Source organism: Akebia trifoliata, chromosome 11 (genome assembly GCF_017979445.1).
Source record: "Akebia trifoliata isolate Shusen 1 chromosome 11, ASM1797944v1, whole genome shotgun sequence".
Lineage (NCBI taxonomy): Eukaryota > Viridiplantae > Streptophyta > Magnoliopsida > Ranunculales > Lardizabalaceae > Akebia > Akebia trifoliata.
Genome location: NC_141385.1, coordinates 44,578,791 through 44,643,967, shown reverse-complemented (window position 1 = coordinate 44,643,967; position 65,177 = coordinate 44,578,791). Strand labels below are relative to the sequence as shown.

Below are 65,177 nucleotides of genomic sequence, written 5' to 3'. Positions count from 1 at the left end.
TGCATCTCAATTTTGAATCATTATTGTCAGTGAGAGAAGATCTCTAAGACCTGTCACATTTTTACTTAGTTTCACACAGCATCACACCATTGCACACACGTGCACTTTTGCATCAGTCAGGGAGAATTTTCTAAAATTCGAGGATCTGACATCGTCAGTGAGAGTTCAAGCTCGAGGACCTGACAACCTTTTAGTTCGGGAAGAGTTTTACGCTCAAGGATCCGAACACCCTGACGAATTGCTAAATCAGGCTGCAAAATGAACTGTCACTAGCTTTGGCATTCGGATATCGCACTATCTACCAAAATAGATTTGCTATCTAGTTTGCTTCAACCCTCTGCCAAAGAGGGGCATCTGTAGACACCCCATTTTTGCACTCGCCTGATTAATCAACTCGTCAACCCGATCGCAATGATTCCCAATGATGGATGTGTATTCCATTACTTTATTTTGTTACCAGATGTGTTTCAGAAATCCGGATGAGGTATCTCAAACTAACAAAACCTTAGAAACCACGCTACGCTAGGTAAATACGACCCCAGAAACATAGAAATCATCATCTTGCAAACCAAAAAGAAGCTTCACGATAAAAATCACTAAAAACTATCAAATTACCAAAATACCCCTAATCTCAAAACAACCCTAGAGCCTACTCAAACACATAAAATAACAAATCGAAACCAAATAAATCATTTCGCCAATTTTAACAGAATTTGACAAAATTACGAAAATGCCCCTCATAAAGTTCACAACCATTTCACACAAAAAATTTTCATAAATGACACAAACCAACATTCTCATTGAATTCCTTACGAAAAACTGATTCTAAAACATCCTAGAACATCAAAAACTGACTTAAAACATGAAAAGTCCTCTCCGGGGGCAAAACGGTAATTTCACAATTTTCATAATTAAAAAATTCGAAATTAATAAATAAAACATTAAATAATTAAATTTAAACATTAATAAAATTAATTTAAAATTTTGAATCTAAAAAATCGATTAATCGGGCTCTTAGGCAAAATCGTTGAGGGTTCGTGGGATATTTCTTTAAGGACCCCTCCATTTGGGGGTCCAAAGAATTAAAGAAATAATGGAAGAGGGTTCTCCAAAAATCAAAGTAAATCAAGCAAGACTAAGGTCAAGGTATTAAAGTCAATTAAGTGAGACTGAAGTCAAAATTAAAGTCAATTAAGCAAGACTGAAGTCAAGATACTTAAAGTCAATCAATTAAGACTAAAGTCAAAACATTAAAAGTCAATCAAATAAGACCAAAAGTCATAATAGAATTCTAATTAAATAATAACTCTATCTAATAGAGTTCTAACTTAAAAATAATTCTACCTAAAACAATTTGAATTAAAACACAATTCTACCTAAAACAATTCTAATTAAAACACAATTCTACCTAATACAAGTCAAATTAAAACACAACTCTAATTAAAAGATCTCTAATTAAACACTAACTCTATCCAAATCAACCCCTAAAAAACATCTATAAATAGAGGTGCTCACACCCTATTTTCGTATCAACTGATAAACCCTAAGAGAAGTAGGTCTAGAAGCTCCTCTAGCCCCCCATAAACCCTAGTTTTGGAGCCCCAACTCCTTAGCTAACATCCCTCCTTCAATTTTAGTCTAGAAAACACCCAAAAGCCTTCTAAAAACACTCCCAAATCCTCAACGAACTTGAAGAGTTTAGATTCAAAAACAAGGAGATACCTTGCCTCGGAGATCCGAAGTCAAATCCGGAAACAGAACGAAGCAAGGGAGCACGGTACAAGGAGCTCTTTTTGTCAGATCTGAGGGAATAAAGTCCTTGCATCGGAAAGGTATTTTTTTTATTTATTTTTATCTAGGTTTTAGCAATGTAATTTACTTGGGAATTTAGTAGAGACCGGCTTTGGCCGGGCGGGATTGGTGCCTAACACCTTCCAATCCTGTAACATGATCCCTGAATTCAGTTTTCTTGGTTTTATATTAGTTTTTATCCGTTTAGAGTCATTGATCGGTTCCTAGACCGTAATAACTAGGTGGTGACTCTCAAACCTCAAGGGTCAAAAGCGGATCCGTGCACCCCGCGGATCGAGGGCGCTTTCAATATTAAAATTATAATTTGAGTTTAACCTTTGTGATGTTTGAAGAGTGTGTTTTAATATTCATTGGGGTACAATAAATAATTTAAGACGTATTTGGCCATCAATTCACGTTAATTACAAAGAAGATTAGACGGTATTTTTATCATTTCAAAAGTAAGTTAAATCTCTCACTAACTCCGCTGTTTGTCTTTATACGAGTAAGGAAGTCAAAGGGTGCATGTCAACTTATTCAAAATATAGGGGGATATCTCTAATATTCATCAAAATATAGCGGGGGTATGTCAAAATTTCCCTATATATATTTTTCATCCAGAAGAGTACTACAATTCTCTCCACCATCCTCATGAGGTCCAGTTCAAAGTCCAGACGACTCAAGATAGTTGGATTCACGCTACACAAATCTCGAAGAGTATCCAATTTTGCTTCGTACAAAGAACATTCGACCTTTGGAATCCACTTGGGAGATTTCCTTAATGACCAAAGATCAGCTTGATCAGATTATTTTTAACCATCCAAAAACTAACCTTTTTCTGTATGTCTTTTCTTAATTTCTAAAGAGAGCTTCTATTAACACACTAATGAGATTGTTGATAATGCAAAATTGTTGATATTTTGGAAATTAACGTCTTTGTCATCATGTTGAACCCTTATTCTCTCTCTCCTTTCTCCCACTTAAATCTACTAAATCTCCTATTTCTTGTCATCAACAACAACAATAAATATTAATGTAATTTCATTTAATCTTACTGTATTATCTATTATTAATTGTGTCGGGAACCATGAATCTATAGAATTTATCGAAGCTTCTAATATTCATTGGCATTTATTATTTGTGTTTCCATTTTTCATTTATTGCATCGCGTGTCGGTATTAACACATACATTTTTTCCCATCGAAATCAACTTTACAAACAATGGAAACAATAATTGAGAGATAAAACGAGAATACGGTTGAAAATTAAAAAAAAAAAAACATTTAAGAGCTCTCAAAATGACATAAATAAGATATAAAAAAAATGCCATTTTAATAAAAAAGATAAAGACATAATAGATTGATTTCAAATCATAAAAGACATTTCTGTCTCCAAAGAACTACATCAGCCGTTCTAGCTGTAGTGGGTGGAGAATCTCGTAATTGTCATTTGGACTGAAATGACATTAGAGGAGGATTAGGCAATGACAACAACCTTTCAAATCTAATCCCAATTTAAATATGCGATTAATGCCCTAAGGTTGTGAGTTTGATAATCAGTATGAATATTAATTCCTCAGGAGCCACCTACGAGGGTGCACCCTCACTTTCTTGGTTGATGTGCGGGTGTTGCACATGTCTTGAGATTAGTCCTTGGATAAGATCATCATCTATGGATTGGAAAAAGCCCAGATACGAGCTCGGTCCTCTATCTACAAGGAAATCCGATAGAAAAAAAGGAAGAAGAAGAGAGAGAAGTTGTAACAATTGCACATTTAAATAATAATTCTTATAATACATTTTAAAAATAAAACATAAATTGAGAGAGCTTCAATGGCCACACTAACTTTTACTAAGAGCTCCCTAAGATGGTGTGTTAATTACTTCTAATTCATATGAATTGGGGTGCTCTTAGCGAAAGTTGGTGTGGCAATAAAATATCTTTAGACTAATCACCCAATAATAAAGAATCAATCAGAGGGTGTGATCGGATAAGAAGAGCTGTCAATTCCCAATTGATTTGCTAAACTTAACTTTGTCTTTCCTAGCGTACAACATTGATCAAATGCATTCATTTATCAAAGAATAATGTTGAAGTGACCTCAAGATTGGACCTCACACCACACCCTGATGTGAAAGTGTATGAGAACCATAGATGTTTTCCTCGAGATAAGAGTGAAAAACATCCAAGGTTCTATCCACTTTCACGTTAAGATGTATGATATGAGTTGGTCTTGTTACTTCATTTCTCATTGGTACTAGATAATTTAATATTGATAAGGATTTATATAAAGATAAGTGACTTGTAAAATAACTAAAAATTTACAATTATTTTTCTTAAATACGTGTTACAAAAGTTTATATACATAAAATTATAAGCAAATAAAGAGAGAAGAAATAATAAGATTAACTAAAATAATTTTTTTATATTAATAGTAGTAATTTTCAAGGAATTGTTTTTTTAAAGTTGTAATATAATTATTGTATGACAATATATAATTACATTTAAAACAAGAAATTAATAACAAAATAATTATTTGTCTAATGAAAATAATCACGCATTAGTTTTGATATATAGATAAACAAAAACATACATATTTAAATATGAATTATGAATGTGAAAGAAGTCAAGATAAGAAATATTTTTAAATTATAATCATATTAAATTTAGGTTCGGAGAAATCGGGTTGACTGATACCTATGCCTATTCCCAACTCGATTTGAGTCAGGCCTTTTTTTTTTTTCTTTTCTTTGTTACTCAAACCCAAACTAATTATGTCTCAAGGTCAGGTTCAACCTTGCGGGTTTGAGTTTTGCCAGCCCAAGTTGCAGCCCTAATGTCATACCCAATTTATTAATATACACATTTTTTAAGGATACAACATTAAGCTCCATAAAACAAATAAGAATTATATATACAATCTCAACTCTAAAAATAAAATGAGAAAAATATATATCAGACCTATTTCTTTCCTACTAAAGTGAGAATTCTACTATCATTTAACTTATTTAATTTAGTTGAGTTGTAATAAGTAAAATCTGGGGTGCCAATAGAATTACTCATAATAATTGATGGTATACTATGTCCCACCACCACCTCAATTATTGAGGTTTTATTTTCCTTCATCTTTCATTTAGCATATGGGTGGAGCCGGGATTTTCTAGTAGTGGGGGCAAAATATGGTTAGCTGTAAAGTTGAAGAAGTTGAAGAGAAGATGAATGATTTTAGGGAGAAATTCAGTGATTTTTTATTAAAAATTGAAGAAAAGGATATTTAAGTCCTTTTCAATTAGTATATGAGAGAAGGCTTGGTCAAAAGGCAATGTCGTGAACAAAAAAATTGAAGGGGTCTAAAAGTTGGAGGGAGTTGAGGGTGAGGGTGTGCGGACAAATGGGGGCACGTAATTAGTTGATGTCCTATGGGGCAATTTCCCCCACCAGGTCCTTGCTAGCTCCGCCCCTGCATGCAAAACAAACACCCCACCCCAACAAAAAAAAAAAAAAAACGTCAAAAGTGGTTCAAACCATTTTTTTTGGAACCATATTTTTCTTTCTTAATTACTCCTAGATCAACTTGTGGAGATAACGAAAAATCAGATCTGAACTTTTTCGCAATAATTTTGATTATTTATTTATTTATTTTCATTAAATTATAACACTTTCCATTTTTCAACTTTTCAAATTCTACATTCTAACTTTTGATTTATACAAAGAATGGTTACACTCATGAGTTGCATGTATCATTAATCTTCTAATTTTATAGTAATCATATGTCATTAGTTACATTGGAAGCCATGGTTTAAAATATTGAAATGTATCAGTCGATATGTATCGATATCAGCCAAGACCGATACGAAACATTGATAAGTTATGGTAGTGTTTCTCTTGTATTTAAATTCATTATGAGATTTATGAAAATATGCAGAGAATTATTATTATTAAAAGTCCTTTGGGATTTAGATATTCACCATCTCGAATTGGTGGCTTAGGAGGTCCGATTTCCCTCGAACAAAATCAATTTCAATCTTTTTTCTTCTTTTTTATTTATTTTTATGATCCGATCTAAGTAGGTATGTAACATTAGTATCAGAGCGGCGATTCTCACATGGAAATTAAAACGATGGATGATGAATTCAAGGAGTTTTATGAGTTTATGCGTGATGGTTTGATGAAATGTTGTCTCATAATCGAAGAATTTCTCAAAAAAATTGAAGAAATTATTCGAAGATGGCAAACTATATTTATTGGAATCGATGACCCTATAAATGAGAACTTAAATGTGATCGAAAATCTACCTCCACAATCATTTTTCCAAAAATGTGAGATAAATGCCAATGACAACCTCATCATGTATGCTGAAGACAAAGAACATCAAAGATCTAATGAAGAGGACAAATGCGAAGTCAATATTCTTGAAAAATATTCAAAAATTGACTTTATCCTCCCCATCAAATTCAAAGCATATGCCATCAAGTTATTAATTATTTTCAAGAAGTGTCAAGACAACGACATCCAAAACAATTATCGCGATGATATCATCGATTTCAAGAGACAAATAGTTTGGGAATTATGTGTTAAGATGAATGTAATTGATTCCAATGTCAATTGGGATCCTGGAGGTTTCGACCTTGAGAACAAGGTCGTTTTCAAGGAGGATGGAATATTATGTGTCTAGAAATTATTCTCTTGTATCAAGATTTGATGCACTTGATGGATGTTATTTTAATTGTTTTAGAGTTTCAATTAGTTAAGGAGTCTTGGGTAATGGGTAAGGGTGGTTACGAATTTTGTAGGAGTTATGGTTATGGGATAGTTCCTTGAATGAATAGAATAGTGGATAGTTTGGAGAAGTGGATAATTATGGTAGTGTTTCTTTTGTATTTAAATTCATTATGAAATTAATGAAAATATACAGAGAATTATTATTATTAAAAGTCCTTTGGGATTTAGAAATTCACTATCTCGAATTTGTGGTTAGGATGTCCGACCTCCCTCGAACGAAATCAATTTCAATTTTTTTCTTCTTTTTTATTTATTTTTATGATCCGATCTAAGTAGGTACGTAACAATTGGGCCCATAAATTATAACACAAACCTTGTAATTTATTATATTTTTGGGTAATTTTGACAAACTCCCTATTTTTTGATGAATATTAGAGATACGCCCTATGTTTTCAATAAGTTGACATGCACCCTTTGACTTCCTTAGACTATACAGACAACAAAGGTTTAACTTACTTTGAAAAAGACAAAAATACCCTCTAATTTTTCTTGTAATTAACATGATTTGATGGTCAAATATCTCTCAAAAATATCAACCTTAAAAAGATGAAATTACCCTCTCTCTCAATTCTGAAGTTACTAAAGTGATCATTTATTCAAGAAAACTGCTATTGGCACTACCCTCTCTCTCAATTTTGAAGTTACTAAAGTGATCATTTATTCAAGTAACTACTATTGGCACAACAAATTTTAGTTATTACACACCAATTTCTTAAATTATTTGTCACAACCCACTGAAAGATTAAAACACTCTTCAAACATTACAAAGGTTAGACTCAAATTATCATTCAAACAATTCTAGTCATGTCTACAATTATGATTAGGCTCATATAAAATCCAAAACAAAAAATCGAAATCCAAGAAAAAAATATGAGAACTTCTATTGGCACTCCAACTTTTACTTAGTCTCAACCATGCACTAATATTCTTTGTTATAAATTGAGTGTAACAAGTACATGTTGGGATGTCAATAGCAACTCTATTATAAAATGTTGTATCATTATCACCTACGGAATGAATCGTCTAAACATTAAGTTATATAAAATATGTAAATATATTATACCTATAAAAGCATGTTTAAGTTAATAAAATAATAGATATTAGATTAGGATTACACGGTCAAGATCTATTTTTTTCATAAAAAAATTCAGGAATTTTGAATTCAATTTTGATTAGGTAGAAATATAAATTCAGTTGACTCGATCAAGACATCTTTTCTTAGATGAGTCAATAAAACTCGGTCGAATCAACCAATTTTGTGTATTTTTTTATAAAATAGATAATTTTGAGTAACTTTTAACCAACATTTTATCAAATAATTATAATTTTTTTAAGGGTGGATTAGAAGATGCTTGGTCACGAGATCATTTTTTCTTTATATATATATATATAAGTTACTCAAAATTAACTATTTTATCAAAAAATACAAAAAAATTGGTTGATTCGACCGAGTTAATTTAAAAAAGTTCATTTAACTTGGTTTGTAATTCTCTTATTCTTATAACCAACATTTTATCAAATAAATGTATTTTTTTATAGGAGGATTAGAAGATATTTAGTCACCAGATCAATTTTTTTAAAAATATATATAAGTTACTCACAATTAACTATTTTATCAAAAAAATATAGTTTGATTCGACAGAGTTTTATTGACTCATCTAAGGAAATATGGCTTGATTTAGTCAACTCAATTTATATTTCTAACTAATCAAAATTTAATTCAAACTTTTTGAGAAAAAAAAAAAGATCTTGACCGTGTAATCCTAATCTAATATATATTATTTTATTAATTTAAATATACTTTTATAGGTATAATATATTTACATACTTTCTATAATTTAATATTTAGACCATTCTTTCCATAGGTGATAATAGGGGTGCAACTTGGTCCGGTTCAAACTGAGAACCAAACCAAATCGATAGCTTTGGGGTGGTTTGGTTTGGTTTCAAACAACTTACGGTTCGGTTCCTGGTTACAAAAATGGAGAATCGATCAATTTGGTTTGGTTCTCGGATCAAGCTTGTATAGAACCGAATCAAATCAAGAATTGAACCCCTATGCAATAAATAAATATATATGTATATAATAATTATTATGAATTATTTTAGGAGTTAGGACATAGATTAGTGATCTTTTATGGATAAACTAATGCGTTTTTATGGATAGATTTGTGATTTATTTTATGAAATTTTATATTTGTCTTTTCATTAAAAACTATTACTTACAATTTATAAAATATTGACAATCTGTAGAACCAAACCGAATTTAATTTGGTTTGGGTTGGTTTGGTTCTAATGGAATTTGGTTCGATTTTAGTTCTTATCTAGTGGAACCGACCTATGTCAGTTTGATTCCAATTTGACCTCGAACCAAACCAAGTTGCACCCTTAGGTGATAATGATACAACATTGTATAAGAGAGATTGATAGTTTGACATCCCAACATTTACTTACTACATCGCGATTAAAAATAAAGAATATAAGTATATGATTGAGAATACGTAAAAGTTGGGGTGCCATTGGGAGCTCTCAAATTTGTTTTTTCCTAGATTTTTATTTTTTGTGTCTAGGATTTTATATGAGCCTAATCATAATTGTAGACAACGACTGAAACTACTTGAATTGGGTGTTATAAAATTTTGTAATATTAAAATTATAATTTGAGTTCAATCTTTGTAATGTTTGAAGAGTGTGTTTTAATATTTCATTGGGGTGCAATAAATAATTTAAGAAATTGATATGTAATAATTAGAAGTTGGGAGTCAATAACAGCTTTATTGTATAAATAATCACTTTAGTAACTTCTGAAATGAGAAAAGGTAGTTTCGCCTTTTTAAGGTTGATATCTTAAAGTGGTGTTCGGCCATCAATTCACGTTACTTACAAAGAAGATTAGAGGGTATTTTTGTCAATTCAAAGTAAGTTAAATCTCTTATTAACTCCGCTGTTTGTCTTTATACGTGTAAGGAAGTCAAAGGGTGCATGTCAACTTATTGTATGAAATTTTATATTTGTTTTTTATGAATAGATTTGTGATTTATTGTATGAAATTTTATATTTATTTTTTCATTAAAAAATATTATTAATTTACAATTTATAAAATATTGACAATCTGTAGAACCAAACCAACTTTAATTTGGTTTGGGTTGGTTTGCTTTTGTTTTGGTTCTTATTTAGTGGAACCGACTTGTGTCAGTTCGGTTCCAATTTGACCTTGAACCGAACCAAGTTGCATTCTTAGGTGATAATGATGATACAACATTGTATGAGAGAGATTGATAGTTTGACATCCCAACATTTACTTACTACATCCCGATTAAAAATAAAGAATATAATACGTAAAAGTTGGGGTGCCACTGGGAGCTCCCAAATTTGTTTTTTCCTAGATTTTTATTTTTTGTATCTAGGATTTTATATGAGCCTAATCATAATTGTGGACAACGACTGGAACTATTTGAATTGGGTGTTATAAAACTTTGTAATATTAAAATTATAATTTGAGTTCAACCTTTGTGATGTTTGGAGAGTGTGTTTTAATATTCATTGTGGTACAATAAATAATTAAAGAGGTATTCGGCCATTAATTCACGTTAATTACAAAGAAGATTAGACGGTATTTTTATCATTTCAAAAGTAAGTTAAATCTCTCATTAACTCCGCTGTTTGTCTTTATACGAGTAAGGAAGTCAAAGGGTGCATGTCAACTTATTCAAAATATAGGGGGATATCTCTAATATTCATCAAAATATAGGAGGGGTATGTCAAAATTTCCCTATATATATATTTCATCCAGAAGAGTACTACAATTCTCTCCACCAACCTCATGAGGTCCAGTTCAAAGTCCAGACGACTCAAGATAGTTGGATTCACGCAACACAAATCTCGAAGAGTATCCAATTTTGCTTCGTACAAAGAACATTCGACCTTTGGAATCCACTTGGAAGACTTCCTTAATGACCAAAAACTAACCTTTTTCTGTAAGCCTTTTCTTAATTTCTAAAGAGAGCTTCTATTAACACACTAATGAGATTGTTGATAATGCAAAATCGTTGATATTTTATCAACAAATTCGTAGATTATAAAAATGATGATTTCACTGTAAAAACATATTTTGGAAATTAAAATGAACAATGAATCAAAACAGGACTTTCATTATATTCAACGCATGAAATGGAGATTCACCCAATTTCAAAATGATTGTGTGCTCTAAGTAAAAGTTGGTGTGCCAATGGAAACAACCTCCCATCTCAGTCGTTTGTTTGATGAAGTGGCTCAAACCAAACGCAGGTTTGCCATGGATGCTACGTGTCTCGAAGGGATCCATTTCATTTGAGGGTATTTAAAAATAAGTCAAGAGATATTTAAAAATTTATATTTTATTTTATTGATAAATCCATTTTTAATAAGTGTTGATGGGTTTTGAATCTAGGTCTTTGGTATCATCACCCAAGACTTAACCAACTAAGTTTGCTGGCACCTGCAAAATTTAGTAAATTATGATCAATCAGACTTATCAAATTCGAACTGCAGATATTAAGTAATTTTTTTTTCTTACGTCTTTGTCATCATGTTAAACCCTTATTCCCTCTCTCCTTTCTCCCACTTAAATCTACTAAATCTCCTATTTCTTGTCATCAACAACAACAATAAATATTAATGTAATTTCATTTAATCTAACTGTATTATCTATTATTAACTGTGTCGGGAACAATGAATCTATAGAATTTATTGAAGTTTCTAATATTCATTGGCATTTATTATTTGTGTTTCCATTTTTCACTTATTGCATTGCACTAACACATACATTCTTTTCCCATCTAAATCAACTTTACAAACAATGGAAACAATAATTGAGAGATAGAATGAGAATACGGTTGAAAATAAATAAAAAAACATTTAAGAGCTCTCAAAATGACATAAATAAGATATAAAAAAAAAAAAAGCATTTTAATAAAAAAGATAAAGACATAATAGATTGATTTCAAATCATAAAAGACATTTATGTCTCCAAAGAACTACATCAGCCGTTCTAGCTGTAGTGGGTGGAGAATCTCGTAACTGTCATTTTGACTGAAATGACATTAGAGGAGGATTAGGCAATGACAACAACCTTTCAAATCTAATCCCAATTTAAATATGCGATTAATGCCCTAAGGTTGTGAGTTCAATAACCAGTATGAACATTAATTCCTCAGGAGCCACCTATGAGGGTGCACCCTCACTTTCTTGGTGTGTATGATGTGCGGGTGTTGCACATGTCCTGAGATTAGTCCTTGGATAAGATCATCATCTATGGATTGGAAAAAGCCCAGATACGAGCCCGGTCCTCTGTCTACAGGGAAATCCGATAGAAAAAAAGAAGAAGAAGAGAGGGAAGTTGTAACAATTGCACATTTAAATAATAACTCTTATAATACATTTTAAAAATAAAACATAAATTGAGAGAGCTTCAGTGGCCCACACTAGCTTTTACTAAGAGCTCCCTAAGATGGTGTGTTAATTACTTCTAATTTCATATGAATTGGGGTGCTCTTAGCAAAAGTTGGTGTGGCAATAAAATATCTTTAGACTAATCACCCAATAATAAAGAATCAATCAGAGGGTGTGATCGGATAAGAAGAGTTGTCAATTCCCAATTGATTTGCTAAACTTAACTTTGTCTTTCCTTTGGGTACAACATTGATCAAATGCATTCATTCATCAAAGAATAATGTTGAAGTGACCTCAAGATTGGACCCTACATCACAACCTGATGTGAAAGTGTATGAGAACCATAGATGCTTTCCTCGAGATAAGAGTGAAAAACATCCAAGGTTCTATCCACTTTCACGTCAAGATGTATGGTATGAGTTGGTCTTGTTATTTCATTTCTCATTAGTACTAAGTAATTTAGTATTGATAAGGATTTATATAAAGATAAGTGACTTGTAAAATAACTAAAAATTTACAATTATTTTTCTTAAATATGTGTTACAAAAGTTTATATACATAAAATTATAAGCAAATAAAGAGAGAAGAAATAATAAGATTAACTAAAATAATTTTTTTATATTAATAGTAGTAATTTTCAAGGAATTTTTTTTTAAAGTTGTAATATAATCATTGAATGACAATATATAATTACATTTAAAATAAAAAATTAATAATAAAATAATTATTTGTCTAATGAAAATAATCACATATTAGTTTTGATATATAGATAAACAAAAACATACATATTCAAATATGAATTATAAATGTGAAAAAAGTCGAGATAAGAAACATTTTTAAATTATAATCATATTAAGTTTAGGTTCGGACAAATCGGGTTGACTGATACCTATGCCTATTCCCAACCCGATTTGAGTCAGGCCTTTTTTTTTTTTTTTTTTTCTTTGTTACTCAAACCCAAACTAATTATGTCCCAATGTGAGGTTCAACCTAGCAGGTTTGAGTTTTGCCAGCCCAAGTTGCAGTCCTAATGTCATAGCAAATTTATTAATATACACATTTTTTAAGGATACAACATTAAGCTCCATAAAACAAATAAGAATTATATATACAATCTCAACTCTAAAAATAAAGTGAGAAAAATATCCGACCTATTTCTCTCCTACTAAAGTGAGAATTCTACTATCATTTAACTTATTTAATTTAGTCAAGTTGTAATAAGTAAAATCTGTGGTGCCAATAGAATTACTCGCAATAATTGATGGTATACTATGTCCCACCACCACCTCAATTATTGAGGTTTTATTTTCCTTCATCTTTCATTAAGCATATGCACCGAGGGGTGGAGTTAGGATTTTCTAGTAGTGGGAGGAAAATATGATTAGTTGTAAAGTTGAAGAACTTGAAGACAAGATGAATGATTTTAGGGAGAAATTCAGTGATTTTTTATTAAAAGTTGAAGAAAAGGATATTTAGGTCCTTTTCAATTAGTATATGAGAGAAGGCTTGGTCAAGAGGCAATGTCGTGAAAAAAAAAATTGAAGGGGTCTAAAAGTTGGAAGTTGAGGATGAGGGTGTGCGGACAAACGGGGGCACGTAATTAGTTGATGTTCTGTGGGGGCAATTTCCCCCTCCAGGTCCTTGCTAGCTCCGCCCCTGCATGCAAAACAAACACCACACCCCAACAAAAAAAAACAAAAAAAGTGAAAAGCTGGTTCTTCTTCTCAAACATCATCAGTTGCCACTTGCTATCTGTTTGAGAGATTCCTTAAAAAGATACATAATGATGAACATGGCAGAATCTGCTGCATCTGCTTTCCTAAAACCTGTATTTCAGCTGCTTGGCTCACAAATTGTAAAAGAGTTTGAATTGGTATGGGGTGTTAAGGACGAGTTGGACAAACTCTCAAGTTACTTGTCAGCAATTCAATCCGTTCTTCAGGATGCCGAGGAAAAGCAAATCCAATCGAACCAGAACCAGGTGAGGGATTGGATGAGAAAGCTTAAAGATGTCGCTTGGGATGCCGAAGACGTCTTGGACGAGTTTGCAACCGAAGCTTTACGATTTAAATTATTGGAGGAAGATGAAAATCAAACTAGTAAGTGGAAGAAGGTATGCAATTCCTTCTTTTCATGTTTGGGTTTAAAATCACTTTATGAAGATGAAAATCAAACTAGTAAGTGGAAGCAGGTATGCAATTCCTTCTTTTCATGTTTGGGTTTAAAGTCACTTTATGAACATGAAAATCCTTTGGCTTTAAAATCACTTCAATTTCGACGTGAGATAAGTCATAAGATAAAGGACATCAATGAGAAATTAGAAAGGATTGCAAAAGAAAGGAATGATCTTCATCTTCGTGATGGAGGCTCGCAGCTACCAGAAGTGATCAGGAAGAAACCGGAAACCATCTCCTTGGTGCACGAATCAGATGTTCTCGCTAGAGAAAATGATAAGGAGATGTTAATAAATCTGTTGGTATTTGATGGGTCTGTTTCAAAGGAGCTCTCTGTTATTCCCATAGTCGGTATGGGTGGAGTCGGTAAGACAACCCTTGCTCAGCTTATTTACAACGACGAAAACGTTAAGAAGCATTTCGAACTACGAGGATGGGTTTGTGTGTCCGATGATTTTGATTTGAAAAGACTGTCAAAGGCAATCATAGAGAATATTTCCAAGGAATCATCTAATTATGAGGAATTGACCTCACTTACTGAAAAAATTCAGAAAATAGTGAGTGGGAAGAAATTTCTTCTTGTATTAGATGATGTATGGAATGAAGATCGCAACCATTGGGAAATCCTAAGAGCTCCCTTGCGATGTGGAGCAAAGGGGAGTAAAATTATTGTCACTACAAGAAGTGAAAAAGTTTCTCAGATCATGGGCACTATTCCTCATTATTCCTTGAAACTTTTGTCAGATGAAGTTTGTTTGTTATTGCTGGGAAAATGGGCATTTCCAACTGAGGGTACCTGGGATGAACATCAAGATTTGGTTGCGGTTGGCAAGGAAATTGCTAAAAAGTGCAGGGGTTTGCCTTTAGCTGTCAAGACACTTGGAGGATTGTTACAAGGTACAAAAGAAGAAACGAAATGGAATGACATTTTGAGGAGTGAAATATGGAAATTACCACAAGGAGGAAAATATGATATCTTACCTGCTCTGAGATTGAGTTATCATCATTTGCCTTCACATCTAAAGCAGTGCTTCCTGTATTGTAGCATATTTCCCAAGGATTATGAATTTGACAAGGATAAATTAGTTAAATTGTGGATGGCGGAAGGTTTTATTACATCCGAAGTGGGGCAAAGGGCAATGGAAGATGTGGGTAGTGATTACTTTGATGATTTGTTATGGAGGTCATTCTTCCAGTATGAGATGAAAGATTGGCTTGGTAGATTGAGGTACAAGATGCATGATCTGATTCATGATCTAGCAGAGTCACTTTCGGAAGGTGAATGTTTTAGAAAGGAGGATGACAAATTAAATCATTTTTCTGAAAAGGCTCGGTATTCTTCATGCATCAATCATAATGAAAATGATCTAACAATCTTTGAGCCGTATCTTCAATGCGAAAGGCTACACACTCTACTAGTATCCAAGAGAGCAGCTGGAACTATAAGTTTCCCCACTAATTTATTCCAGCGAATTAAATTCCTCCATGTGTTGGATTTGAGTCAGACAGGAATCACAGAGTTGCCTGATTCAATTGGTAATTTGAAACACCTACGATTCCTTGATCTCTCTTATACCAGGGTACAAAGATTACCTGAATCAGTGAGCAGCCTTCATAATCTGCAGACATTAGATCTTAGTCACTGTGGTGAATTGGTTGAGTTACCAAAGGACACAAGAAACTTGATTAACCTACGACATCTTATCTTCGACAAGCACTGTATGATTAGTTCGACACTAAAGGGAATTGGGGGATTAACATGTCTACAAACACTGCCAACTTACATTGTTGGTAAAGAGAATGGGCGTGAGATAGGACAGTTGATGAAATTGATTAACCTCAGAGGTCAATTGTGGATTTCAGAGCTTGAAAATGTGGTCAATGCGAAAGAGACCATATTGAAAAATAAAGAATACATTGAGGAACTGTATCTTCGGTGGTATCGGTATATTGATCCAAGTGTTGCGGAAGAAGTACTTGAAAGTCTCCAACCTCACCGTAATCTCAGAATCCTAAATATCACTTCTTACAATGGTGAAAGATTTCCGAGCTGGATAGGGCATCCTTCATTCTCCAAATTGGTGGTTGTTTCTTTACGGTGGTGTACATCATGCCAAACCCTCCCTCCTCTCTGGCAACTACCTTCCCTCAGGAAACTTAGTCTAGAGGGTTTTACTGTTGATGGCATCATGGTTACTAAGGTTGTTTTTCCATCATTGGAAGAACTTTCTATCAATTCATTCCCAAATTTAGTAGAATGGAAAGGTGGCATTGAAGAAGAAGAAGAAGAAGATTGTTTCCCTTGCCTTGGTAAACTTCAAATTAGTGGATGTAAGAGTTTGATTGCTCTTCCAAGATTTTTAACATCTGTTCGTGAGTTAAAGTTGATGGGCTGCAATGAGAGGATATTAAGCTCTCCGTCTTACTTCACCTCTCTCTCCTCCTTGACAATTGACTTTTTAAAAAATCTAATGGTAATACCCAATGGGTCTTTCAAGAACCTAAAAGCACTCAAACATCTTACTATTTCTCATTGTGACCAGTTGGTATCATTGGTAGAGGATGATGAATATTGCAAAAACCTCGGCTCTCTGGAACGTTTACAGATAGAGGATTGTCCTAAACTCACTTTCTTGCCAGATGGATTGAAAAACCTCATCTCCCTTAAAGAATTGGTTATCGGAAGTTGTAGAAGACTCGCGACCTTGCCAAAGGAGGGACTGCCCACATCGCTTCAAACTCTCTCCATTTACGGATGTCCATTGCTAGAGGAACAATGTGAAAAGGAGAGTGGTGAATATTGGCCAAAGATATCATACATCCCCAACTTAAGAATGGTATGTTTTTTTTTTTTTTTTTTTTTAATACACTAAAATACCCTAATTCTTTTCTAGCCACAATTTTATAACCTTTAATTCTTTTCTTTTTCTTAAAAAAAAAAAAAACACTTAATTTTCAAAATCACTTTTTATCTAATTTGCGAATAGTTTGTAACATTTATTATCCCTATGAATAATATGATTTTGTAACCTGCCAAACTCAGCTCCAAACTAGATGGAACCAACTTGTCAATTCATAATATGATTTTGTAACCTGCCAAACTCAGCTCCAAACTCAATGGAATCAACTTGTTGAATCATAATGAAAATGCCCCTAGCTGGGTTACAAACTTAACAAGTTATTCAACTATCATTATATTTTTAAAGAAAACGAAAAATAAATATTTTATTTATTTTAAAATATTAAGACATATTTTTTAGATATTATAATTTAATATATTTTTCACTTGATTTGGTGGATGTTCGGGTCAAATCAAAGTTTTAAGCTTGTGGTTCAAACCATTATTTTTGGAACCATATTTTTCTTTCTTAATTACTCCTAGATCAATTTGTGGAGATAATGAAAAGCCAGATCTGAACTTTTTCGCAATAATTTTGATTATTTATTTATTTTTTGTTTAATTAAATTATAACACTTTCCATTCTTCAACTTTTCAAATTTTAAATTCTAACGTTTGATTTATACAAAGAATGGTTAAGCTTATATATGCTCATTTTTTCTTCTTTGTCATGCATTCAGGTGGTGGAGGGATAATTAATTTACTGAGGCGGTTGAGAGGTGCGTATATAATTAATATATGTTCTAATTACCTAACACGCCATTTTACTGTCTTAATTAGTCATTGTAATTCAAATTTGATTGGTATTTACAGATGGGAGATTAACACAATTGAACGACTTCCGAATTATATGAAGATATGTTTCTTATCTTTGTACAATACCGTTAATGAAATGGCTATTGATACTCTTTAAGAAACAGGGTTGGGACATCATACCATACCTAAAGAAAGTGGTAATATTACATCTTCAATCATTTTATAATTCATGAGTTTATAATTTTTCAAATAATTTTTTACTTTATCTCAGTGGGCGGATTTATGCAAATCTTACTTAGTGGAGGCAAAGTGGTATTACAACAAATATACACCCACACTCGATGAGTACTCAAATAATGCATTGATTTCATCATCGGGATATGTCATACTAGCTCATACTTTTTTCTTTGTAAATAAAGAAATAAAAAAGGAGTCATTAGAATTCTTAGAGAGAGTTCCAGATCTTATATGTTGGTCATCCATGATTCTCCGACTTGCTGATGATTTGGGAACTTCTACGGTATATAAACCACATTTTCTAACATTCAATATATGTTGTTATAGTGTACTAGTTAGACTCCTTTACTGAAAAATTGTACTTCTGTTTTCTATTGTAGGCCGAGATTGAAAGGGGTGATGTACCAAAATCGGTCCAATGTTACATGCATGAAACTGGTGTTTCCGAGAAAGTTGCTCGTGAACACATTACACATCTAATCAGTGATTCATGGAAGAAGATGAATAAAGAACGAGTCGATGATTCCCTTTTCTCCCAAACTTTTATAGGAACGGCTGTAAACGTTGCTCGAATTGCTCAGTGCATGTACCAAGATGGGCACGGTGTTCCAGATCGAGAGACAAAGGATCGAGTCTTCTCATTATTGGTTGAGCCAATTTCACAATTGGAATGATAGAGCCTGATAGTAGTCTTGTTGTTGCCTGTTTAATCATAATTTCTACATATTTGCTTTAATATTCAGTTAAACCCAAAAGGTTAAAGGTGCATTGTTTGTGTGTTGGTTTTCATTTAAGAGACCAATTGGCACTAATGTATGTGCGTATCGCATCTTATGTACATACCTTTTGAAATAATATTATAGTATGTGTGAGGCATTGAATTTGTAATATATTTTCCCAAGACTACAAGTCATGCAAGTTTTATTCTCCCAACACCGAATTATCGTGCAAGTTTACATCCATGAGTTGCCAGTCCATGATTTCAGAGTATTTGAAAAAAAAATACATTGGTTGTGTAAATTTTCTTTAGAAAATATAATGTTCATCAAATGTCAAAACATATTTTTGTTATTATTTTAGAACATATTTGTGGATAAAAAAAGAGAAAAACCTACTATGAGTATCTGTATAATAAAAATGAGCGCGATTTCGGGGACCCACATTTGAAGATCCTTAGAGAGATACCACATTCTCATTGGTTTATGTGTATTGAAAATTATCTCAACATGGGTAAAATGTATGTATTTCTGTAAATTTGGATACCCTGCAATGCACATGGGCCAATGAGAATGTGGGATATTTAAAAATGTAATTATGATAAAACACAATAGTTGGTCTCTCTCTTGGTCACAATAGTGGGTCCCACAAAATTTCTCTTCTTCCTCTTTCTAAAAATAATCCTAATTTTATTTTATTTCTTTTATCATTTTACAAAATTACCTCTTCAACTTTATTGTCTTTTCCTTTTCTCCCAATTTCCTATAATATGTCTCTAACTTTGTTATTTTTTTCTTTTTTAGATCATTAACCCCAATTGTTATTTTTAATAATACCTCTTCAAATTTATATATATATATATATATATATTTCTCCTTTATCCCCTTAACCCTAAAGAGATGGGCATGCACAAACTCTAATTATTTATAAAAATAGATGAGGATATTTTTATTTTTAAAAATAAATAATAAATAAAAAATGTTTAACATTTTGTGTTCAACTACATTCAACACTACTACTACTAGACTGCTATTATTATAAGATTAATGTTGGAGTGGCCTTAGTGGAGGACACACGGGGACATCTTGATGTGGTGGCACGCATATGCTCATAGATGTGTTTTCTCCGAGATATAAGTAAAATGCATTTACGAACATGTGCGCCACCACGTCAAGGTATCCCCGTTGAGGTCATTTCAGCACGACTCTATATGTTATTATAATTATATAAGAGTGCAAATAAACGATTATGACAACGAGTTTTTTTTTTTTGAAAAGTAGTTTTTATAATTAATTTGAAAATCTAAGGTTTGGAAGGAGTTATTTCAACTTCAGGGGAGAATGTGTAAACAGAGCATGAGTTTATGGGTTGGGGTCTATCTAGCCTCCATCGTTGTTGGAGGTTCATTGTCCATCAAATTGCTGAAATGTGGACATATTTCCTAGGGATTCCCAACATAGATTATAGAAACTCTATATTAACTATCTCAGGGGGAGATTCTATTGGCACAGCGACTTTTACTTGCACCACACCAATCCTTTTGAAACTAATATACATACGAATTGGTGTCTTATAAGTAAGATTTAGCGTGTTAATAAAAGCACTCCTATTCAGCTATTCTGTCGGACACCAAGGCTTTTTGGATCATCACCAATAAAAATCGGTGAGGCAGCCTAAGTTGTCTGTTTCCACAGAAAAGGAATCAACTTTAAATTTTATAATATAAATTTTGTGTTATCTTTGCTATTGCGATTTTTTCACAAGGATCATTTTGTAACATTGTTGGTAGGTCTTATATCTAACTTCCCACAATGGAGATGCATATAATGCCATATATCTATTACATCATCACCTCTTACAATTGGAATATCAATAGCTAAATAGTTTCACATATTGAATTTCTTTAAAAATCTTTCGATATATATTTTTTGAGACAAATTCTATCATTCATCAAGATTGGTTTCAAATTAGGTCTAATCATTATAGTTACTTCACCCATATATTTTATTATGAAGTTTCTATTGAAAATATCTAGTCCCGTGCAATAAACCTAAACCATTACCAGTGAGCAAGTTATCGTCTTGATCGAAATATACTTACTGTCACTGATTTTTAGATAAAAACACTGATTAATAATATTTTCCTTATATCTAAAAGAGACTATGGTGTCATTATGTTTAAGGTAAACATGCATTCTTGTTGTAATAGCTTCTCCACCACACAAGGTGATAATTAGTGGTCTACTCTCATCCAAGGATGTATTTAAATTTGGGGAAATTATCAAAAAAATACAAAAAAAAAAAAAAAAACTATTTATCAAAACAAATCCAATTTTTCAAATTTTTGAAAAAATATACAAAACCGGTCTTTGAAAGACCGGTTTTTCTCTCTCCTCAATTTTTTCTCAACACTTTCTCTCTTTTCTAATATTTAAAAAAAAAATGAAATTTTTTTAAAAACCGATCTTTGAAAGACCGATTTTTCTCTCTCCTCAATTTTTCTCAACACTTTCTCTCTCTTCTAATATTTAAAAAAAAATGAACTTTTTTTTAAAAACCAATCTTTGAAAGACCAGTTTTTCTCTCTCCTCAATTTTTCTCACCACTTTCTCTCTCCTTTATTATTAAAAAAAAAAAAAAAAACGAATTTTTTTAAATACCGTCTCTTAAATTTTTTTAAATTTCACGGACACGTCTCTTAAAAATCTAGAAATTAACAACTCTATTTTTTATTTTGCGGACATGTCTCTTAAAAATCTAAAAATTAACAAATCTCTTTTTTATTTAGCGGATATGTCTCTTAAAAATTTTGAAATTGATTTTTATCAAATATATATATAGGGAGCGGTTCAAGGGCCATATGAGAAAACATATGAAAAAACTTTCGTTTTTCAAAATAAGAGTTAGAGGTTTTGGATTGAGCTGATTTTTTGCAAGGATGGTCACTATGATGAAAAGATCATCCTCACAAAAAATCAGCTCAATCAGAGACTTCTAAATCGGTCAAAAGTGATTTACAAATTAGTATAAAAATTGGTAAAAAATCAACGGTCCACATTCTAAATCACTTTTAATGAGGTTAGAAGTTTCAGATTGGGCTGATTTTTTTTTTTTTTTTGGATGATCTTCCCATCATAGAGATCATCCTCACAAAAAATCAGCTCAATCCAAAATTTCTAACCCATATTTTAAAATTTTATTAAAAACCAAAGTTTTTACATATGTTTTTCTCATATGGCCCTTGAACCTGACCCATATATATATATATATATATATATATATATATATATATATATATATATATATATATATATATATTTGATAATAAAAATTCTAGAAATTAATTCTTATTAAATATATATATAGAAATAGAAATATAGTAAAATTAAAACTCTAAAAATCAAATAAATCTTTAAAAAATTTAGAAATTAAAATTTTTTTTTGTATTGATTTTTTCTAATTTAAAATAAATTAATTTTCAAGTAAATATTTAAAAACTAAAAACATCATTACTTAACTACCGGTTTTAATAAATAAATTCTATTAAAAATTAATAATTAAAAAATCCAACGAGAATCTATATAGAAATATACTAAAATTAAAACTCTAGATATTGAACAAATCTTTAAAAAATCTAGAAATTAATTTTTTTATATTTGTATTGATTTTTTCTATTTTAAAATAAATTAATTTTCAAGTAAATATTTAAAAACTAAAAACGTCATTACTTAACTACCGGTTTTAATAAATAAATTCTATTAAAAATTAATAATTAAAAAATCCAACGAGAATCTATATAGAAATATACTAAAATTAAAACTCTAGATATCGAATAAATCTTTAAAAAATCTAGAAATTAATTTTTTTTATATTTGTATTGATTTTTTCTATTTTAAAATAAATTAATTTTCAAATAAATATTTAAATATTTAAATATTTAAAAACTAAAAGCGCCATTATTTCTATTTTAAAATAAATTAATTTTCAAATAAATATTTAAATATTTAAAACTAAAAGCGGTATTTAAAAAAATTCGTTTTTTTTTTAAAATAATAAAGGAGAGAGAAAGGGGTGAGAAAAATTGAGGAGAGAGAAAAATCGGTCTTTCAAAGACCGGTTTTAAAAATAAAATCATTTTTTTTAAATATTAGAGGAGAGAGAAAGTGTTGAGAAAAATTGAGGAGAGAGAAAAATCGGTCTTTCAAAGACCGGTTTTTAAAAAAATTTCATTTTTTTTTTAAATATTAGAAGAGAGAGAAAGTGTTGAGAAAAAATTGAGGAGAGAGAAAAACTAGTCTTTCAAAGACCGGTTTTGTATCTTTTTTAAAAAATTTGAAAAATTGGATTTGTTTCGGTAAATAGTTTTTTTTTTTTTTTTTTTTGAATTTTTTTGATAATTTCCCCTTTAAATTTTGACAAAAATGTAAGGCCATGAAATAAATTTAAAACACCATGTGGTTGATAACAAGAAGATTCCTTCAAATTTTGAAGCGGGCTGGCCGCTTCAAAGTTGGACTCCATTGCCACACTATGGCCCAACCTAAATTAGAGAGTTGGTGGCTGAAAATCGACCACATACCCAACTTGCTATATTTCCATTTTTTTTAATTAAAACGCTTAATTTCGCAAAGTTGTAAATCATTAGCTCTTCATAATTCTTATTCTTTTATAACTCGTGGAAGAGATCTATACAAGAAAATAAATAATATATAGAGAAATCATACTAGTGACCCATAGATCTGTATGTACTACTCAATCTTGGAGGAAAAATGAACCGTGGAGGATATTTTTCATTGAGTACCAAAGGGGGACACATGGCATCTAAAGATTCGAGTGAGATATGTAGATCCGAGTGAATTCATTTGAGGGTAAGTTTGATAACTCGGTCACAAACCAAAAATGGATTCGAGTCTCAATTGGTCAAGAAAATATTGGGTCAATGATGCATAGTATAATCGTTTTATCAGTTCAAATTCCTAAAAATCAGGGATTAGATCAAAAGTGATTAAAATCTTAGTGAGGGAAAGTCCCAATGAAAAAGGAATGTATGAGAATGAGATATTAACTAAATACATTCCCAAATCACCAATTAAGATCTACTTTCTAAATTGGATAAGGGTAAAATCAATAAAAAAATCTAAAGGGATTCTAAGGTTTCATCTATATAAATATAAGAACATATGTACTAAAGGATATGAGTTCTTCCCGTTTAAATTTTATATTATTTTTGTACTAAGGTTCTGACTTCGGTGTTGAAGAGGTGTTATAGTAGACACACCCAAAACATGATGAGTGAAGATCGCGAGGTATTGTCACAAATCCCAAGGTAATGCAAGCTTTTGCATCTATACAAACCTCATTGAAAAACCTACAATGTATCATATAAATACATTGTAAATTGACAAATAATTAGAGTGGGAGTTCTCTAGAACTCTAGCTTGAATACTCACATGCACCCAATTACTAGATTTGCTATTACCTCTCAATGTAACTAAACTTTAAAACTTCAACTCTCAAGAATACAACACTGGAGACCAAACTAACCCTTAGTTATCTTAAAGCATAATGGAATTTGTTAAATCTCTTAACAAGATTAACCTAAAAAAAAAATAATAATAATTTACCAAAACGCAATAATTTGAAATGAACAGTATTTTGATAACAAAAATACACATCTTAGAAATATAATTGTTTTATTATAGAGTGATGAAATAAACTAAATCTTAAAGGGAAATGTCATTGCACTAAAAATTTCACTATACATTTTTCTTGTAGCTCTTCTTCCACAGTCCATAGAACATCACATTGAAGAAAAATAATCACTTCATCCTCTTGTGCTCTAGTTTAGATCATATTTGAAATAATTAAGTTTTTGAAAATGGATGGTCACTGAACTCCTAAATTTAAATAATTGGACAAAGTTGTACTGATGATGTGGCACACCCTCAACCTTTGATAATAGATAAAGAGGGCATTAGGAAAAATTGGCTACAGCGGATTTGCTCCAAGCTGAGATAGTGTCACATTGGAAACAAAAAATTAAAGAAATATTTCTTTAAGTTCATTGAAAGCTTTAAAATAGATAGTCACTGAACTTCTAATTTATAGGGTTAGATTTTACTGTTTTGTTATGTGGCACTCTCTCAACCGTCAAAATACTACCACCGTTGAGGCTCCGAATCAAATCAACGGATGCTAGGGATTCCCAAGGTTAACATAAGATGAGAACCACAGATTTCCTTGAGATAATCCTTCTAGGGATTAGTATAATCTGTTTTAGGGAGACATTTTCATTTATATATACAGAGAGAGAGAGAGAGAGAGAGAGAGAGAGAGTTCATGGTGGGGATGGTTAACCAAACAACCATATTTTTCAATACAATGGCGCTTAAGCTTAATTACTTCCAATACGATATCGGCCAAGACCGATAAGAAACATTGACAACGAAAGAATGAATTTTCTGGGAATGTATTGATTTGTATCAAATGAATTTTCTAGAGTCAGCTTGATCAATGAGATTTCAAGGTGACTCGGGTGGCGCGGGGTGGGGGGACTCAATAGAAATTGTTCTGAGTCAACTCGTCTGAGTCAAGTTATTTGTCATCAACTTGACTCAATGAACATTCAAGTCGAGTTTTAAAACTATGGCTATAACAAGCAATGTTTCCAGTGCTATATTAGACAAAAAAAAATTGTATTGGTTGGGCAACTGTGGCATCCAAGTTCAATTTTTGTCGATCAATTCATATTTATTAGAAATTGAAAAAGATTGTGCAAATTTAATCACTAAATTTTATCTTCATTTAAGCTCCTAAAATACAACATTAAATATATATTATTGAGGTTTGATTATTAAAGGATTATTCGTTGATGAAATCATATTTTCTTTTCCAAATTCTTATTTGGAAAAGAGAATTTAGAATTTTATAAATTTAAAATGATTCACTTAAACCAGTGCTTGAACAAATCGACAGTTCTTTAAAAAATTATGGTTCTATTTGAACCAGACCGACTCCGTTGAAGTTGATCCATTTGTTCAAACCAGTTCATAAAACACTAAGAACTAATTTTGGAAACAAGTTGAGTTCTAAATTGGATGGTTCTACCATCGAGTCAAAATTACCCATTAAATTTAATATGATAGATGATTCATAAGTAGGTTATGAGGTTCTCAATTGTTATAATTTTGGTAATTAATTGATTAACTTTGAATTCTACAGGTTGTCATCTGAAGGGATTGTTCAAGGAGTACAAATGTGCAGACCTTCTGATTTCAAATCTCTGTGTATGGGAGCTGTTAATATTCTTATTAGTTTTTTTATTTTTATTTTGATAAGATCTAGAGGTTGGATAAAAATTAATTAAGCACATTTATGTTTTGAAAAGTAAGTTATCATACTTTTGTTGTAGATTGTAATGTGATGGTAGTGTTGAGTTTGTAGCTAACAAGCTAGAGTGTTCAGGTTGGTATCACCACTTTATACCAAAATCGGAAATAAGGCTTCGTCATGTTGAAAGAGATGCTCTTGTATCCGGTGCTTTAGTTTTGCACTGTTGTGTTCCTATGTTATTTTGGTTATGTTATTGTGATTCTCAATATTGTTTGTGATGGATAAATTCTAGTTATCTAGTCCAACATGTTGAGTTTGACTCGAATTATGAAACAGGGGAAAGATTGGTGTTGGAAGAGTCCAACAACAACACAACTCTTTCTCCCTTGTCTCTCTCTCTCTCTCTTATCTTTACATGAGAAAAAACGTGGGTGACTATCCTGCCGAGATATTAGGAGAAGTAACGGGTTGCTGTTTTTTTTGGTAGAGATAGATTAATAAAAAATAAAAAAAAGAAAAACAAAGTTTTTTTTGGGGGAGGGCTGCTAGAGAACACAGAAACGTTGGTTTTCTAAGTTGTAACCTTCTACTTTGCTTTCTATAAAAAAAAATAGACCGTTGCCGCCCCGTGGATGTAGGCATAGCCGAACCACGTAAATCATTGTGTTGTGTGCTTGTGTGTGATTGTTATCTTGCATACCGTGTGTGATTCTTAAGCAGGTATTCAGACCTAGATCGAAGGGCTGTGCGGCGTTGATTGTTTCATGTAAAATCGTCATCGCCGATTGTATTTTGTTGGGTTCAAAAACCCAACAATTGGTATCACAGCACTTCCGGGGTGTGTTTGATATTTGTTTTTTTTTTTAATCAATGACTGAATCAGCAGGTTCATCGAAGGTTACAAGAATTCATGGATTTGATATCGTCAAATTCAATGGGAAGAACAGTTTTTCACAATGGCAGACTGTGGTAAGAGACATCTTGGTGAACGTGAAGCAATCAAAGGCTTTACGTGGGAAACCCGATCCTTTACTCGAGAAGTGGGATGAGGATGCTTGGGTGGAGTTGGACGAGTGTGCTCGATCCACCATACGTTTGAGTCTTATACCCGGCTTGGCAGAACAGTACAAGGATGAGAAGACGGCGAAAGATCTTTGGGAAAAACTAGAAAAGATTTACTTGAAGAAAGGCTTATTGACACAGTTATACATGAAACGGAAACTTTACGGATTCCGTATAGACCCCGTGAAGTCCCTAATCGACAATATCAATGAGTACAATAAGGTCTTGACTGATTTGAAGAATATAGACTTTAAGTTGGATGATACAGACAAGTCCATGATATTGTTGTGTGGTTTACCTCATTCCTATGATGCGTTTATTGACAATCTTTGTGGAACCAAAGAGAAAGAAGACAAGCTTGTTTATGACGAGGTTGTGGCTGCCTTACAAGATAAGGCGTTGAGGAGTTCTGCATATGAGAAGCCTGATGAAGGTATGTATGTCAATAGAGGTAGACCTGCACAAAAGGTCCAAGGTAACAAGAATCGTTTCAAGTCTAGAGGAAAATGCAAGAAAGGGGATTGCTTCTTTTGTAAGCAACCAGGTCACCACATTGCAGATTGTCCTAAGCGTTTGGCTAAGGAAGAAAAGAAAAAGGCTAATGACTCTTTAGACAGTGCATCCATCGCAGAGATAGATTCATGTGTGGCTGCGACAGATATTGGCAGTTTGAGTTCTGAGGTGTTGACCGCTACCCAGAATGAGTTTCGTGCAGGGAATTGGCTTCTAGACACGGGAGCATCATTTCATATATGTCCATATCGTGAGCAGTTTACTACATATAGGATAGTGAAGGGAGGTACAGTTTTGATGGGAGACGATGGTGCTTGCAAGACTGTAGGTGTGGGGACAGTAAGGATTAGATGTCACGATGGGGCTATTCGTACCTTGACAGAGGTTAGGCATGTGCCAGACATGCGAAGAGGTCTGATTTCAGTTGGTGTATTTGATGCCATGGGATACAGATATGCAGGGGGCGGTGGTTTCCTGAGAATCATGTGGGGCGACAAATGCATCTTGAAAGGAGAACTTCATGGGACTTTGTATCTTCTATGTGGGAATGCAGAAACAGGTGGAGCTATGGTAGCTCAAGCAGTGAGTTAGAAGCAGATGGACCAGACACAATTATGGTATATGCGGTTAGGGCACATGAGTTCTAAAGGTCTGGACGGGGACAAGACGTGCAAGTTGGACTTTTGTGAGAATTGCATCTTTGGGAAGCAATGCAGAGTTTCTTTTAGCACGGGTGTTCATCGCACTAGAGGTATTCTTGATTACATCCATTCGGATGTTTGGGGCCCTAATAGGACTATTTCTAAGGGCGGTGCGAGGTGGTTTGTGACTTTTATAGATGACTTCTCGAGGAGAGTTTGGTTGTACACCATGAAGCATAAAAATGAAGGCACTAGTATTTTCAAGATATGGAAAGCCATGGTTGAAAAACAGATAGGTAAAGTGGTGAAATGCATACGTTATGACAATGGTGGAGAATACAAAGAAGATCCTCTCAAACAGTTTTGTGAAGAGCAGGGTATTGTCAGACATTTCACAGTGAAGTCCACACCTCAGCAGAATGGAGTAGCAGAGCGAATGAATCGTACTTTGCTAGAGAGAGCACGGTGCATGTTGTCTAATGCAGGACTGAGTAAAGTTTGGTGGGCTGAAGCTGTTACTACGGCGTGCTATCTTGTGAACAGAAGTCCTTCCACAGCCATTGAGTTCAAAACTCCCATGGAGGTATATACTGGTCATTGTGTAGATTATTCTAATTTACATGTATTTGGTTGTCTGGCATATTTCCATGACAGGGATGACAAGACAGGTGTAAGAGCCAAAAAGGCGATATTTCTTGGTTATCCAGATGGAGTTAAGGGGTACAGGCTTTGGTGCCCCGAGGAACATAAATTTGTGATTAGTCGTGATGTTACCTTTGATGAAAAGGTTATGATCAGTCTTCATAGATTTACAGGATGGGATTCTCAGGAGGGTCTGAGCAGTGGTGATACAGTGGATGATTTTCTGAAGGTGGAGCTTGGTGCTCCAAAGACACCATCTCATGGTGTCACAGGGCCATCTTCATCTCAGTCCTTAGATACTTTATATGATGGTACTACAACAGATGTAGGAGATTCTTCATCCACAGGGGGTGATGATAATGATTTTAATTTTGATGGGGCTGATACAGATGTCGAGATGGGTGTTCCTATAGATGAACCTATACAACAACAAGAACAAGAAAGTGAGCCATCTTTAGCAACACGGAGGGAACCCAGGAATAAGCATCAACCAAGTTATTTGAAAGACTATGTTTCATATGTATCAATGGCAGTTGGTGATGAGCCTTCTTCATATAGGCTTGCTATGTCAGACACACATGGTAAGGAGTGGAGGGCAGCCATGGATGAAGAGATGAAATCTCTTCATAAGAATCATACATGGGAGCTTGTGAAGCTTCCATATGGGAAGAAGGCGATCGGCTGTAAGTGGGTTTATACAGTAAAAGATGGTTCTTCAAATCCCAATGGAAAATTTTCAGGTGTACGTTACAAGGCAAGATTAGTGGCTAAGGGATATGCACAGAAGGAAGGTGTGGATTATAATGAGATCTTCTCTCCAGTGGTGAAACACACTTCTATCCGGGTCCTTTTAGCATTGGTGGCGCAGTTTGATATGGAGCTCGAGCAGTTAGATGTCAAAACGGCCTTCTTGCATGGTGATTTGGATGAGGATATTTATATGTCACAGCCCGATGGTTATAGAGTTGTTGGGAAAGAGAGCTTAGTGTGTAAGCTCAAGAAGTCATTATATGGCTTGAAACATGCATCAAGGCAGTGGAATCTTCGTTTTGATGCATTCATGAAAAAACAGAGATACACACGTAGTAAGTACGATCCATGTGTTTACTACAAGAAACTCAATGATACTTCTTATATTTATCTCTACTCTATGTTGATGATATGTTGATTGCTGCGAAGAATAAACATGAGATTGACTTACTGAAGTCTAAATTGAGCATGGAGTTTGAGATGAAGGATTTAGGGGCTGCCATGAAGATATTGGGGATGGAAATCCAACGTGACAAGGAGAAGGGCAGATTGTGTCTCTCACAGAGACAATATATAGAAAAGGTTGTTAACCGATTTAGGATGCATAATTCTAAGGCAGTTAGCACACCATTGGCTGTCCACTTCAAGTTATCAGGGAAGATGTCTCCTACTACAGAAGGAGAAAGAGAGTACATGTCGCAGGTACCCTATGCTAGTGCAGTAGAGAGTTTAATGTATGCTATGGTGTGTACGCGTCCAGACATTGCTCAAGCTGTTGGTGTTGTTAGTCGGTATATGAGTAACCCGGGAAAGCAGCATTGGCAAGCAGTGAAGTGGATTCTCCGTTATCTATGTGGCTCCATGGATATTGGTCTTATCTTCCAGAGAGAGAGGAAGATGCAAGTTTACGGATACGTCGATTCTGATTATGCTGGTGACTTGGATAGGATGAGGTCTACGTCAGGGTATTGTTTTACTATGTGTGGGGCTCCTATCAGTTGGAGGTCTATGTTACAGGCTACAGTTGCTTTGTCTACGACAGAGGCTGAGTACATGGCAGTGACTGAGGCAGTAAAGGAAGCTGTTTGGCTTCAGGGCTTGATTGGTGACTTGGGCATTTCACAAGAAGTTGTGTCTGTCAGTTGTGACAATCAGAGTGCTATTCATCTAGCCAAGAATCAAGTGTATCATGCCAGAACGAAGCATATTAATGTGAGGTATCATTACATTCGTGATATCATTGAGGATGGTGAGGTATTACTAGAAAAAATCGACACCAAGGACAATCCAGCGGACATGTTGACCAAAATTGTATCTGGGATCAAATTCTCTCATTGCTTGAACTTGATTCGTGTTTCTCATTGTTGATGACCCCATAAGGGGTATTGGGTCTTTCGGGACATAGTGACCTTGTATGGTCTTGTTTTGACTCCTAGTGTGAAGTATAGTTGCCTCGGTGGAGGATGTGGTTCTTTGGAACATGGTGGTAATGGTATTGGTGATTGGTAACAGCTTGTAATTCTTTGTCAAAAGGTGGAGATTGTTGAGTTTGACTTGAATTATGAAACAGGGGAAAGATTGGTGTTGGAAGAGTCCAACAACAACACAACTCTTTCTCCCTTATCTCTCTCTCTCTCTCTTATCTTTACATGAGAAAAAACGTGGGTGCCTATCCTGCCGAGATATCAGGAGAAGTAACGGGTTGCTGTTTTTTTTGGTAGAGATAGATTAATAAAAAATAAAAAAAACAAAAACAGAGTTTTTTTTTTTTTTTGGGGGGGGGGGGGGGCTGCTAGAGAACACAGAAACGTTGGTTTTCTAAGTTGTAACCTTCTACTTTGCTTTCTATAATAAAATAGACCGTTGCCGCCCCGTGGACGTAGGCATAGCCGAACCACGTAAATCATTGTGTTGTGTGCTTGTGTGTGATTGTTATCTTGCATACCGTGTGTGATTCTTAAGCAGGTATTCAGACCTAGATCGAAGGGCTGTGCGGCGTTGATTGTTTCATATAAAATCGTCATCGCCGATTGTATTTTGTTGGGTTCAAAAACCCAACACAACACAAAAAATGCAAAAGACAATAAACACAATGCATATTTTATCTCTGTATTTTTTTTTTCCTTTTTGTTTGCTTGTGATGCTTTGCAATATTGCTTGTTTTATTTGTTATTTGAAAACAGTAAATTAGGATACTCTGTTATCATCATCATCCATGCCTTGCACCAAAACAGTAAATTAGTTTACTGTATTTCTTCTTCTTTTTCTTTTATAAGTATTGTATTATTTCTTTTGTTAAAGCTATTTTATGATAATGTAGTTAATTAGTTTATCTAAAATAAAACACAAAGGTCATTTTAAAGGGTTTCCTTAGTCAGAATGTAACATTTGAACTCTTACATTCTCTTACCAAGGGTCCTTGAGCTCAAATGGATCAACACAACACTAACACTCTCCTTACTAACCTAGTTTATCTTAAATAAAACACAAGGGTCTTTTTAAGGGGACTATTGTTAGGCATTCTGGCTACGCCACTTTGAATGCAAGAAATGACTTGACATTCTAAAACACTTGAAGGATGCACTGTGGCAAGAGATCCAAGTAAATATAAATTAATATGTTTGTCATTTTTCGAATAATATGTTTTTACATATTTTTTTAAATTGTTTATTTTTGTATAATAAGATCGAAATTGATGATTCAAAGAAGAAGTAGGTGATGCAACGTATGTTGACAAGGTACACAGATTAGAAGAATAACATAAAGAAGATTTACCGAAAATATGAGACAAATGGGACCAGAGCGGCATGGTAGAGTATGTACCTAAGGCCTAGGCCCGATGTCGAGTTCAGTCTTTACATATGCTTCTAATTCATTTTGTAGTGGTACTTATGTTGAGATGTAGTAGCAGTTGAATGAGATGCAAAACACGCTAGTAGAACGTAGTCGACAACATGAGGAGATGATTGTTGAGTTGCAAAACACGCAAATGGAACGCGATCGACAACATGAAAGGACTGAGCTACAAATGAACATGGAGATGCAGTTGCAGATGCACATACAAATGCATAGAGAGATCCATAACCAGGTGTAGAGCCAAGTCCAAGAGCATATAGCCCTATACTTCCGCATCATGTTTCCTAATGGTCATCCTCCCAATCAAGGACTTTGAAAGTCATCTAGATACATTTAATTTCTCCACCTTAGACTTGTTTACCTACTCGTTTTTTAATCAATAATTATTTTTGTTGTAACAACCCCCTTTTTTACTTCGCCAATGTAAAATTAAATATTTTATATTGCCGGTCTCAAGCCCGGATAAAGGAGGAGGGAAAAGGTAAGTATTGTTTATTTCTAAATAAGGTAATTTTATTTTAAAATGACATGTTTCTATTTTATCATTCATATAAGTTACTGTGCATGCATGATTCTTATGGCTAAAATAAATAGAAGCATGTTGTAGTAGATTTGATTGCAAATTAAGAGAAATTTAATCTTTGTTTGGGCTTGTTTATGATTTTTATTTTGCTTAATTTGATTTATGATAAATGAGTATAAGCATAAGTTAGATCTACTCATTTTGTAGATGGCTCACTTGACATAGTACCCGCTTGTCACAATGTGAAAAAAACCCAAATTTGACACCCTTGGGCCGTCAAATTTCATAAAATTCAACAGACCAAGAAGTCGAATTGGAGTCGAATTTTTCATAGTCAAATTTTGTTTTTCGACGAGTCGAATATGTCAAATTAATGAAGGATGAGAGAAATTCGACAGTTCTTAGTCGTCAAATCTGGGAACATCAAGAATTTCGACGATCCTAGATCGTCAAAATTCAGTTTCTAAAATTCGTGGGCCTTAACCCGTCAATTTTTTCTGTAGAATTGATACTTTTGTTTGATTGTGAAGTTCAACCCTTTTGACAATCAGACGATCACAATGCATTTCTTCATAATTTCATAATTGAAAATGTTTATACGAGTCAACAAATTTGTATTAGTCATTTCTTACCAGGTTTCTTGGTCTCGGCAATGTCCAAGGGCATGGTTTTAGAGACTTAGCATGTTAATTATTGACTTTAACCAATCTTTGGCATACTGATTATGACCTCCCTTAAAAAATGGATGAGGTCTTGAGTTCAAACCCATCTTTTGCCGCACATTGATTTATCATATCTAGCTTAGTATGTGTGATTGTTGGTGGCAGAGCATAAGTACAGGTTCCCACCAAAGAGACTTTAGTACCAATTTACTACTAATCGTTTAAAATGGTACAATCGAAGTTAGTTTTGACAAACAGCTTGATTGTAAATGGTGAGTTTTCTTTTTTAATGTATATTTCACAAAGGACAAACATCATGTGGGCCCCACCCTTAACATCTCTCCTCAACCGTTCAACATGCCCGTCAAACTATGTCCACCAATTTCTATATTCTGCCACGTGTAAAAAAATAATGCACGTAAAGCACACACGTGTTGCTGCTTTCTATCTAGGTAAGTGAGGTGAAGGGCTCACACCCACGTCGACAATGGGCCCATCCTTGGATTTATTTGATGGGTAAACCAGAGAGTGCATGAGCGATTGGGTGGGCCTGAACGCGTTAAAGTAATCTGACACATGTTTCCCAACTCTTCTAGAGAAACACGTGCAGTATTTCTTTACAATTTTCCAAAAATGTGCTCAATTTCATATGTGGCCAAGATCTCTTTGTTAGTTGGAGGAAGAATTTGCACGAATTAGATTTTTTATTATTTAAGAACGTATCATGAGAGGAATTTTTTTAGTAAGCTATAGAATGTATTATCAAATATCCAATATAATTCCACAAGATCTATTTTCGTTCTAATAACAGATTCTAGCCAATTGAAATGATCTTTTAATCAATCCAGTGACTATTTTGATTCCATTAGTAATGAAAATTTGGAATATCACGCATAGATAAATTAAAGAGGGATTTAACAACTAATTAACAAAATCAACTTGGGACTTACCTAAAAGATATACGACGTATCCTGAGATGGGTTTTATCTTCATAGTTGGATTTCATGTTTTAATAGTTAAGATTTCGTGTTTTTCATGAATTATCAATCCCAATGGTGGCACCTCGTAGGGATGAGTAACCACCCCCCACTAAACTTTAAAGATGAAAAAAATTCAATGATCTATGCTCCCCTGTTTTGATTGATAGAGATAGCCCATGTGTTTTTCAACTATATGCATCCCTTTGCAGAGCGAAGCCATGTAGGGACCGGAGTAGTTTAGACCCCCCCCCCCCCCCCCCCCCTACACACACACACACACACACACACACACACACACACACACATTTTGATCTATATTAGAGATACCCCTGTGCTTTTCAAACCAAGAACATCCTTGGGAATGCGACTTTGAACCTACCAAATGCCAAAAATTTGAGAAACCCTCCTTTGCAACTGTGGCACTTTTATGTTTGCAAAATAAAGATACGTCCTTCAATGTTTTTGTGAATATTTGATATACATTCTTATTTTCTTCAAGTTGATGACATGTCTCTTGACTTTGTTGTTTTCCTATAGATTGATGAAGATAACTTTGATGCCCTCATCGTCATCATCATCATAATCATTACTATCACAACAATCATCACTACCATCAACAACATCATATCACAACTATCATCACCACCTTCATTATTTTCATCATATCATAGAGGTTAAGTAGGACTGGTTTAGGGAAGAAAAATAATTGTTTTAAGGTATTTTCTTCTTTCGTTGATAAGTGAAGACCAAATTCAAGGCATATCTCACCAACATAAAAATAGAGGTTATCTATAAATTTTACCAAAATGTGGAGTGAACATGTGGTTGTTGAAATTTGAAAGTCGTGAAGCGGTGATTCTAGTATCACATGAAACATGTGATTTCGAGAGTGTGGTATTACTGAAATAGCCACAATAAGAGGTGTTAGATAAAAAAAAATATTTCTAATGTGATGTGTCTGTGAGGTGGCATAAATTTCATTAAATAATTTTGGGGTCTTATTTTGTATGTAATAATGTAAATGACAGCTGCACCTTATATTTTTTTAAAGCAAATGAATTTTGTGTCTTTATGTTGGTAATAATAATAATATCAGATTGGGCCCTAATATAAAAGAGTCATACACTCATGCTGGGGTGACACAGACCTGCAATTCTCACAATTCTGACATGGAGATGCGCACATAATCGTAGATGTTTCAGTCACGTGTGCATCTCCACGTCAGAATTGTGAGAATCGCAGTAAACCCTGTGTCACCTCAATGTTAATGCATTTAAAATCCCAACATGTAATCTGATGATGGGACACCATTCTCTTCTTACTGTCTGCACTAACTCTCTCTATTATCACAATCCTCATGAGTCAATAAGATGGGTGGCATTAGCAAAAGTTGGTGTGGCAATAGAAGCTCTCCTAAACAATAGAGTATTCAAATATTCATCAAAACAATTGAGAGCAAGGGAAAAAAAAGTTTTAGTAGGCATGTCAACCATTTTTTTTTCTCTTTTAGAGCTGAGGTATTTGGGCCTCTTAAAGCGCCTAACTAATACTCGGGGCACATGCAATGTGAAACACCTACGGTACCTTACCCAATCTTCTACAAATCTACAAAAATTTCCTGAATCAATGAGCAATTTTTTATAACTTGCAGACATTAGACTTTCATAAGTGTTACTGGTTAATTAAATTACCCAAAGACATAAAACTTGATTAATTTACGCCATCTTGCTTTTTGGACTACAAACATTCATTTGATACCATAGGAAATAGGAGGATTAACATATCTATGAACACTGTTAAAGTTCATTGTAGGTAAGGAGAGTGGATGTGAAATAAAAAAACTAAAGAGATTGATCAACCTTAGAGATGAATTGAATATTTTAGAGCTCCAAAATGCAGTGAATTTGAAAGAAGCAGTACATGGGATAGAGGTGATGATCATAGTCACTATCACAAAGCAAGTTTTGTAAATGAAGTACTTAGAAGGCATCAACCTCACCCCAGCCTCACAGTGTTAAATATCAAGGGCTACAATGGTGGAAGATTTCTGAAATGGACAGGGGATCCATCATTTTTTAAAATTAAAATAAATATTATATGTAAAATATTGCATCCGATCAATGATTATCTTTTTTTTTTCTTTAAGTTCTTCATAAGTTTTTTTGACCAATGAATTATTGAAATCATTGACCTTCACTTCATCATGTCACTAAAAATAAATAATTCATCTATATTAATGAATTTACTTATCACTTATAAATAAATAATACAATTTAAATTGTATTCAATCATATCCAACATTATTTACTAAGTTAAACATCTAAAAAATATTCATCCATTGCTTTTCTTTATATACGTAGTAAGTCATTTCATAACAAGATCACAAGAACAATAAGGAGATGCCTAATATGCCATCAACACTATAAGTACATCATAATTTATCAAATAAAATTTATCTCAAAAGTATAGTGCGATGTATAAAAAATATACATCAATGTATTTGAAAATATCATATCAATAAGAACAAAAAATATCATTATAAATTCTATCATAATCAACATATAATACATTAGTTATTATATTCGTTGTCATCTCTATGGTTAGTTTAGCATCACACAGAGCTCTGAAAATTCAGGAGTCTATATCAACTTAAAAGCTTGGCTTGTGACTCTATTTGGCTAATTGGATGAGTTATTAATTTTTTTTAAATTAAAATGTGTAATAAATTTAAAATAATAGTTTCTTTAAAAACGATCTAATAAAAACATAGACAATCGTGTCGGTTTTCAGCTCACAGCATGAACCCTAATATTGAGTTAAAAACGACTGCTATAAGTAGTCGTTTTTAGCCGACATATTTCTACCATCGCCCCCAATAAAAATGACCCAATTTTTAACTGGGTTTTGTGTCAATTTTAACTACAAATCGGGACTGCCCTACGATGATGTCGTTTGGGTCAGCTGTCTTTGTTCCCCACGTCCACGATTTACCTTCTCTCTCGCTCTCATGTCTCTCGCATCAGCTCTCTGTCTCGCCCTCTCTCTCAGACGAAATTATATTTCTTCCCTCTAGGGTTTTGATCTATCTAAGACGCAATCAGATTTTGACCCTCCAGGGTTTCGATGTCTCTTAGACGGCATTGGATTTCAACTTTCTAGGGTTTTGATTTCTCTCTCAGATTGAAAATCGAGTTTTTGCTAGGGTTTTCCTCACCCATTAAGGTATGATTTCTTCAACTTTTCCCCCCAAACCTTATAAAATTTTGATATTGTGGAGTTCTAGGGTTTTACAGATTTTTAAGTTCAGTTATTTCTTCTTTTGCATTGATCAAATCAATTTTTCTTTGCTTCTGCCGAAATCTCTCAATCGAATCCTTTAAAGTTCTTTTGATTGCAGAATTAATGTTTTGGTTCTGATGTATGATTGCTTAGAAAAAACAAATTCCTTTTTTTTATTTTTAAAATTTTCTTTGATGGAAATTCTTCTTTCAGAACCATTCTTTTTTGTTTTATAGCAACATATAAAATATTTTAATGAGTTTTTCACAATTGTTTTTTGAATTATTTGGTGACGATTCTGGAAAGAGTTCCTAGTGTAGATAATTATTCAGAGACTAAAATCTTGCTAAAAATGAGGTTTTCCTGAAATGGGAAATTTCGAGAATTTATTTAGTTGGGCCACCCTTAATGATTTTTTGTTGTGATCTACTAATCAGAGCAAGTTACAGCTCCACATTGATAGGTTTGAGAGAAATTTATGGGATGGATGGAGGGATGGCAATATTACCACTTGGTGGAATATCAAATCAAGTGATATGGGAAGTTTTGGGGCTTTTGAAATGCTCAAGGAGATGAATTTGATCCTATTGTAAATTACTCATAATGAAGAAGAATCTCTACTTGGGTCTACTTCTTTTGGTTTGCAAGATTTTGTATGGTGTGGAATCTATTTCATTGAACACCTAATGATTCAGAGTTAATGGTAAGGAAATCTTGCAATGGAAGGGAAACAAAGATAGTGGTGGAGATGGAGATGGATTCAGAGATTAATAGGAGAGTTTTGATGATGCAAAAGAAGTATATAAGTTATGAGACACTGAAGAAAGATGTGGTTCCTTCTAATCCTGGTGCAAGGAACATCAAGTCTTAAGTACAAAATCCCTTTAGTGAAGGATATATAAATGAAAAAGGTGAGATCCTCATTACTTTAATGTGATGTCTTAAGTTATTTTAATATATACAATTGAATTTGCCTATTTAACTTCGTTTTTGTGGCTTGTATTTGTAAGTCTGTATCAATTTTCTCATAAAATGGTTGAGTATTTCGAAGATATTACTAGATCAGCCATAAATGTTATTCATTGTAACAAAGTCTGGATTGGGTAATTATTTGGTGGGGGTTCAACTTTGTTACTTCAAACAAATTTCTGAAAGTTTCATCGAGAATTTGGAGAATATAAAACTGATTTCTTTAGTTCATGATCTTGTCAATATCAAGGATGGCGTTTTTTGTCAATATGGTGGCTCTGCTACCTTTGAATATTTTTATGCTTAGTTTCCTGATATCACTTCTTACTTTGGTAACTAATTTCATAGGCTTACAACTCACCTTATGATGACCCTAACCTTCGTCCTGAAGAAAAGAAGCTTATTTCTAGTAATAGTGATTATTTGATAGTCGCCAATTAAAATGAGACATTTATTGGATTGGGTCGAACATAAATAGATTCAATCAAGAATTCAATTCACATCTTCTAAACACTAGCTAGCTCACGAAAACCAACCAACTAAAATAGTAGTCACCTAGCCATGAACGAGCGATCATGGCTGTCCAGGAATTGACTATGTTCCGTTAGGATTAGGGATGCCAAAGCGTGGGGCCAGGGAAACCTATTGCATTCTTGCCCAAATGTGGCTATTGGCTCATTCCAATGATCATAATATAGGTAGGCCCATTCACTTGACTTTTAGTCCGACTTTTCGACCAGCCCTTGATCCTAACGTTTTCTTCGCTGGTTCATTCATTCGATTTTCAAGGTGTTATTCTAAAGTCAGAGGCAAGCCTACGCTCATGCAAAGCTTTAAAGTAGAAGGGGATCCCCCATCCGATCAATTGCTTTTAGATCGACCCATTCAATCAATAGGGGTGTAAATTAGTTTCCTTCCTTCACCTGGTAAACTAGGAGATGAAAGATCAGTGTAAGCGAGTCAATTCAATTGAGCGTCAATATCAATTAAAGAGAGGATCAACTGAATAAACGCCACAATCAAATTAAGAATCAAATTTTCCTAGAGCTAAAGAGCTAGAACAAAAGATAGATTACAGTGCTTTCCCGAGTTCCTGATCCGCTTTCAATGAGTATTGGCCCTCTTGGATTTTTTTTTTTTACAAACAAAATGGCAATCCACTTAATGGATATTAGGTCCTGCCCTATCAAGTGCACGACTTTGGTTAGTGCTACCTGCAGCGACATCCATTGCCCACTCTCAAAAAGGACAAGATGTATGTAGACAGTTAGGAATTTAAGACCAGCCTAGCTCCGCGAGAAGGCTGTTGCACTATGCAGGCCCTATGGGATACCTCAACCTGACCCCGAGAACTCAGTAGGCTCGTTGCTAATAGAGACTAGGAACAACAATGCTGTGGTGGAACATGTGGTTTAATTTGATACAACGTGCAAAACCTTACAAGCCCTTGACATATGAACAAAAAAATCTGTCCTTAATGGGATGATAAGAAAACAACACCAAAGGAGTCTCTCGGATGTCTCCTTCTGATTCAGCCGATTGGGGACACATCAGGGATAGGTGGAAGCGGAGGCAACTTCAGGATCAGAGGTGTGGGATCCCCACCCATAACGAGCTAAATGCCCCACCCTTCCACATTCATAACAGTTACCGGATCTCCTCTGCTAACCTTTTTCTTATCTCGAATGCTGACTTTCTAAACCCGGTGTTACAAGGGCTTGACTTTCTGGCTTGACTCCTCTCTTGATTTCGTGGTAGAGTCAACTCCTTATTCCATGCATGAACAATGCCCTTCTGCTTCTGCAATCGGGAATAGGTCTGAGGTCAATTGTACAATAATCGGTTTAAACTGCTTGGTCAATGCTCATCCCTTGTTCATAGAAATTGTCTTAAACTTAATTCCATGTATGAGTGGTATACTTTTTTAAATTATTTTTAGTTCATGTTAAGTATACAATATAGAAAGAACGCATTTCAGTACACTAATCTACATTAAAATCATATAAACAATATAAAACTATAAATAAATAAAAAACAATATACAAATAATATAAGATACTTTGATATGAATACATATAAAAACATTGGTAAGGAAAATGGGGATACTCCTCATTTCCAAAAACCTAGGACACAAATATGGACTGGTATTTCATTTAATATCTTAACACATGCATTATTTATTTTATCTTTTTTTAGCTTATAATTTTCCTGCTTTTAAATAATTCCTATGTAATGAAACTAGTGTTCTTGTAAAGATTTTTTACAATTGGATGTGTTATAATATACTATTTATGCTTTTTTGTTAGAAATCAAATATACTATTTGTTAGGCACTAAGAAAATAATACAATAGGAATTGCATAATCGTACCTAGAAACATCCATGCATTATCCAATATCGGTATCATATTGAAGTATCTAGGTTTTGTACCAAATAATAGCTGAAAACAAAATCTTATAATAAGTTTAAAAAAAAAAAGATTTTTTTGTAAATTGTGTTGCCATGTGTGTGACACATGGGTGGGACATGGTTTCTGTCACATATTCTTTAAAAATGGTGCATCCTAGCTAAGAACATATTTCTGTTATTTGTGATCCCTTGCATAATTTGATTGAATCACTGTTGAATCATGAAAGTTAGTCATCTAAAAATTCCTGTGGACTTTGTTGAGTGGGGTTGCTTCTAAACCTACCTAGATGTCAACTCATTGACTTTGGATGTCTAACAACTATCTTAACTTGCTGAGTCACAAGTCAACTGACTTGGGAGTATTGGGTGCTTCGAATAAGATGGGGGAAAACCTCTGTTTTTTTTTTTTCGTGTCGTAAGCAGGGAGTAATGAATGCGAAATGTCGGCTCATTTTTTTTTATCTCCAAGAAGCCTTATTTTCAGATTATGCTTTCAGAGAAAAAACATGACTTCTACTTGTCCATGTTTCTGAACAACCCCTTGGTTTTCGATTGTGCACACACACACATAGTAGAGACTGAGGTCCTCATTTGGGCTTCATGGTCTAGATTGGATTTAAATTTATTATATTTTTTTTTGTTCAAAAAATAAACTGTTTTTTGGGGCCAAATCTAGACTTTAAAAATGGATGGCCACTGAAATCCCAGATTTAAAAATTTAAATCTTATGGTCAAAAAATGTCTTTTTTTTTTTTTTTAATTTTATTTATTTTGGAGTTAATAAAAATTTTATGCTCTATATCTATGTGGCACTAGATCATGTTTTTCTTTGGGTCCATATTCAATTCAGTTTATGAAGGTTTTCTTACTGGAGCATTGATTGCTATTATAATGTTGGTCTTGCATTTGATTTTTTGATTTCAGTGGATTACATTAGTTCAAAAACATGTAGAGGTGATCGTGAATGATATGATATTATCCTTCCGGTCTTCAAGAGATATTGCAAGGAATGCAATGATGCATGAAATTCATTTCCTTACCGTATTTCAATGTATCGAAGGTTCAGATTTTCTCCCTCTTTCCATGCCTCTTGTTTATGTAGAAGGATGTTACATCAAGATCTTGAATTTTTTTCATAGTATCATTTGAACTTGCATCATCAGAGCACAAGTGCTTTTGCATACGTAGTGCGCTCCACCATGGAAATGTTTTTCAGAGTATGGCAGGCATTCAATTCCATTATATTGAACTGTTCTAATTATCTTCTTTTAATGCTTTCATTCTGCAGCAGCGACCTCCAATTGACCTTAGTAAGGGAAAGCAGAATCTTGTGAGTGATCTCTCCTCAACTGATATACCACATTTAATATCCTCATCTTGGGATACTGTGACTAATAAAATTATCATTGAGATTACTTTTGTAATTAGATCTATCTTTTCTGGAGAAGATTAGTTTCAAGGTTTAGTGTTTTCTGAATATCTGGTGTTAAGGTGTAAAATCTTATTTTGAGGCAATGTCTTGAGAGGAAAAATATGACTACTTGGATGAAATGTATTAGTGTTGATCAAGTATTACAATCCAGATTAAGAGGGTAGAGAGAGAATGATTGTAGATTTTTTGTGAGGAAATGAAATTTAGGGTCTTTGGGGTTTATAGAAAAGATTAGGTCAAATGGCCTCAAATACACTTTCAACTGTCATAAAACAGTAAAAAACTATATTGAGGTCATTTTACCTCATCGTTGTCAAATGACCTAAAATACCTTTTCAATTGTCAAAAAAAGTCTAAAACTAAGGCTATTTGACAAAAAAAGATTTTTTCTTTTCAATTCTAACCGCGATGGACTTTTTTTGGCACTGGGGTGGAAAATATATTGAAAACTGTAAATATATTGCAATGAAATTGAGCAGATTGAGGTACATAATTAACATCCTATCTTCACAATAATAATATTTAAAAAAAAGAAAAGAAAAACAAAGATGGAGAGCAGGTGCAAATCTGGCAAGTAATTTGTTCTGAAAAGTACCATTACACCAAAATTAGATTATTTTCCTTCTGGCTTTGTTGTATATCCTTTCAGTTGTGAGGAATACTCATGTCAAGATCATAGAATTTGGCAGCTCTCATTTTTTTTTTGGTTAGATAAATGCCTGATTTATATTAAATAAATAGAGAATGAACCAAACAGACACAAACACAGTAGGGTAGATTGAAAAAATATATTGATGTGATGGTTATGTTTTGTTGCTTAAGGTCAAGCAGTTCATTTATTTTTTTGATAGGTATAGGATTAGTGTTTAGCAAATGAAATTGGATTTGAGAGGGTTTGAACCTAGGACATGGGAACAACACTCCACTCCACACACCTTACCACTTAGCACTTCGAATCAGTCAGTTCATTTAGAAGGTCAATTTTGAAGGATCTATTGACTGGTTGGCCTACTACTTAGATGTGTTTTGGTCTCTCTGACATAGAGAGGACTCGAGGGCTTATTTCCTTCCTTTTTATTAGTGATTCTAGTATTTCTTTCTAATTATATAGATAATGGATTAGGTTCACCTTGTGCACAGTTAGGACGATACAATGCAGACCGACTCGAGAGAGATTCTTTGTCCATGATTTACTAGATGCTGTATTTGCTCTTAAAAATGGTTCCTACCCTTCTAATGTAAATGATCCTTGTCCTGATAGTATCTGAATATCAAATGCAGAAACTTAAAAAGCAGCACAACTGTATTCTAGACGAACGTTATGTGCAGATGCTATTTGCAGTAATCAGTAATTTCTTGAATTTTCTTTTTCTTTTTAAATTCATTATTTATTAAGCTTATTATTATTATTATTATTATGTTAAAGTAAGGTGTTTTGTTGCCATCATTGATAATAAATTACCTTGTATGCTTGGAACAACTTAAAGTTTACTCTCTTGTTCATCCCACTTATTTCTATTATGTGCAGACACTATATGCGTTTTAATACCCCTTTTTTTTTTCTTCCTGAACTTAATTTTGAGGTTGCTTGATCTACACCTCTGGCTTCTTGGATTGTTCTTTAATACTTCAATTTTCTGTTATACAATCTGGCAGGACATGAACCATGTATACTATGAGACCGAGTATCGGACTGAGTGGTGTCCGTCTGATTCAACCTTTGTCTCTTGTTTCCTGTTTGCAAGGAAGTTCTCGAGGGTTGCTGCGATGTGCCTTTTAGGTGAGGGAGTGGTGGGTACCTCCAACGCTGCTGTTTTATTAAACACAACCTGACCTTCTTTTCTATTATACTTTTCTTCATCTTTTAACATGCCCGCAGACCTTTTTTTATCTGACTTGGGCAAAAATAAATATAATACAAAGCATCAAGAGAGCCGTCTGTCATAGATTTATAGGAGTGTAACATGATGTACCACACAACAAATCTTGACAATACACATAAAAAATATTGTAAGGTAACAGTAGCTAAATTTACACAACATATAAGATGAAAGGCAGATTCAAGTTTTGGTTTCGAACTGGTTCCCTAATTTTATAGGTGCACAGGATGCAACTTGTTACCAGGTGCCCCTTAATTGTGCCATCATCATTCTCTTCTAATTAATTCTATTGTGTTCATATGTTCATATTTTATCTTACGACCTCAATATGTGTTTTGTTGTCTTTTGCTTTTTTAGATCTTTCAATCTGGATATTTCTTTGATTTTGTCTGACATCGTTTAGAACGTCTTTGAAAAATAGATGCCTTCGCTATTTTAATAAATATATTAATTTTTAGACCATTAATTTAAGATAAACATTTAAGAAGTTATTTTAATTGAAAAAATTACTTAATGATCCCTAGTGAAAGATTTTCTTTATAATTAGTCCCTAAGTTTTAGGGCTTCTCTTAATAGTTCATTTAGTAAAATTTTCTTTTCTTAATGGTCCTGCAACCTCATATTAGGTTATAATATTTTTGAAATATCGAAATTACCCCTTTTTCATCCTCTTCATATACTTAGGTTTTCCAATGACGATTCCAATCATTTCCGACAATTCCAATTTGATGAAAATTGATCGATGATGGTTCTTTTGGTTTGAAATCATCTACACAAGTCGTTATATTAAATTTTAAGTCAATCATTTCATGTGTTTTAGGTGGAAAAACTTGAAAAAATGAAAACAGGTGGATTTTATAGCGTTGAGTTCAACTTTTTTAAAAATAATTGTCAAGCTCACAAGTTTTAATTATTGTTGAGTTTGACAATTTTTAAAAAAAATGTCGAACTCGATGATAAAAATATTGAACTTAAATATAATTGTCTAACTTGATGTTGTAAATCCTCTCGTTTTTTTTTTCCTGAGTTTTTCCAAATGAAATATGTGGAAAGATCTACTTCAAATTTGACATAATGATTTGTGTAGATGATTTTAAACCAAAAGAACCATCCTTCATCGATTTTCACTTAAAAATGAAATAAAACAATTGAAAACCCATATTTTTTTACATACATATCAAAATTCTTGAAAATGACTTCTTCCTCTTTCTCAAATCATTTCCATCGGAATGGTATCTCTAAAACTTGATTGGGATGTTGGAAATCAAAAAATTTTGGGCAAAAATAATGAATTTGAATGATTAGAGTAGTTTTAATATTTCAATTATGAAAAATGTTTAGGGTAGGGTTCAAGCACTAAATAGAAAATAGGGATTTACTATATGGACTATTTAGCGAGCCCTTAAAAGTCAAGTAATTTTCCCATTTTAATTAAGGGGTTTCAGGATGACTAGATGCAGAACCGTCATATGTTTTCAGAAAAAAATTACTTAAAGGTCTCTCATGGAGGGATTTCTTTCTAATTAGTCCCTAAGTATTAGAACTACTCTTGATGGTCCACTTAGTAAAAAAAATCTTTTTAATCGGTTAAATTGAAATTGTCGTGGGTTCATAGATGGCAGGAGTGCTTTTGAGCAAGTAAAATGTGATCGGTCATCACCACCAGGCATCAAGAGTCAGAAGTAATCTCCTTTTATTGCCACGTGGCATAATCTTTAAGGCCCACTGATTGATATACATATCATGATGGTGATGTCTATCCCTTGGTTTCAACCAGTAAATTAACCACTCAAATCCAATGGCTAAAAATCACCTATCATGTTGACTGATTGTACTTAGATCTGATCTGATTGTATTGGATCCTAATATTGAGATTATAATAAAAACCTGATCCGGCACAAGTCTAATCTGGTATCTGATTGATTTCAGATCCGATCCTTATCAAAAACAATTTGGTAAGTATTTTGAATGTGTACTGCCATGGTAATTTAGAGATCTATCTTGCTCGAGTTGTTAAATTTATCGATATTAATTTTTTTTTATTTTTTTTAAATATAACTGTCATTTATAATGTTTTAAAAATTATTTTCAAACTTTTAATTGAATAAAACTGATATAAGCAACCGATTGGCCTCCACGAGTTTTAACCTTTAAAACTATATATGGTCTTAGTCTTGACTCTTGACCATAAAAAATGAAAATTTTAATAATGGGTACTTCTATTGGCACCCCAACTTCTACTTGTTACACTCCAATTATTTAAATTATTTATCATATAGAGCTAAACCTAACACGCTATTTAAAATTAGAACTAACAACATTTCCACATCATGATGTTCTCTTAATACACTAATAAATTAAAATTGTACAGGACAAAAAAAAGAAATATCACTAACAACAACAATCCTAAGAGAGAACATCAACCAACGTGAATAATCTACTCCAATTCTCCAACAACTTAATGATGACGATGCTATGCTCTTCTCTTATTAATTTCTTTATACTAAAAGGGAGAAAAATGTCATTCAACTTATTTAATTTAGTTGAATTGTAATAAATAAAATTTGGGGTGCCAATAGAATTACTCCCAATGATTGATGGTACTATACTATATCCCACCACCACCTCAAATATTAAAAGCGAGAAAAATATCATTCAACTTATTTAATTTAGTTGAATTGTAATAAGTAAAATCTAGGGTGCCACTAGAATTATTCTCAATAATTGATGGTGCCCTACCATATCCCACCACCACCTCAATTATTCAATAAGCACATGCACCCCTCAAAAGAAGTCAAAAGCTGCTGCTGCTGCTGCTCTGCTCTCTCTTTCTTCTTCTTGGAGTTCGACCATTATTAATACTTAGTCCCCACTAGCCAAACATCCTGACTTCTGACAGCTACTACCCTTCGATTAATTATTTAATTTTTTGTCTTTTTTTTTCTTTAGTTTTGAATCAATAAGAAGAAAATAAATATAATTATTACTATTTATGATTTTATCAAATAAATCAACAATTAAAGACGATTGATTTTTAAGGGAAAAAAAAAAAGAATTTAAGGTAAAATAAAATCAATGATTGTCAAATAAATAAAAAAGTTTTAACTTAAATATCTACATTTTAGTCAATAATAAAAGACCATAGTCAAAGTATACGACACAACTTAGGTGTTGTGTCTAAAATTAACCTTAAATGAAAGAGAATCGTGATAATTTGACTACCCCACGTGGCAAATTCAATCGATTACTTGTCGTGACAAGTTTGGGAACCGTAGAAAACTTAAGAGTTTTTTTTTTGTTAGAAACTGACTTTTAGGTCATGTTCCATTAGTCTATGAGAAATGACCCAAGTTAAGGCAATGCCACTTGTTTAAAAAAGAGAGATTCAATACACTTCTCTGCGCAAGAGCAAAAGCTCAATCACTCCCCGCAAGAGCAAAAAACCTCTCCGCGGAAGAGCAAGTCCTTGGAGCGTCTCAACAAAGAGCAAAAAACGTCTCCCCGCAAGAGCAAAAACCTCTCCGCGCAAAAGCAAAAATCTATCCAAACGTTTGCTAGCTCCCCGCAGGAGCAAAAGTCGTCAAGAAGCTCTATCCAAACGCAGGCTTAATGATGACGATGGTGTGCGCTTCTCTCATTAATTTATTTATATTAAAAGGGAGAAAAATATCATTCAACTTATTTAATTTAGTTGAATTGTAATAAGTAAAATCTGGGGTGCCAATAATACTACTCTCAATAATTGATGGTACCATACTATATCCCACCACCACCTCACTTATTAAAAGGGAGAAAAATATCATTCAACTTATTTAATTTAGTTGAATTTTAATAAATATGGTACTATACTATATCCCACCACAACCACCTCACTTATTAGAAGGGAGAAAAATATCATTCAATTTATTTAATTTAGTTGAATTGTAATAAATAAAATTTGGGGTGTCAATAGAATTACTCTCGATAAATGATGTTACTATACCATATCCCACCACCACCTCAATTATTGAAAGGAAGAAAAATATCATTCAACTTATTTAATTTAGTTGAATTATAATTAATAAAATATGGGGTGCCAATAGAATTAAGGAGAAAAATATCATTCAAAACTTATTTAATTTAGTTGAATTGTAATAAATAAAATCTGGGGTGCCAATAGAACTACACTCAATAATTGATGGTCCTGTACCATATATCCCACCAGGACCGCAATTATTAAAAGGGGGAAAAATATAATTCAACTTATTTAATTTAGTTGAATTGTAACAAGTAAATCTGGGGTGCCAATAGAATTACTCTCAATAATTGATGGTACTATTCTCTACCACCACCAGCACCATTATTGAGGTGACTTTCCTTCATCATTCAGTAAGCACATGCACCACCACCCTCCAAAAGAAGTCAAAAGCTGTTGCTGCCGCTGCTGCTGCTCCTCTCTCTCTTTCTTTCTTGCTATCTGTTTGAGAGATTCCTTAAAAAAGATACATAATGATGAACATGGCAGAATCTGCTGCATCTGCTTTCCTAAAACCTGTATTTCAGCTGCTTGGCTCACAAATTGTAAAAGAGTTTGAATTGGTATGGGGTGTCAAGGACGAGTTGGACAAACTCTCGAGTTACTTGTCAGCAATTCAATCCGTTCTTCAGGATGCCGAGGAAAAGCAAATCCAATCGAACCAGAACCAGGTGAGAGATTGGATGAGAAAGCTTAAAGATGTCGCTTGGGATGCCGAAGATGTATTGGACGAGTTTGCAACCGAAGCTTTACGATTTAAATTATTGGAGGAAGATGAAAATCAAACTAGTAAGTGGAAGCAGGTATGCAATTCCTTCTTTTCAAGTTTGGGTTTAAAGTCACTTAAATTTCGATATGAGATAAGTCATAAGATAAAGAACATCAATGAGAAATTAGAAAGGATTGCAAAAGAAAGGAAGGATCTTCATCTTAGTGATGGAGATGGAGGCTCGCGGCTACCAGAAGTGATCAGAAAGAAGCCGGAAACCATCTCCTTGATACATGAATCAGATGTTCTCGGTAGAGATAACGATAAGGAGAAGTTAATAAATCTGTTGGTATCTGATGGGTCTGTTTCAAAGGAGCTCTCTGTTATTCCCATAGTCGGCATGGGTGGAGTCGGTAAGACAACCCTTGCTCAGCTTATTTACAACGACGAAAACTTTAAGAACCGTTTCGAACTACATGGATGGGTTTGTGTGTCCGATGATTTTGATTTGAAAAGACTGTCAAAGGCAATCATAGAGAATATTTCCAAGGAATCATCTAATTATGAGGAATTGACCTCACTTACTGAAAAAATTCAGAAAATAGTGAGCGGGAAGAAATTTCTTCTCGTACTAGATGATGTATGGAACGAAGATCCCAACGATTGGGAAATCCTAAGAGCTCCCTTGCGATGTGGAGCAAAGGGGAGTAAAATTATTGTCACTACAAGAAGTGAAAAAGTTTCTCAGATCATGGGCACTATTCCTCATTATTCCTTGAAATTTTTGTCAGATGAAGTTTGTTTGTTATTGCTGGGAAAATGGGCATTTCCAACTGAGGGTACCTGGGATGAACATCAAGATTTGGTTGCGGTTGGCAAGGAAATTGCTAAAAAGTGCGGGGGGTTGCCTTTAGCTGTCAAGACACTCGGAGGACTCTTACAAGGTACAAAAGAAGAAACGAAATGGAATGACATTTTGAAGAGTGAAATATGGAAATTACAACAAGGAGGAAAATATGATATCTTACCTGCTCTGAGATTGAGTTATCATCATTTGCCTTCACATCTAAAGCAGTGCTTCCTGTATTGTAGCATATTTCCTAAGGATTATGAATTTGACAAGGAGAAATTAGTTAAATTGTGGATTGCGGAAGGTTTTATTACATCCGAAGTGGGGCAAAGGGCAATGGAAGATGTGGGTAGTGATTACTTTGATGATTTGTTATGGAGATCATTCTTCCAGCAGTATGAGGGTGATGTGTTTGGCAGATTGAGGTACAAGATGCATGATCTGATTCATGATCTAGCAGAGTCACTTTCGGAAGGTGAATGTTTTAGAAAGGAGGATGACAAATTAAATCATTTTTCTGAAAAGGCTCGGTATTCTTTATGCATCACTCATAAAGAAAATGATCTAACAATCTTTGAGCCGTATCTTCAATGCAAAAGGCTACACACTCTACTAGTATCCAAGAGAGCAGCTGGAACTATAAGTTTCCCCACTAATCTATTTCAGCAAATGAAATTCCTCCATGTGTTGGATTTGAATCATACAGAAATCACAGAGTTACCTGAGTCAATTGGCAATTTGAAACACCTACGATACCTTGATCTCTCTTGTACCAAGGTACAAATATTACCAGAATCAGTGAGCAGCCTTCATAATCTGCAGATATTAGATCTTAGTGAGTGTGATGAATTGCTTGAGTTACCAAAAGACACAAGAAACTTGATTAACCTAAGGCATCTTATCTTCGACAAGTACTGTCTGATTACTTCGACACCAAAGGGAATTGGGGGATTAACGTGTCTACAAACACTGTCAAGATTCATTGTTGGTAAAGAGAATGGGTATGAGATAGGGCAGTTGATGAAATTGATTAACCTCAGAGGTGGATTGAAGATTTCAGGGCTTAAATATGTGGTCAATGCAAAAGAGGCCATATTGAAGAATAAAGAATACATTGATGAACTGGATCTTGAGTGGCAGTGGCGGTGGCGGTGGCGTGGTGATGATGATGATGCTATGGATCCAAGTGTTGCGGAAGAAGTACTTGAGAGGCTCCAACCTCACCATAATCTCAGAATCCTAAATATCACTTCTTACAATGGTGAAAGATTTCCGAGCTGGATAGGGCATCCTTCATTCTCCAAATTGGTGGTTGTTTCTTTACGGTGGTGTACATCATGCCAAACCCTCCCTCCTCTCTGGCAACTACCTTCCCTCAGGAAACTTAGTCTAGAGGGTTTTACTGTTGATGGCATCATGGTTACTAAGGTTGTTTTTCCATCATTGGAAGAACTTTCTATCAAGTCATTCCGAAATTTAGTAGAATGGAGAGGTGGCATTGAAGAAGAAGAAGATTGTTTCCCTTGCCTTGGTAAACTTGAAATTACTAGATGTAAGAGTTTGATTGCTCTTCCAAGATTTTTAACATCTGTTCGTGAGTTAAGGTTGACGGGCTGCAATGAAAGGATATTAAGCTCTCCGTCTTACTTCACCTCTCTCTCCTCCTTGACAATTGACTTTTTAAAAAATCTAAAGGTAATACCCAGTGGGTCTTTCAAGAACCTAAAAGCACTCAAAGATCTTAATATTTCTAGGTGTATAGAGTTGGTATCATTGGTAGAGGATGATGAAGAAGACTACAAATACCTATTATCTCTTCAACGAATGTCTATTACGTACCTTCCTGAACTCACATTCTTGCCAGATGGATTGAAAAACCTCATCTCCCTTAAAAAATTGGTTATCGAAGATTGTAGAAGACTCACGACCTTGCCAAAGGAGGGACTGCCCACCACGCTTCAAACTCTCTCCATTTACGGATGTCCATTGCTAGCGAAACAATGTGAAAAGGAGAGTGGCGAATATTGGCCAAAGATATCATACATCCCCAACTTAAGTACGGTATGTTTTTTTTTTTAATACACTAAAATACCCTAAACACCCCTTAATTATCAATGCGCATTAACGAACAGTAGGGTCAAAATCACAATTTTACCTTATAACCTTTAATTCTTTTCTTTTTCTTATAAAAATTAAAAAAAGAAAAAAAGAGACTTATTTTTTAAAATCACTTTTTATCGAATTTACAGATAGTTTGTAACATTTATTATCCCTGTAAATAATATGATTTTGTAATTTGCCAACCTCAGCTCCAAATTCGATGGAACCAACTTGTCAATTCATAATGAAAATGCCCCCCGAGCTAGGTTACAAACTTAATCAAGTTATTCAACTATCATTATATTTTTAAGAAAAAATTAAATAAATATTTTATTTAATTTAAAATATTAATAAATAGTTTTTAGATATTATAATTTAATATATTTTTTGACTTGATTTGGTGGATGTTCGGATCAAATCAGAGTTTTAAGCTTGTGGTTCAAACCAATCTTTTTGTAACTATATTTTTCTTTCTTAATTACTCCTAGATCGACTTGTGGAGATAACGAAAAACCAGATCTGAACTTTTTCGCAATAATTTTGATTTTTGATTTATTTATTTTTTTAATTAAATTATAACACTTTCCATTCTTCAAATTTTCAAATTCTACATTCTAACTTCTGATTTTTACAAACAATGGCTAGAGTCATGAGTTGCAAGTATCATTATTAGTCTTTTAATTTTTCTAGTAATCATATGTCATTAGCTACACTGGAAGCCATGGTTTAAAATATCAAAATGTATCGGTCGATACATATCGATATCAGCCAAGACCGATACGAAACATTGACAACGAAAGAATGAATTTTCTGGGAATGTATTGATTTGTATCAAATGTATCGGCCGATATCGTATTGTTTATTTCATTAACTTCACATTCAATCAATACAATATTTTAAACATTTCTGGAAGCTAATAATTTTCTTTTTCAGGAATTTATTGGGTATTCATGAAATACATTGATGTTTTCTTCAAATGTTGGTGCAAGTGGTTCTCAACAGGTATGGTTGAAAATACAGATTTGACATAGTGTGAAGTTGTAACCTTAGTTTTGAAACTTGTTGAGTTGACTAGAGTCGGCTCGATCAATGAGATTTCAAGGTGACTCGGGTGGCACGGGGTGGGGGGACTCAATAGAAATTGTTCTTCGAGTCAACTCGTCTGAGTCAAGTTGCTTGTCATCAACTTGACTCAATGAACTTCCAAGTCGAGTTTTAAAACTATGGCTATAACAAGCAATGTTTTCAATGCTATATTGGACCAAAAAAAATTTGTATTGGTTGGGCAACTGTGGCATCCGAGTTCAATTTTTGTCGATCAATTCATATTTATTAGAAATTGAAAAAGATTGTTCAAATTTTAATCACTAAATTTTATCTTCATTTAAGCTCCTAAAATATGGCATTAAATATATATTATTGAAGTTTGATTATTACAGGATCATTCGTTGATGAAATCATATTCTCTTTTCCAAATTCTTATTTGGAAAAGAGATTTTAGAATTTTATAAATTTAAAATGATTCACTTAAACCAGTGGTTGAACAAATCAACAGTTCTTTCAAAAATTATGGTTCTATTTGAACCAGACCGACTTCGTTGAAGTGGATCCATTTGTTCAAACCAGTTCATAAAACACTAAGAACTAATTTATAAACAAGTTGAATTCTAAATTGGATGGTTCTACCATTGAGTCAAAATTACCCATTAAATTTAATATGATAGATGATTGATTCATAAGTAGGTTATGAGGTTCTCAATTGTTATAATTTTGGTAATTAATTGATTACCTTTGAATTCTACAGGTTGTCATCTGAAGTGACTCTTCAAGAAGTACAAATGCGTAGAACTTCTGATTTCAAAATCTCTGTGTGTGGGAGCTGTTAATGTTCTTATTAGTTTTTTTATTATTTTATTTTGATGAGATCTAGAGGTTGGATAAAAATTAATTAAGAACATTTATGGTACTAGTGTGGTACTTGGTCTTAATTTATAGGTTGTTATGTATGAGTAGTGTTTGGAGTATACCAACATGAATTACATTTGTTTAATGTTTTGGATTTCTTTCATAATTATGTTTTGCGTTTCTAATAAATTAAACAATTCAAAGTTATCACTATAGGAAAATGAATTTTTAGAGACACTTTGGTTATTTTGGGTTGAAAAGTAAGTTATCATACTTTTGTTGTAGATTGTAATGTGGTGGTAGTGTCGGGTTTGTAGCTAGCAAGCTAGAGGGTTCAGGTTGGTATTACCACTTTGTACCAAAATTTGAAAGAGATTCTCTTGTACCCTGTGCTTTAGTTTTGCACTGTTGTGTTCCTATGTTATTTTGGTTATGTTATTGTGATCCTCAATATTGTTTTTGATGGATAAATTCTAGTTATCTAGTCCAACACAAAATATGTCAAAGACAATAAACATAGTGCATATTTTACCTCTGTATTTTTTTCCTTTTTGTTTGTTTGTGATGCTTTTGCAATATTGCTTATTTTATTTGTTATTTGAAAACAGTAAATTAGGATACTCTATTATCATCATCATCATCATCCATGCCTTGCACCAAAACAGTAAATTAGTTAACTGTATTTTATTTTCTTTTTCTTTTTCTTTTATAAGTACTATGTTATTTCTTTTGTTAAAGCTATTTTATGATAATGTAGTTAATTAGTTTATCTGAAATAAAACACAAGGGTCATTTTAAGGGGGTTTCTTTAGTTAGAATCTAACATCTGAACTCTTACATTCTCTTACCAATCAAACAGATCAACACATCACTAACACTCTCCTTACTAACCTAGTTTATCTGAAATAAAACATAAGGATCATTTCAATGGGACTATTGTTAGGCATTCTGACTACGTCCCTTTGCAATGCAAGAAACGGTTTGACATTCCAAAGCACTTGAAGGACGCACTGTGGCAAGAGATCCAGGTAAATATAAATTAATATGTTTGTCATTTTTCTAATAATATCATATTTTTACATATTTTTTAAATTGTATACTTTTGCAGAATAAGATCGAAATTGATGATTCAAAGAAGAAGTAGATGATGCAATGTATGTTGACGAGGTCCAAAGATTGAAAGAATGACATAAAGAAGATTTACTGAAAATATGAGACAGATGGGACAAGAGCGGCATGGTAGAGTACTACCTAAGGCCTAGGCCTGACGTCGAGTTCGGTCTTTACATCTGTTTCTAGCTCATCTCGTAGTGGTACTTATGTTGAGATGTAGTACCAGTTGAATGACATGCAAAACCCACTAGTAGAACATGTCGACAACATAAGGAGATGATTGTTGAGTTGCAAAACACGCAAATGGAACGCAATCGACAACATGAGAGGATTACTGAGCTACAAATGGACATGGAGATGCAGTTGTAGATGCATATACAAATACAAAGAGAGATCCATAGCCAGGTGCAGGTACAAAGCCAAGTCCAAGTGCATATAGCCCTATACTTCCACATCATGTTTCCTAATGGTCATCCTCCCAATCAAGGACCTTGAAAGTCATCTAGATACAGTTAATATCTCCACTTTAGACTTGTTTACCTACTCATTATTTAACTAATAATTATTTTTATTGTAACTAACCCCTTTTTAACTCCGCCAATGTAAAATTAAATATTTTACATTGCCGGTCCCAAGCCCGAATAAAGGAGGAGGGAAAAGGTAAGGTACTGTTTATTTCTAAATAAAGTAATTTTATTTTTAAATGACATGCTTCTATTTTATCATTCATATAAGTTACTCTACATGCATGATTCTTATGGCTAAAATAAATAGAAGCATGTTGTAGTAGATTTGATTGCAAATTAAGAGAAATTTAATCTTTGTTTGGCCTTGTTTATGATTTTTATTTTGCTTAATTTGATTTTTGATAAATAGGTATAAGCATAAGTTAGATCTGCTCATTTTTTATTGCCCTTTACATAATCAAGCGGAATGGTCAATGGAGACAGAAGAATAAGCCTTGTTCCTGCTATGTGTTGGTATTTCTCTGATTACCTTGTCACCAATGGCAACAAAGGGATGGTGAGTATTTTATTCACTGTTCATCGTCATGAGTCATAGGGATGCTACCATTGTTCATATTTGGTGATTCATATATCAAGGCGTGCTTATCTCAAATTATTTTTGGAACGTGGGTATCTCTAATTGTTGAGTTTAATCCCACGTCGGATACAAATTGCCTTGTCTCTCTCCTTATAAGCTCTTGGGCCTCTCCAGTCATTGTCAATTGGTTTTGAGTTAGACCCCCAAATTTGTTATGGTATCAAAGCGGGCCTTTCTTTCCTCCATGTCACCCAATTCATATCTCCATGTATTTTGGCCCATGTCAAGCCCACACGTGAAAGAGTGTTGAGTTTAGTCCCACATCGGACACAAATTGCCTTGTCTCTCTCCTTATAAGCTCCCGAGCCTCTTCACTCATTACCAATTGGTTTTGAGATGGATTCTAAAATTTATCATTTATAATCAACGAAATTATTGATAAATTACCAGAGAGATTGTTGATAATGCAAAATCATTGGTATTTTATCAACGAATTCATAGATTATAAAAAGGACGAATTCACTACAAAAGCATGTTTAGGGAATTAAAATGAACAATGTATCGAAATTGGAATTTCATTATATTCAATGCACGGAATGGAGATTCACCCAATTTCAAAACGATTGGTGTGTTCTAAGCAAAAGTTGGTGTGCCAATGGAAATAACCTCCCATCTTAACCATTTGTTTAATGAAGAAGCTCAAACCAAACGCAGGTTTGCTATGGATCCTACATGTCTCTAAGGGATCCATTTCATTTGGGGTATGTAAAAATAAGTCCCTATGTTGTTTTTTTATATTTTATTTTATCGATAAGCCCGTTTTTAATGAGTGTTGGTGGGTTTTGAACCCATGTCTCTATTATCATCGCCTAAGACTTAACCAACTAAGCTTGCTAGCACCTGGAAATTTTAGTAAATTATGATCAATCCAACCTATCAGATTCGAATCACAGATATTATGTAATTTTTTTCTTATGTCTTTGTTATCATGTTAAAACCGTATTCCCTCTCTCTTTTCTCCCACTTAAATCTACTAAATCTCCTATTTCTTGTCATCAACAACAACGTTAAATATTAATGTAATTTCATTTAATCTAACTGTATTATCTATTGACTGTGTTGGGAACAATGAATCTATAAAATTCGTCCAAGCTTCTAATCTTCACTGGCATTTATTATTCGTGTTTCCATTTTTCACTCATTGCATCGCATCGCCTGTGCACGATACTAATACATACATTTTGTCCCATCTAAATCAACTTTACTTGCCATCTAAATCAACTTTACAAACAATGGAAACAATAATTGAGAGATAGAATGAGAATACCATTGAAAATAATAAAAAAAAACATTTAAGAGCTCTCAAATTGACATAAATAAGATATATAAAAAATGCCATTTTAATAAAAGATAAAGACATAATATCATAAAACACATTTATGTCTCCAAAGAACTACATCAGCCCTTCATGTGTGCCCTTCTAGCTGTAGTGGGTGGAGAATCTTGTAACTGTCATTTTGACTTAAATGACATTAGTGGAGGGATTAGGCAATGATAACAACCTTTCAAATCTAATCCCAATTAAATATGCAATTAATGCCCGTAGGTCATGAGTTCGATACCCAGTATGAACATTAATTCCTTGGGAGACACCTATGAGAGTGCACCCTAACTTTCCTGGTGCGTCTGATGTGCGGGCGTTGCACATGCTCCAGGACTAGTCCTTGGAAAAAATCATGCTCTATGGATTGGGAAAAGCCCAGAAACATGCCGATCCTCTATCTACAGGGAAATCCGGTAGGAAAAAAAAAAAGAGGGAAGTTGTAACAATTGCACATTTAAATAATAACTCTTATAATTTCTACGGCCACGCTAGCTTTTACTAAGAGCTCCCTAAGATGTGTGTTAATTACATATAGTTTCATATGAATAGGGGCGCTCTTAGAAAAAGTTGGTGTGGCAATAGAATATCTTTAAACTAATCACCTGATAATAAAGAATCAATCAGAGTGTGTGAAGGGATAAGAAAGAGCCGTCAATTCCCAATTAATCTGCTAAACTTAACTTTATCTTTTCTTGAGTACAACATTGACCAAATGCATTCATTTATCAAATAATAATGCTGAACTGGCCTCAAGATTGGAGCTTACATCACACCCTAACATGAAAGTGCATGGCAATCATAGATACTTTCCTCGAGATACGAATGAAAAACATCAGTGGTTCTATTCACTCTCACGTCAAGATGTGCGATATGAGATGGTCTTGTTAGTTCATTCCTCATTAGTACTAGGTAATTTAGTATTAGTAAGGATTTATATAAAGATAAGTGACTTGTAAAATAATAAAAAAATTATAATTATTTTTCTTAAATATGTATTTCAAAAGTTTATATACATAAAATTATAAGCAAATAAAGAGAGAAGAAAAATAATAAGATTAACTAAAATAATTTTTTTTTTATTAATAGTCGTAATTTTAAAGGAAAAAAATATTTAAGTTGTAATATAATCATTATATGACAATATGTAATTACACTTAAAACAAAACATTAATAATAAAGTAATTATTTATCTAATGAAAATAATCACACATTAGTTTTGATATATAGGTAAACAAAACATACATATTCAAATATGAATTATGAGTGTGAAAGAAGCCAACATAAGAAACATTTTTAAATTATAATCATATTAAATTCAAGTTTGGACATATTGGGTTAACTAATACTTATGCATGTTCCCAACTCGATTTGAGTCGGCCTTTTTTTTTTTTTTTCGTTACTCAAACCCAAGCTAATTATGTCCAGATCTTACCCAAGGTCAGATTCAACCTAGAGGGTTTGGGTTTTGCCCGCCCAAGTTTCAGCCCTAATGCCATGCCCAATTTATTAATATAAACATTTTTTAATGATACAACATTAAACTCCATAAAACAAATAAGAATTATATATACAATCTAAACTCTATAAATAATGATATGTTTCAAGCTAAGGAGCTTGTTTGCGTGTTGAGCATGGGTACTAAGTAGTGGGCGGACTTGTCCATGACCCAGATAAAACTTGGGTGAAATTAAGAGGAGGTCCGAGTCAACTAATGTTGAAAAATCAACAGATCATGAGTTGTGGTTAAGGATGAAATTAATGAATGTCCAAATGATTGCCCTAAATAAGGACGATGGGAGCACTACGTCATATTGTGTATTCGGCGACACCACAATTGCGCTAAAAACGACTGCTAAAGGATGTCGTTAATTGTGACAGTTTGTGGTTGTCGCTTAATCGTCGTTTCAACTTACTCACTCACGCTACTAAGTAAAAGTTGAGGTGCCAATAGTCACTCTAAAAAAATTACAGAAGCTTGTTTATAGAAGCTCGATCTCCGTCGCACTCGAACTTCTTCTATTTTCTCTCAATCTCTGTCGTACTCGAATTTCTTCTCTCTTCTCTCATACGCACTCTCTCGCTCGACTGCTCTTCTCTCTCAAGTGTCTATCTTCTCGCTCTCTCTCGAATCCATCGCTCTTCTCGTTCTCTCTCTCTCTCTCTTACTCAAATATCAACTCTCTAAGTTTCTATCTAGCATATCTCTCTCTCTCTCTTACTCGACTCTCTCACAGAATCGATCAGTCTTTTTCATTTTGGAAACTAAATTGATCGAAATTTTATTTTTTAGAAAGAAATCGATCGGAGTTTGATCGAAATATCTTCGCTCGATCTCTTACTCATAGAATCTGTGATTTTAATCATATTTCGATTTGCAATCAGATTTCGATTTACAAGTTTTAGAGCATAATCGATCGGAGTTTGATCGAAAGTTTTAGTGCTTTGTTTGATCTCCTTCCCTTTGCTTGGTTTGTAATCGAATCTTCAGGTATGTTAAAGTCTTTGATTGAATCTCTGATTTTCCTTAATTAATTTAGGGTTTCAAATGTTTTCTTCATTATTAAAGCAAGTTTTAGGATTTTGTTTGATCCACCATTTCCTAATCATTTTAAATTACTTTCTATCGCAGAGGAAATCCATATAAGATCGCATTTCAACAACTAAGTTTCGATCTCTCTCAGATTTGACGCGAGTTTTTGTTAGGTTTTTTTTATCTAATCTTAAGGTATGTTAAGGCTTTTGATTGAAACTCGGATTGTTCTCAATTATTTTAAGGTTTCAGATTCTAATTTGAATGTTATTTGTCAAAATGCTATATATTCTCGGATGTTAGTTGTTTAATTGATATAATTATAAAATCTTCATCTAATTTATGGTCGACAACAACGATAAAGAACGAAGTTCAGAAGAAGCCAGAGATGAACTAAATCGAATGCTGAGTGAAGTTGGTAATATCTTTCTAAATATATATACTAGAAAGGCAAATGTAGAAACAAACAAATAAAAGTATCAGTTTAGTCGTCTTGGGGTTTTACTTCAGAAAGAGTTTGTGGTTGTGTTGATGAACACTAGCTTATACAGGTACATTCAGAGTAACTGTCAAAATTCAGATAATTAAGGCAACTCAAGAGAGCCGCATGCTTTGCATTCTTGTGAGAACTTGAAGTTAAATGTTAAATCTGATCCAAACAATCCAAGGAGCTACAAAGCAAAACTTGAAGCCTATCCATACATTACACCATCTATATAGTAAACGTTTCTATGATAAAATAGTTAGTAGATAAGAAAGGATTAGTGTCAAATCTTAAAGAAAGAATAATTGGAATCTAAGGAAAGACCTATATATTGACATGATGATGATGAATCGCAACCAATGGATCTAACTGAAAAACATTATGCATGGTTAAGGACTACCCACAACTACTTTCCATCCTTTTTTAAGCTATAATTATTTTGTGACAAGTATAAGAGTTCATTAAAGAGGATCGGGAAAGAATGTACAATATAAACCTAGATCATTGATCGATTGTAAAACTTGCTGTGTAGATTGCAAAAATAGAGATTAAGATATGGACTTTGGGTAAGTCGAATTCGTTCCACAGGGATAGTTTGGATTCAAAAACTCATTCGGATAAAAAGGCGAAAACATAATTAGAAAAAAGATTCCTTAAAAATGAAATTGATTTGTAAAAACAGATAAGAAAGTAGCAACTAATTTGTAAATGAAATTAAACTAACAATAGAGATTGAAGATATAAGGAAAAGAGCTTGGAGAGGTCAGTTCAACCTTTGCAATTCATCCAAAATGCTGATTTATTCTAATTATAACTCAATCCACGTAGCAAGTCATTGCTCATGGATCGGAAGATAAATCAAATTAAACATTGATGGTAACCGAAGAGTATTCATGAGAATCCCAACTTCAAACAAGTGTAGCTGACTTATACTTCAATTCATCACAGAGCATGATTGTTCTTGAGCTTATCTAAGTAACAATCATCAAAACTTGATTTGAATGTATAAGTTTGCTAATCTTATCCTAAGATGATTCTCAGAATTAACATGTAAAACAGAAATAAATAATCAAAACAACATTGGTAAGATGAAATTGCTCCGGCATTCTTGACCTCTCTAAGGAGAGTCTAGCCGATCATCGCAAGAATTGTAATTGCAGAAAATAACAAAAGAACGAAGAACATGGGTGACGAAGATGATGATCGATCTGTAATCCTTCTTTTATAGCTCTCTAAAGAATTACAAAAACAATGAATGGATCACTCTTGATGTTCTCACTACACTCAAGAGCTTTCTCAAAAGGAAATTACAGAGAATTAAAGAAAGAAAAATAAAAAATTACAGAAGAAGAGAGTCATTTTCTCTGAAATCAACCTTCCAATTTATAACATTCGTATTCGGGTAATCGGGTCGATTTGACGGATGATTTGATTCGAATGACACAATCAATTACAACCACCGAAACAATTGGAAGCTTCTGTGCGAATCTCAAGGATAAATTCCTCGAGATGACCGCGACGCGATCTTGGCTAGCCGCGGCGTGGTGACGTGGCACCCAAATCAGCTGGCCTTTGGCTGGTTGCTTCCTCTTTGCTCGCATGTTGTAACAAGTTGTAACAATAATTGTTACATCTTTTGTTGGTTTCCGAATGTGCCATTTTCACCTTAAATTGGTAATACATTAATGTTAGCTACATAAATTTGGGATTTAATAAAATTTATTATCATTTTTAAGGAACTAGTATTCAAACTTTAATAATCTTGGTGAAATTAAAGTCCAAAAGTGAAATTATTGGGACCTTATCAATCATACTAGAGATAAGAGAATATTTCAACTGCAATAACTGTCCATGAGTATGTACAAATCACCATGAACCAAAGTAGAAAACTTTTTGTACATGTTAGAATCAAATATAGTGAGAGATAAATTGGGACATTCTGGGAATATGTAAAATTATGTTGGGATTAGCAATGAAGAAAAGGTCTCATCTTATTAAATTGTGATTTTTTTGAAGTATGCCTCTGATTTCTGTTTTTTTTTTTTTTTAAGTACTTACATTGTTGAAAATGCTTGAATTAACAATGAAACTTGGATTACAAAATTTAAAGTATCTAATTTGTAACTTCTTCCTTAATGCTAAAACCTAGGGAACCATAGCTTACTAGTTTCTCATAACTTTATTTTTTCAGTTTCCCTTGTAAGAGTTCTTACACCTAGGATTTTCAAAGTACACATGGTCCCTTATTGACATATTATGTATCTTACTAGTGCATTTATTGCACGTTAATGTGTGCCCCAAGGGCACACATTAACAAGACCCATAAATAATTATCAACATTTCCAATTAAATAGACATCTATTTTTTTTTTTTTCCAAAGAAGAGTTCTAGTACTATTTTTTTGGTGGATGATGTTGCAAAGTTTTTGAACACCTACGTCACTTTTTACGCCTATTTAAGACCGTCGTTTTTTCCGACTATCAAAGACAATCTTTTTTTTACAACTGTTTGGATTGTTGTAATTAAAAAGTCACTCCTTTTAAAACGATTCATTTTGCGACTGTTTGGACAGTCATTTTTGGCGCATTATGACATAGTGGTGGTTGGACGAAGCTCGTATTGTAGAAATTGATTTCTCCTCCCTCGTGGAGCCGTGCTTCGGGTGGGTGTGCTACTACTCTCATAAAGATTTAAAAAACAATTTCTCTTATATAAAAAGAAATGGGATTAGTTTTAGATTGGGAAGGAACTAATTGGTTTGGTTGCAATTATTTGTGGCCCACCTTAATTCCCACTTACCAAACAAATAAGTAATGGAAATTTATGTTCTCTTTCCACATCAATGATCAAGAATGAATGGTGGTGATTGTGTTCAACTGGTAGCCCACCTCAAGTCCTCCAATCAAGAGCTGATGGGGGCTATTAATCATCCAGTTATAGCTAGGCCTGCAATGTAAGAAGTGACCATGTGGGTCCTCTTCATTACAAGTTTTAATTTGTAGGCTTGTAGATGTCACTTGACATAGTACCTACTTGTATCACTAAGGCTTCAACAACTTTAGAATGATGTGAGGCCATGGCAGATGAAATCAATGCTCTCCTCCATCAAACAACATTGTTTCTTGTCCCTCACATACCATCATGAATGTTCTACAGTAATTGTGATTTTACCTTAAAGGACATGTTCATGGATCAATTGAGATGACATTGATAACCTTGATTCTTTGATTTTTGACTGATTCTTGTTTAAAAATATATATAAAAGAAAGAGATAACACAATGATTTGTTTAAATGGATCATCTTTACAATGCCTTTTCCCTCTCTTTCCAAATCTTTTTACAATGCTTGATTTATCTCTTTAAATAAATTTTTAAAAAAAATCCTCAAAATTAAAGAATTCTATAATCCATTAGGAATTTTAACCACCCAGATCAATATCTCCTAAAATAAAGTAATTCATATCAATTATAAATCTTTTATTATTGAAATCATTTTCCTTATACGAAATTCAAGAATTTTTTTCATTCTGACTATGAATATCATTTGAGAAAGGCAAATAGGACTTCAAATTTTTTGACTCGACTTGTTGTTTGTCATGCGGATTTTTATTTTTTATGTAATTGAGAATGAATCTATTATTCATCAAGAGCTTGCACATATTTTACTTCTCGATGTAATTTGTAATTATATTTGTAGGCATTGATTCTAATAAAAGAGAGAGGTCCCTCTATCCCAACTTATCGATCCAAAACAAAAAAAAGTTTCAATGTAGATCTTGAGATTTCGTACTTTTAGTGTAATACGACCGTTCTAGATAAAATGATATTTTATTCCTCATAATTGATATTTTTATTTGATTGTGAAGTTCAACATGATAGCTTCTAAAGGTTCAACCCTTCAACAGTCAGATGATCACAATGCATTTCTTCATAATTTCTTAATTAAGTACATTTATATGAGTCAACAAATTTGTTTTAGTCGTTTCTTACCTTTCTTACCACGTTTCAAGGTCTCAAACAATATCCAAAGGCATGATTTTAAAGACTTAGCAGGTTAATTATTGATCTTAACTAAACAAATACTAAACGAAAGCTCTTGAGTTCAAGCCCTACTTCAGCATCCATTTATCATGTCTTACGTGTGAGATTGTCGGGGGAGCATAAGTACAGGTTCCCACCTAAGAGACTTTAGTACCATTAATTACTAGGCATTTAAAATAGTACTAATAAACAGAGCAAACTGCTACAGCAATCTAAGTTAGGTTTGAGAGTTACTTATTTTTCAACATATATTTCACAAACGACAAACATCATGTGGGCCCCACCCTA

The 65,177-nt window shown here is 33.4% G+C and overlaps 4 protein-coding genes across 13 annotated transcripts; all 4 read left to right on the top strand.

The window, feature by feature from the left end:
• The first annotated feature begins 13,724 nt into the window (after positions 1 to 13,724).
• On the top strand, positions 13,725 to 18,949 carry LOC147391978 (putative disease resistance protein RGA4). Its single transcript, XM_086459769.1, has 5 exons — positions 13,725 to 17,014; positions 17,757 to 17,795; positions 17,890 to 18,029; positions 18,104 to 18,352; positions 18,450 to 18,949. Exons 1-2 carry the CDS (start codon positions 13,787 to 13,789, stop codon positions 17,769 to 17,771), a joined length of 3,243 nt encoding a protein of 1,080 aa, XP_086315895.1. The 5' UTR covers positions 13,725 to 13,786; the 3' UTR covers positions 17,772 to 17,795; positions 17,890 to 18,029; positions 18,104 to 18,352; positions 18,450 to 18,949.
• LOC147391979 ((-)-alpha-terpineol synthase-like) lies at positions 18,314 to 18,743 on the top strand. The gene is made up of 2 exons (XM_086459127.1): positions 18,314 to 18,352; positions 18,450 to 18,743. The coding sequence occupies exons 1-2, from the start codon at positions 18,314 to 18,316 to the stop codon at positions 18,741 to 18,743; spliced, it is 333 nt and encodes a 110-aa protein (XP_086315253.1).
• Positions 18,950 to 37,544: 18,595 nt separating the features above from the next.
• On the top strand, positions 37,545 to 44,954 carry LOC147391977 (glycosyltransferase BC10-like). 9 transcript variants are annotated; one of them, XM_086417317.1, is made up of 5 exons: positions 37,555 to 37,968; positions 42,327 to 42,462; positions 42,691 to 42,732; positions 44,116 to 44,175; positions 44,491 to 44,954. In XM_086417317.1, the coding sequence occupies exons 2-5, from the start codon at positions 42,424 to 42,426 to the stop codon at positions 44,665 to 44,667; spliced, it is 318 nt and encodes a 105-aa protein (XP_086273443.1). In that variant the 5' UTR covers positions 37,555 to 37,968; positions 42,327 to 42,423; the 3' UTR covers positions 44,668 to 44,954. The 9 variants fall into 9 exon arrangements, 2 of the variants coding, with proteins under 2 accessions (XP_086273443.1, XP_086273444.1); XR_015170297.1 differs by lacking the exon at positions 42,327 to 42,462 and having other exon boundaries at positions 37,545 to 37,968; XR_015170296.1 differs by lacking the exon at positions 44,116 to 44,175 and having other exon boundaries at positions 37,545 to 37,968.
• Positions 44,955 to 48,952: 3,998 nt separating this feature from the next.
• LOC147391976 (putative disease resistance protein RGA4) lies at positions 48,953 to 56,140 on the top strand. Of its 2 annotated transcripts, XM_086417315.1 has the most exons (4): positions 48,955 to 52,349; positions 53,322 to 53,390; positions 54,193 to 55,321; positions 55,402 to 56,140. In XM_086417315.1, the coding sequence occupies exons 1-2, from the start codon at positions 49,203 to 49,205 to the stop codon at positions 53,340 to 53,342; spliced, it is 3,168 nt and encodes a 1,055-aa protein (XP_086273441.1). In that variant the 5' UTR covers positions 48,955 to 49,202; the 3' UTR covers positions 53,343 to 53,390; positions 54,193 to 55,321; positions 55,402 to 56,140. The 2 variants fall into 2 exon arrangements, with proteins under 2 accessions (XP_086273442.1, XP_086273441.1); XM_086417316.1 differs by lacking the exons at positions 53,322 to 53,390; positions 54,193 to 55,321; positions 55,402 to 56,140 and having other exon boundaries at positions 48,953 to 51,983; positions 52,153 to 52,296.
• Positions 56,141 to 65,177: the final 9,037 nt, after the last annotated feature.

Coding starts and splice junctions, on each gene's coding strand:
- LOC147391978 (XM_086459769.1), top strand. CDS start 13,787: ATGATGAACATGGCAGAATCTGCTGCATCTGCTTTCCTAAAACCTGTA.
- LOC147391979 (XM_086459127.1), top strand. CDS start 18,314: ATGATTCTCCGACTTGCTGATGATTTGGGAACTTCTACG. Junction 18,353..18,449: donor ATGATTTGGGAACTTCTACG/GTATATAAACCA, acceptor TTTCTATTGTAG/GCCGAGATTGAAAGGGGTGA.
- LOC147391977 (XM_086417317.1), top strand. CDS start 42,424: ATGAAATTCATTTCCTTACCGTATTTCAATGTATCGAAG. Junction 42,463..42,690: donor CGTATTTCAATGTATCGAAG/GTTCAGATTTTC, acceptor TTCATTCTGCAG/CAGCGACCTCCAATTGACCT. Junction 44,176..44,490: donor ATGTGCAGATGCTATTTGCA/GTAATCAGTAAT, acceptor ACAATCTGGCAG/GACATGAACCATGTATACTA.
- LOC147391976 (XM_086417315.1), top strand. CDS start 49,203: ATGATGAACATGGCAGAATCTGCTGCATCTGCTTTCCTAAAACCTGTA. Junction 52,350..53,321: donor ACATCCCCAACTTAAGTACG/GTATGTTTTTTT, acceptor TTTCTTTTTCAG/GAATTTATTGGGTATTCATG.